The 60,948-nt window shown below is 43.3% G+C and overlaps 1 non-coding gene across 1 annotated transcript; it reads right to left on the bottom strand.

Annotated features, from left to right (window-relative positions):
- Positions 1-19,696: 19,696 nt before the first annotated feature.
- LOC132536018 (U6 spliceosomal RNA) lies at positions 19,697-19,800 on the bottom strand. The gene has a single exon (XR_009547717.1). It is a non-coding gene; the product is annotated as a U6 spliceosomal RNA (small nuclear RNA).
- Between the last annotated feature and the right edge of the window lie 41,148 nt (positions 19,801-60,948).

Below are 60,948 nucleotides of genomic sequence, written 5' to 3'. Positions count from 1 at the left end.
AAAAAAAAAATTATATTTATATATTTATTTATTCACTTTTGTTGCCCTTGTTTTATTGTTGTAGTTATCATTGTTGTTGTTGGATAGGACAGAGAGAAATGGAGAGAGGAGTGGAAGACAGAGAGGGGGAGAGAAAGACAGACACCTGCAGACCTGCTTCACCGCTTATGAAGTGACTCCCCTGCAGGTGGGGAGCCGGGGGCTCGAACCAGGATTCTTTTTTTTTTTTTTTAATTTTTTATTTAAGAAAGGAGACATTAACAAAACCGTAGGATAGGAGGGGTACAACTCCACACAATTCCCACCACCCGGTCCCCATATCCCATCCCCTCCCCTGATAGCTTTCCCACTCTCTATCCCTCTGGGAGCATGGACCCAGGGTCATTGTGGGTTGCAGAAGGTAGAAGGTCTGGCTTCTGTAATTGCTTCCCCGCTGAACATGGGCGTTGACTGGTCGGTCCATACTCTCAGTCTGCTTCTCTCTTTCCCTAGTAGGGTGGGGCTCTGGGGAAGCGGAGCTCCAGGACACATTGGTGGGGTCTTCAGTCTAGGGAAGCCTGCCCGGCATCCTGATGACATCTGGAACCTGGTGACTGAAAAGAGAGTTAACATACGAAGCCAAACAAATTGTTGAGCAATCATGGACCCAAAGCTTGGAATAGTGCAGAGGAAGTGTTAGGGGGGTACTCACTGCAAACTCTAGTGTACTTCTGATTTCAGGTATATATTTTGCAGTAGTTTACAGATACGTGTGAACATATGCTCTCTCTCACCGAAACTGGTGTATATCTAGGTTTTGGGACTTGGTTAGAAAGTGAACCACCCCCCCCCTCACCCCCACCCTCTCTGGGCTGTCAGCTCTCCCTCTCTGAGGTCTCGCTCCCTGCTCTCCCCCCGTGGTCAGGTAGTGGGGACGGCCATTGCCAGCTGGCTCCACGTGGTCTGAACCAACCCCCCCCCCATCCTATAATAAAGATTTGTGTACCCCTTTGCTCTGGACGTCCACTCTCTTCTCCGCGGTGCAGCCCGACACCAGACCACCACAACAACAAGGAAGATCTACCTGCGAACAAGCCCTGGCCCTCTCAACTTACATTGAAAATGGATTCCAGAAGAATTTAAAGATGGGTGCTGTCTTTGTTGATCTCACAGCAGCCTATGACATGGTCTGGCACCGTGGTCTCCTAGTCAAGATCTCAAGATGCCTGCCTCCATGGGTGGCCAACACTATATCGTTTCTTCTCCAAAACAGAAGATTCCGGGTGCATCTCGGTGACAAGTCTAGCAGATGGAGACTTATCTCAAGTGGCCTCCCCCAGGGCTCTGTTCTGGCTCCTATGCTATTTAATATTTACATCAATGACACTGGGATGCATTGGAATGACCTTCTCATGGTGCATCCCGTGAGTACCCATTCATTGGGGAAACTGACGATCCTTCCTAGCCAACTGAATCCACATGGATCCCAGTCACTTTCAAAGCCAGCAACAAGCAGCTCCTGAAAAAAAAAAAAGAAAAAAAGAAAGTGAACCACCTGAGATGAAATTAGAGTATACTATGAAAGGAAAGGTCTCACCTGAGTAATGAAGTTGAAGGGTTGTCATTCCACACGTGAAGTCTCTGGACACAGTCTGAAGTGAAGCATGTTGAGGTGGCAATCATTGTGTTGGTTAGGTTGTGATCGGCAGATGCAATATTATTTGATATGGATTGGGAGAGGCATACGGGAAAGTGTGCCCTATCCAAGGGTTCCAGGACTGGGGGAGGTAGAGGCTCTGTAGTGGAGATGTGAGGTTCCTGCTCTTAGGGTTCAAAAAGACAATCGATAGTTAATGTTATCATCACATTGTTTGGTAATTGGGTTAACTTTGAAAAGTCCTTTTGTTAGGGTTTGCTGTACTGTACCCAGTATCTTGTATATAGCTGTGCTATTGGTTGCTTCTGATCTACTTGTTCTAGGCTTTTGAGAGAGTCTGCATATCAATTACACAGCCTATATATTGAAAATATTCAGTTTGTGTTTTGAAAAACTTCGAGACATACAATTAATTTTCCCCCTCTCGTATTAACTAGTGATTTATATGACTACATTTTACTAGGAGTGAACATAAACAACATTCCCACCACCAAAAGACTGTGACCTTGGTTCCGGAGGCAGAGCTACGAGCAGCAGATCGCTTTCTCTCCTCTCCTCTCCTCTCCCGGATCAACTAGGAATACCAAAGGAGACCACCTGGACCGAAACAAGACAGGACTAGAATGACCACAGGAACCCAGTAAATCACCTGTGAGTACAAACACGCGTGGCTGGTGACAGAGAGGAGAGAGGGGCCTAAGGAGAGATTAAGTGACTGCTAACAGTTCAACAGTTTATCAGTGGAGACACCACCTCCAGGGGTGTCCACAACAAGGGGACAGCTGAAGGGAGGAAAGGACTCCCCAGAGACTCACCAAGTGCAACTCTGAGTCTCCATTGCTACTACCCTCAGAATCTGGAGCAGTAACAGGGAGGGACACCAGGGGACAGAGATCTAACCGGGAAACTCAGGAGAAGACCTATACCTTGGTGGCATAGCTGAGGGGCTGTGAAAGTCTCTTTGCATAACCACTGGATTATCTCTGCCACACCCTGCTTTATCTCTTGGTCAGGAGTCAGTGATAAAGCTAAGAAGCCTATTGACAGTTTAAAAGCCCTCAGGCTCCCATAGCCTACAGGGAAGAAAAAAAAAGAGGCTTTTATACCACTGAGCTCCAACTCAGGGATTGAAAAAACTGTTAACTTCCACCATGGTAAACCCTTTAATTAAATTACTTAGACACAAGTCAATCCAGGCAATAGTGATCAATAATTTGAAAAGTACTGATAAAGGGAACTCATAACATAATATATAAAATGGTTAAAACAACAAGAAAAAATATTGGAGACTCGAACCAGGACAAGAGTCCAGCTAAAAGTCCTCCAGAGGGTGAAGCACAAAACGAGTTCAACATCCAAACATTAGCTAAGGAAATAATAACAGGAGTGAGTAAAGAATTTGAAAAAATTGTAATCAGAAATGCAGGAACAACAAATGAGAATATGGAAGAAAATACTAATTATCTCATGGTTATTAGAGAGCTGAAAGCTGAAATCGCTGAGCTAAGAAGGCAACTAGCTGAACAAGCTAGAACAGTATCAGAGCAGGGCAACAAAATAGATGAACTCCAGAAAGCAGTAGAGGGCAGAGAGAATAGAATCTATGAGGCTGAAGACAGAATTAGCAAGATTGAGGATGAATTAGAGACAACTAAAAAAGAAGTAAGAGATCTCAAAAAGAGATTAAGAGTTGCTGAAAACAACAACAGAGTCCTATGGGATGACTTCAAAAGAAACAATATACGCATTATTGGCTTACCAGAGGAAGAAAGAGAAGGAGAGGAAGAAAGCATTCTCCAGGCCATAATAGCTGAAAATTTCTCTAGTCTAGACAACACCAAAGACATAAAGATTCAAGAAGCCCAGAGGGTCCCAAACAGAATTAACCCAGACCTAAAGACACCAAGACATGTCATACTTAGAATGGAAAGGAATAAGGATAAAGAAAGGATCCTCAAGGCTGCAAGAGAAAAACAAAGAGTCACCTACAAAGGAAAACCCATAAGATTAGCAGCAGACTTCTCCATACAAACACTACAGGCCAGAAGAGAATGGCAAGATATCTATCGAGTGCTCAATGAGAAAGGTTTTCAGCCAAGAATACTATATCCTGCTAGACTGTCATTCAGATTAGATGGAAGCATCAAAACCTTCTCAGACAAGCAACAGTTGAAGGAAGCAACCATCACCAAGCCTGCCCTGAAAGAAGTTCTGAAAGGTCTCCTATAAACAACCAGACCACCACAAATAGGACATATATCAAAACACTCTAAAACTCTTCAAGAATGGCGTTAAAATATCTTCAATCTTTGATATCAATAAATGTCAGTGGCCTGAGTTCACCTATTAAAAGACACAGAGTAGGAAGATGGATCAGAAAACACAACCCAACAATATGTTGTCTACAGGAAACTCACCTAACTCAACAAGACAAACACAGACTTAAAGTGAAAGGATGGAAAACTATCATTCAAGCCAATGGCCCACAAAAAAGGGCAGGAACAGCTATTCTCATATCTGACATGATAGACTTTAAAATAGATAAGATTAAAAAAGATAGGAATGGACACTACTTAATGCTCAGAGGATCAGTCAACCAAGAGGACTTAACAATTATTAATATCTATGCACCCAATGAGAAGCCATCTAAATACATCAAACTTCTACGGAAAGAGCTACAGCAATATATTAACAGTAACACAATCATAGTAGGGGACTTCAACACCCCACTCTCTCAACTTGACAGATCATCCAGGAAGAAAATCAGTAAAGACATAAGGGAGCTAAATGAAGAGATAGATAAACTAGAACTATTGGACATTTTCAGAGTCATTCATCCCAAGAAACTGGAATACACATTTTACTCAAATCCACATGGATCATTCTCAAGGATAGAACATATGTTAGGCCACAAAGACAGCATCAGCCAATTCAAGAGCACTGAAATCATCCCAAGCATCTTCTCAGACCACAGTGGAATTAAACTAACATTTAACAATCAACAAAAGATTAGTAACAGTCCCAAAATGTGGAAGCTCAACAGTACACTTCTTAACAACTTCTGGGTCAAAGAGGAAATCAAGGAGGAAATCAAAATGTTTCGAGAGTTCAATGAAAATGAAGACACAAGCTATCAAAATATTTGGCACACAGCTAAAGCAGTCCTAAGAGGGAAGTTCATAGCTATACAAGCACACATTAGGAAACAAGAAAAGGCACAAATAAACAGCCTGATTGCACATCTTAAAGACCTAGAAGAAGAACAACAAAGGAATCTTAAAGCAACCAGAAGGACAGAAATCACTAAAGTTAGGGCAGAAATAAATAATATTGAGAATAGGAAAACCATACAAAAGATCAACAAAAGTAAATGTTGGTTCTTCATAAGAGTAAACAAAATCGACAAACCTTTAGCCAGATTCACAAAACAAAAAAGGGAGAAGACCCAAATAAATCGGATAGTAAATGAAAGAGGAGATATCACAACAGACACTGTAGAAATTCAACATATCATGCGAGGCTTCTATGAACAACTATATGCCACCAAGCTAGAGAACCTGGAAGAAATGAATGATTTCCTAGATATCTACCAACTTCCAAAACTAAGTAAAGAGGAAGTGGATAACATGAACAGACCCATCAAAGCTAATGAAATTGAAACAGTTATCAAAAATCTTCCCAAAAATAAAAGTCCTGGACCAGATGGTTTTACAAATGAATTCTACAAAACTTTCAAAGAAGAACTAATACCTCTACTTTTAAAAGTCTTCCAGAAGATTGAAGACACTGGAATACTCCCTGCCAGCTTCTATGAAGCCAACATCACCCTGATACCAAAAGCAGACAGGGACACAACCAAAAAAGAAAACTACAGACCAATATCTCTGATGAACATAGATGCGAAAATATTGAACAAAATTCTAGCCAACCGGATACAGCAGTGTATCAAAAAGATTGTTCATCATGACCAAGTGGGGTTTATCCCAGGCATGCAAGGTTGGTTTAATGTACGTAAATCAATCAATGTGATCCACCACATCAACAAAAGCAAGACCAAAAACCACATGGTCATATCAATAGATGGCAGAGAAAGCCTTTGACAAAATACAACATCCCTTTATGATCAAAACACTACAAAAAATGGGAATAGATGGAAAATTCCTGAAGATAGTGGAGTCTATATATAGCAAACCTACAGCCAACATCATACTCAATGGTGAAAAACTGGAAGCATTTCCCCTCAGATCAGGTACTAGACAGGGCTGCCCAATATCACCATTACTAGTCAACATAGTGTTGGAAGTTCTTGTCATAGCAATCAGGCAGGAGCAAGGAATTAAAGGCATACAGATTGGAAGAGAAGAAGTCAAACTCTCCTTATTTGCAGATGACACGATAGTATACATGGAAAAACCTAAGGAATCCAGCAAGAAGCTTTTGGAAATCATCAGGCAATACAGTATTGTGTCAGGCTATAAAATTAACATTCAAAAGTCAGTGGCATTCCTCTATGCAAACACTAAGTTAGAAGAAATTGAAATCCAGAAATCAGTTCCTTTTTCTATAGCAACAAAAACAATAAAATATCTAGGAGTAAACCTAACCAAAGAAGTGAAAGACTTGTATACTGAAAATTATGAGTCACTACTCAAAGAAATTGAAAAAGACACAAAGAAGTGGAAAGATATTCCATGTTCATGGGTTGGTAGAATTAACATCATCAAAATGAATATATTACCCAGAGCCATCTACAAATTTAATGCTATCCCCATCAAGATCCCAAGCACATTTTTTAGGAGAATAGAAAAAATGCTACAAATGTTTATCTGGAACCAGAAAAGACCTAGAATTGCCAAAACAATCTTGAGAAAAAAGAACAGAACCGGAGGCATCACACTCCCAGATCTCAAACTGTATTATAGGGCCACTGTCATCAAAACTGCTTCGTACTTGAACATGAATAGACACACTGACCAGTGGAATAGAATTGAGAGCCCAGAAGTGAGCCCCCACACCTATGGACATCTAATCTTTGACAAAGGGGCCCAGACTATTCTATGGGGAAAGCAGAGTCTCTTCAACAAATGGTGTTGGAAACAATGGGTTGAAACATGCAGAAGAATGAAACTGAATCACTGTATTTCACCAAATACAAAAGTAAATTCCAAGTGGATCAAGGACTTGGATGTTAGACCAGAAACTATCAGATACTTAGAGGAAAATATTGGCAGAACTTTTTTCTGCATAAATTTTAAAGACATTTTCAATGAAACGAATCCAATTACAAGGAAGACTAAGGCAAGTATAAACCTATGGGACTACATCAAATTAAAAAGCTTCTTCACAGCAAAAGAAACCACTACCCACACCAAGAGACCCCTCACAGAATGGGAGAAGATCTTTACATGCCATACATCAGATAAGAGTTTAATAACCAACATATATAAAGAGCTTGCCAGACTCAACAACAAGACAACAAATAACCCCATCCAAAAATGGGGGGAGGACTTGGACAGAATATTCACCACAGAAGAGATCCAAAAGGCCGAGAAACACATAAAAAAATGCTCCAAGTCTCTGATTGTCAGAGAAATGCAAATAAAGACAACAATGAGATATCACTTCACTCCTGTAAGAATGTCATACTTCAGAAAAGGTAACAGCAGCAAATGCTGGAAAGGGTGTGGGGTCAAAGGAACCCTCCTGCACTGCTGGTGGGAATGTCAATTGGTCCAACCTCTGTGGAGAACAGTCTGGAGAACTCTCAGAAGGCTAGAAATGGACCTACCCTATGATCCTGCAATTCCTCTCCTGGGGATATATCCTAAGGAACCCAACACATCCATCCAAAAATATCTGTGTACACATATGTTCTTGGCAGCACAATTTGTAATAGCCGAAACCTGGAAGCAACCCAGGTGTCCAACAACAGATGAGTGGCTGAGCAAATTGTGGTATATATACACAATGGAATACTACTCAGCTGTAAAAAATGGTGACTTCACCGTTTTCAGCCGATCTTGGATGGACCTTGAAAAAATCATGTTGAGTGAAATAAGTCGGAAACAGAAGGATGAATATGGGATGATCTCACTCTCAGGCAGAAGTTGAAAAACAAGACCAGAAAAGAAAACACAATTAGAACCTGAAATGAAATTGGCATATTGCACCCAAGTAAAAGACTCTGGCGTGGGTGGGTGAGGAGAATACAGGTCCATGAAAGATGATGAATGACATAGTGAGGGTTGTGTTGTTAAATGGGAATCTGGGGAATGTTATGCATGTACAAACTATTGTATTTACTGTTGAATGTAAAACATTAATTCCCCAATAAAGAAATAAATTATTAAAAAAAAAGACTGTGACCCATCCCTCCCACCCACCCCCACCCCCCACTGGCCCAGGAAGCTGCATGTCTACCCCTCACCACAGGGTTTTTACTTTGATGCCCTACTTACAATTTGGACAGGTCCTGCTTTTAGTTTCCCTTTCAGATCTTCTTACTCAACTTCTGTTGATGAGTGGGATCATCCCATACTCATCTTTATCTTTCTGACTTAGCTCACTTAACATAATTCCTTCTAGCTCTGTCCAAGATGGGTCAGTGAAGGTGGGTTTATTGTTCTTGATAGCTGCATAGTATTCCATTGTGTATATATACCACAGCTTTCTCAGCCACTCATCTGGTGTTGGGCACCTGGGTTTCTTCCAGGTTTTAGCTATTATGAATTGTGCTGCTATGAACATAGGAGTGCACACCTCTTTTTGGTTCGGTGTTATTCGAACTGGGATTCTTAAGCTGCTCCTTGCACTTGGCGCCACATGTGCTTAACCTGCTGCTCAACCGCCCGACTCCCCAGTTCAACTTTTTCAGATAGATAGATATAGAAAGTAGATAGCATAATGGTTATGCAGAGTCTGTCATACCTGACAGTCTCTTGCGCGTCATGCACCGTGCCCTCAGGTGAGCTATCTTGCAAGCTCTGCATCTGCTACATTCTTAAGAGTTTCTCCCCAGTATAGTGAACGAGGTGTGGCTTCTGAAAGAAGGCTCTTCAACGCTCAGTGCATCCATGGGGTCGTTCCTCTCTTTCTGAGGTATCTGGTGAACAGGTTGTGACCGCTGAGTGAAGGACTGCTCACATTCAACAAACTCAGATGGTTCTCCTCAAGGTAAAAATCTCTTTCATAAATGAAGGTGTGACTTCCGGTCAAAAGTGTCTCTCTATAAATACGGTTTCTCTCCAGTATGTGCTATTTGATGTCCTGGGAGATACAATTTCTGCTAGTGTCCCCCACATTCATTTTGGCCCTGTGTGAGTTCTGACTTCCAGGAGAAGGATTATTATTGTTATTATTAACTATTGTTATTATTTTAGTTTCACTCAGCACCAAACAGACACTTTCTCTCCAGTTTCACTTCAGTGATACCTAATAGGATGTGATTTTTTTTTTTTTTTAATCTCAAGGGTTATTGCTGGGGCTCAGTGTCTGCACTATGAATCCACTGCTCCTAGAGGTTTTTTTTTTTTCCTTTTTGTTGCCCTTGTTGTTAATTGTTGTTGTTGTTATTGGATAGAACAGAGAGAAATGGAGAGAGAAGGGGAAGACAGAGAGGGCGGGAGAAAGATAGACCTGATTCACTGCGACTCCCCTGCAGGTGGGGAGCCAGGGGATTGAACCGGGATCCTTATGCCGGTCCTTGCACTTTGCACCACATGCGCTTAACCTGCTGCGCTACCGCCGACTCCCAATTTTATATTATCTTTATTTATTGGATAGAAACAGCCAGAAATCAAGAATGTAGGGAGAGAGAGAGAGGGAGAGAGGCAAAGAGACACCTGCAGTCCTCTTCACCGCTCACAAAGCTTTCCCCTCGTAGGTGGGGACCAGGGGCTAGAACCCGGGTCCTTGTGCACTGTAACATGAGCTCAACCAGGTGTGCCACCACCTGGCCCCTAACTATTTATTTTTTATATTTTTAAACTTTTTAAAACTTATCTTTATTTATTTATTGGATAGAGACAGCCAGAAATTGAGAGGGTAGAGGGTGATAGAGAGGGCGAGAGAAAGACACCTGCAGCCCTGCTTCACGGCTTGTGAAGCTTCCCTCCTTGTAGGTGGGGGGAGCAGGGGCTTGAACCTGGGTGGTCCTTATACATGGTAATGTGTACCGGATACACCACGACCTGACTCCCTCCCCTTTTTTTCCTTCTTGGATAAGTAGTTTAAATAAAGTGTATTGTTAACGGTAACTTCACCGGTTTCTTCTTTCTTTTGCATGTGTCACCTGTCTGCAGTCAGTTGCCTATGCTGTCTTATCCTCCTCTTCCAACTGGGCTGGAAATGCAGGCTATTGTTCTGTGTCAAAGTGGTTCAGATTTCCCAACGGAGAGTCAAGAGTTTTCATTCTTACATATATCATTTTGAACAAATATCAACTGACTTCTGCACAGTAACAGGAATGTTTGTGTCTCATTGGTCCAAGAACCATATTAGCCAGCCCCTCCCCCCAGCCTTTCCACTTCCCTCACCTTCTCCCTGCATTGGGCACTTGGGACCTAAGATGATTTACAGATGTGGCAGCCTCATGTGACTGGGGAGGCCAAAGCCCTAGTGTTAGATTCAGCCACTGACAGTTTTCTTGGGCTCCACTTTGTCTCACTTGGCCAGGCAATGGGGGTTGCTACCTAGCAACAATTTTCCATAGGCTGTCTTGAGTAGCTAAAGCCCAACTTCTCCAGCTGTCATTGGCTGTTTGTCTGTAGCAACTCAAACTAGTTCTTTCTCCCCCACTTGCCCGTAGCAACAGAGGGGGCTTCTCCCTAGTAACTGGCTGCTGCTTTATCTCATTGGCCACTAGAAATCAAAGCCCACCCCTCACGGACAACCACTGGCTAACTGTGTCATCTATCAAAGAATTGGTCTGGCCTAGAAAGCTCAGACTGCAGGTTTTTATTAACTCTTCCACTCCAGCTGCTCTTTTGGTTAACCCTTAATATGGGCCAATTGTTAGCCAATTCATCATCTGTCACGAGCCTGTTGTGAAAATCTGCAACCCACATCCCTGCCACCATTCCACCAGCAATCCCCAGCCCTCTCCTCTCTGCATTATTTGACAGCTATAGTTCTGACAGAGACCCACACTGGCTTTATGGTAATATCTGCAGCTTGGTGGCTGCTAGGCTTTTATGGATCTTCCTTAAGCTATAGATGCAGTCCACAGCTCCCTCTCCCCAACACACATACACACTCTGTACCCTGATGTCACACCAAGCACAACAAAGAATTGAAGGAAAGCATGATTATCCAGGTTAATTAAACTTAATTGGACACAAAAAATGTTAAGGGGATGGGAAGAGGGAGAGGTGGGGCAGAGAAGGGAACTCATTTACAGGCTTGATGGTCACATGGTAGTCCGGAAAAAAAGAGTGAGCCCCAAAGGTTCACCCCTTTAAAGCCAAAGGCCCCACCTACACCTGCAACCACTCTCATTTCTGGGTGACACCTTCTCTGTCTCAACCCTGATAAAGGCCTAACAGAATCCCTTCTCAGGACCACTTGGTTCCTTTAGCCAGTATCCCTTTCCTACTGGAGATTAAAATTTCTAACTTAAAAAGTACATTTGTGGTCTGTCTTTCTCTCCCTCCTGTATTCCCCTCCTTTCTCAATTTCTCTCTGTCCTATCCAACAACGATGGCATCAATAACAACAATAATAACTACAACAATGAAAAACAAGGGCAACAAAAGGAATAAATAAATAAATATTAAGAAACAAGTACATTTGTGGGAGTTGGGCAGTAGCGCAGTGGGTTAAGTGCACATGGCACGGAGCACAAGGACCGGCGTAAGGATCCTGGTTCAAGGCCCCGGCTCCCCACCTGCAGGGGGGTCGCTTCACAAGCAGTGAAGCAGGTCTGTAGGTGTCTCTCTCCCCTGTCTGTCTTCCCCTCCTCTCTCCATTTCTCTTTGTCCTATCTAACAACGACATCAATAACAACAACAGTAATAACTATGACAACAATAAAAAAAAGCAACAAAAGGGGAAAAAAGTACATTTGTGGGGGTCAGGCAGTGGGGCACTGGGTTAAGCCAACATAGTATGAAATGCAAGGACCCACCCAAGGATCCTGGTTTGAGCCCCTGGCTCCCCACCTGCAGAGGGGTTGCTTCATAAATGGTGAAGCAGGTCTGTAGCTGTCAATCTTTCTCCCTCTCTGTCTCTGTATTCCCCTCCTTTTTCAATTTCTCTCTGTCCTATCCAATAAAATGGGGGGAAATTGGCTGCCAGGAGCAGTGGATTAGTAGTGAAGGCACCAGGCACCAGTAATAACCCTGGAGGCAAAAAAAAAAAAGTATATTTGTAAGGTTTCTTTTAAATTTTATTAACAGAAGAAAGGGGAGGAGCCGAGAACCAAAGCATCACTCTGGCACATGGAATGCCAGGGTTTGAACAAAGTACCTCATGATTACAAATCCGGCGTCCTACTCACGGTGCTACTTTCTTTTTCCAAAATTTTAAAAAAATATTTATTTTATTTATTTATTCCCTTTTGTTGCCCTTGTTGTTTTATTGTTGTAGTTATTATTGTTGTTGTTGGATAGGACAGAGAGAAATGGAGAGAGGAGGGGAAGACAGAGAGGAGGAGAGAAAGATAGACACCTGCAGACCTGCTTCACTGCCTGTGAAGCGACTCCCCTGCAGGTGGGGAGCCGGGGTTCGAACCGGGATCCTTATGCCGGTCCTTGTGCTTTGCGCCACCTGCGCTTAACCCGCTGCTCTACAGCCCGACTCCCCCTTTTTAAAAAATTTTTTTATTATCTTTATTTATTTATTGGACAGACACAGAAATGGAAAAGGAAGGGGGAGATGCCGGGATAGCCTGAGGGTACTTCTTCCCGAGCTAGTGCTCTCCGGCTTGGAGAGAACTCAACTGGAGCCGATCTAGGCTGCTGCGTGGGAGAGGGATCAGGAACTCGTGCCGCACTAACTTCCGCAGGAGATACACTCTGGAACTCTCGGAGCCGGAAAGCAATTTCCAGGTGTCTTTAGTCAGAAGAGCAGCTGCTTTTATACTCTCCAAGTAGGGTGGAAACAGGATGTGATATAGAGAGGGTGGAGAGAAAAGTGACTGGTGAAAATCAGAGTGTGACAAGGAGGGGGCGGAACAGGCGAGAATCCTATCACTGAACCACCAATGCCCTGGAGTGCTTTATGTAAAAGTGATTTATGTAAATAGACCAAAGCTTTGGATCAGTAAATCCCTATATAGGCATATGGTTAAGCAGAAGCCAGGGGGAGGTGGCATACTACCCAACAGGGAGAGACATCTGCAGCCCTGCTTTACGTCTCACAAAGTTTTCCCCCTGCAGATGGGGACCAGGGGTTGGAACCTGGGTACTTGAGCACTGTAACATGCACTCTCAACCAGGTGCACCACTGCCTGGCCATTCACTGCTGTTTTCCAGTCCCATAAAACTTCTAACTTTTAAATCCTCTCTTAGGGGCTAGGTGGTGGCTCACCTGGTAAAGGAAACATGTTACCATGCACAAGGACCTGGGTTCAATGCCTCGGTCCCCATCTGAAGGGGGGACGCTCCACAGGTGATGGAGCAGTGCTTCAGATGTTCTCTCCTCTCTTGATCTCATTCTCCTTCTTTCTCTCTCTCTTTAAAATATTTTATTTATTTGAAGTCGGGCGGTAGCGCAGCGGGTTAAGCACATGTGGTGGCAAAGCGCAAAGACCAGCGTAAAGATCCCGGTTGGAGCCCGCGGCTCCCCACCTGCAGGGAAGTCGCTTCACAAGCGGTGAAGCAGGTCTGCAGGTGTCTGTCTTTCTCTCCCCCTCTCTGTCTTCCCCTCCTCTCTCCATTTCTCTCTGTCCTATCCAACAACAACGACGTCAACAACAATAATAACTACAACAAGGGCAACAGAAAGGGAATAAATATTTTTTAAAATTATTTATTTTCCTCTTTTTGCCTTCGTTTTTTTATTGTTGTTGTGATTATTATTGTTGTTGTTATTGAAGCTGTTGCTGCGGGATAGGCCAGAGAGAATTGGAGAGAGGAGGGGAAGACAGAGAGGGGGAGAGAAAGATAGACACCTGCAGACCTGCTTCACCGGAATCCTTGCGCTTTGCGCCATGTGCGCTTATCCCGCTACCGCCCGACCCCCCCCCCCTTTATTTTTTTAACCATAGCACTGCTCAGCCCTGGCTTATGGTGGTGCATGGGGGGGGGGGGCGGCATTGAGCCTGGGACTTTGGAGCCTCATTGCATAACCATTATGCTATCTACCTCCGCCCTCTTTCTCCCTCTCTATATCTCCGTCTCTCACCTCAATCAATCAATAAATTAATTTTTAAAAATTCCTCTCTTGGGTAGGGGAAAGATAGCATAATTGTTATGTAAATAGACTCCAATGCCTGAGACTTCAAAGTCCCAAACTCAATCCTCTGTACCACCATAAACCAGAACTGAGGGGGTCGTGCGGTGGCACAGCGGGTTAAGCACACATGGTGCAAAGCGCAAGGACCAGCGTAAAGATCCTGGTTTGAGTTCCTGGCTCCCTATCTACAGGGGAGTCGCTTCACAGGCGATGAAGCAGGTCTGCAGGTGTCTTTCTCTCCCCTCTTTGTTCTCTCTTCCTCTCTCCATTTCTCTTTGCCCTATCCAACAATGATGACATCAACAATAATAACAATGACAACAATAAAACAACAAGGGCAACAAAGGGCAAAATAAATAATAAAAAAGTTTTTTAAAAAACAAAACAAGGGAGTCGGGCTGTAGCGCAGCGGGTTAAGCGCAGGTGGCGCAAAGCACAAGGACCGGCATAAGGATCCCAGTTCGAACCCCGGCTCCCCACCTGCAGGGGAGTCGCTTCACAAGCAGTTAAGCAGGTCTGCAGGTGTCTATCTTTCTCTCCTCCTCTCTGTCTTCCCCTCCTCTCTCCATTTCTCTCTGTCCTATCCAACAATGACAACAACAATAATAATTATAACAATAAAACAACAAGGGCAACAAAAGGGAATAAATAAATAAAATAAATATTTAAAAAAAACCAGAACTGAGTAAAAGAGCTGTGGTAAAAATATATATATATATATATATATATAATATATATTATATATTATATATATATAATGCTCCGGGAGGTGGCACAGTGGCTGAGGCACTGGACTCTCAAGCATGAGGTCCTGAGTTCAATCCCCAGCAGCACATGTACCAGAGTGATGTCTGGTTCTTTCTCTCCTCCTATATTCCTCATTAATAAATAAATAAAATATTTAACAATTATAACAGGGAGTCAGGCGGTAGCGCAGCGGGTTAAGTGCACTTGGCGCGAAGCGCAGGGACCGGCATAAGGATCCCGGTTTGAGCCCCCAGCTCCCCACCTGCAGGGGAGTCACTTCACAAGCGGTGAAGCAAGTCTGCAGGTGTCTATCTTTCTCTCCCCCTCTGTCTTCCCCTCCTCTCTCCATTTCTCTCTGTCCTATCTAACAACGACAACAACAATAATAACTACAACAACAATAAAAACAACAGGGGCAACAAAAGGGAAAATAAAAAAAATGTTGAAAACTTAAAAAAATTATAATAATAAAATTTAAAAATTCCTCTGTTTTCTCAGCTCTTCCTTTCTTGATATCACCCTGCCACCAGGTTTGCTACTTTTTCTTTTTAATTTTATTTTAATAAGAGAGCTACAGAGAGAAAGACCAGAACACACTGGCTTACAGTGGTGCTGGGGATTGAACCTGGGACCTCAGAGCCTCAGGGATGAAAATCTTTTGCAGAACCATTATGCTGTCTCCCCAGCCTGGTTATTTATTTATCTATTTATTTATTTATTTATTTATTTATTTTACTGTCAATGCTGATAGGATGATGGAAGAAAGCAAGCAAGCAGAGTTTCATGTATACAAAGAAAGAGCTTACTTGATGACTGTGATAAAGAGAGAGGTGGTGGGGGGAGAGGGAGGGAATGAGCATGTCCAATAGCTAAAGGAGGCAAAGGCCCCAAGCAGGGGTTCTGTTAGGCTTTTATGAGGAGACAGGGTGGATACAGTGAAGTCCATGGGCAAATGAAATGGACCAGATGCTCAAGCCTCAAGCGTCCTTGGTCTGATAAGGGGGGTGCAGGATGATGCCAGGCGCCTCCATTCTTCATTCTGTTATCTGACGCGGGTAGGCAGGGAGGATGTCTGCGAAGTCGGTGCCTACGTGCAGCTCCTCCTCTGCTGTGTACTGATGCCTGCGGGGTCACCTGCTGGTCAAGGAGGCCTGTGAGCTTGTTAATTGCGACGATGACTGCCGGCGTCTTAGCACAAGTGCCTCCATGTTGGATTGCTCGCCATTAGTAATGACCACTAGAATCACATCCAGTCTGACAGAAAAGGGGATTTATTAACTTGCTGCAGCAAGGAAGACTATACACCATAGGAACTAGAGGGAGGTTTCGCTTAGAGTTCACCATCAATTCCAGTCTGCTTGAAACTGTCCGTCTCTTGTCCCAGTGAGCTTCTCAGTCCTGGGCAGAAAAGGATGGTCGATCAGATTTGTCTCACCAAATGAAGACAGAATGATTGTGGAGATTGGGGACAAGAAAGGTTTAGTTAAAATTTCAATTAAAAAGCAGCACTTTTTGAACAGCCTAAAACAAAGTGGTTAGGTGTGTCTGAGGGTTAATGTCAGGTCTGAATTGAAGTGGATCCAAGGTCTTTTAAATTTAGAAACACTGAAGTAAAACTAGACGTGACATACTAGTTCCAGTTGTCCCTTCTCTGAAGTTATTCACTAAGGTTAGAAATTGAGGTTGTTTGTGTTCTAAGAGATGGTATAGCGGATAAAGCATAGACTCTCAAGCATGAGATCCTGAGTTCAATCCCAGGCAGCACATGTACCAGAGTGATGACTGGTTATTTCTCTCTCTCTCCTCCTATCTTTCTGCAATAGCGGGATGTTTTATTCCTTTATATAACTACTCATATAACCTCAGATAGCAGAGTTTCAGTCTATTATTTTAAGAATATATATATATATATACATATATATATATATATATATATATACACAAGACTAGGAGTAGGGTGAGGAAAGTAAGCACTACCTCAACACACAAGATTCAAAAAATATTATTGATTTAATAATGATTAACAAGACTATAAGATGACAGGGATACAGTTCCCACTACCAGAGTTCCGTATCCCATCCCCTCCATTGGAAACTTACTTATTCTTTATTCCTCTGGGAGTATGTATCAAAATTCTGTATGGGGCGCAGAAGGTGGGAGTTTTGGCTTCTGTAATTGCTTTTCCACTGGTCATGGGCGTTGGCAGGAAGATCCATTCCCCCAGCCTGTTTCTGTCTTTCCCTAGTGGGGCAGAGCTCTTAAAGGGGGGGGGGGGTTGTCTGACACATTGGTGATATCGTCTTCCCAGGGAAGTCAGGATGGAATCATGATAGCGTCTGCAACTTGGTTACTGAAGGGCAGCAAGATACAAAGCAGGACAAAATGATTAATGAACAGGAAATAGAGAGTAGGAGTCGAGCAGATGAGAATAGGGATCTTAGGGTGGAAAGAAGCAAGGAAGTCCATTCTAGGAATGTTCTTAGGAGCCCACGACTATTATTTTTTTTGCTTGAGTTTGATAGCTATCATGGAGTTGGACAAAAATATTGTCTGAGAAGATGGTGTCAGAGTAGAGACAAGGTCTAGAAAGTTGAATTAGGGCAAAGAGTAGCTCCCATTATTGAAAAAAAAATCTATAGGTAAAATTAACTGTTTACCTCATCTACCTGATATATATTTAGTACAAGAGCCTTTGTAGCCTTTGAGTCCCTGTTGGTCTGAGCTCACAGTTCATGGCCACAGCTGGGAACATTCTAGGCTGCACTCATTTCAGGTCCAGTCTTCCTTCAGTAGTAGGTTAGGATAACCCAGCCTCCCTTCAGGGACTGGGGCAGTCCCTACCATTGCTGCTTTATGGTGAGGGTAAGGTCCTGGGAAGGCTCACAAGAAGGCTTATGATGACAATCCTGATTAACATATGTTGGTCTGCTTCTAAATTCTGCTTCTAAGACCCCTTCTGATGCATTGCTTGATGCTGTGGTCTATTTACATAATCATTGTTTTGCCCAAACTGGTTTAATCCCCACTGGTTCCAGCTCTTTTCCCACTCTGCCCCCTCTCCTAGTCACATCCTGTTTTCCACCTTTTAATCCCCACTGGTTGGGGCGCTTTTTCCTTCTCCCCACCCCCTATCCTACGTACATCCTCTTCCGACCTGACACTTCCGCCTCAGGACATATAAAAGACAGGGCTTTCTAATAAAGAGAGATTAGATTAGACAGCTTGCACTGCATTCCTCATCAATAAAGATTGAACTGCATCCCACTCAGCCATGAGTCCCTGGTCGTCTCTCTCCCGCCCTCGAAGCTAGACCGGCAAACATATAAAATTTAAGAGAGGGGGCTGGAGAGAAAGTATAATGATTATGTGAAAGACTTTAATGCCTGAGGTACTGAAGTCCTAGGTTTAATCCCTAGCACCAGCATAAACCAGAGCTCAGGGGGCCGGGTGGTGGTGCACCTGGTTTAGTGCACATGTTACAGTGCGCAAGGACCTGGGTTCGAGCCCCTGGTCCCCACCTGCAGGGGGAAAGCTTCACAAGTGGTGAAGCAGTACTGCCGGTGCCTCTCTGTCTCCTTCTCTCTCTGTCTCCCCCTTCCTCTCAATTTCTGGCTGTCTCTATCAAATAAATAAAGATTAAAAATTTAAAAAAAAACAGAGCTCAGATGTGCTCTGGTAATAAAATAAAAACAAAAAACATTCTGTCATCAGGATAAATGACATTTCAGTACAATATTTTCAAAGCCAAAACTAATGCAAAAATCCACCATGAACAAAATCACAAAAGCTCATTTGCTTAAAAATAAAATCATGGGGAGTTGGGCAATAGCTCAATGGGTTAAGTGCAGGTGGCACAAAACTCAAGGACCGGCTTAAGGATCCCGGTTCGAGCCCGCGGCTCCCCACCTGCAGGGGAGTTGCTTTACAGGTGGTGAAGCAGGTCTGCAGGTGTCTATCTTTCTCTCTCCCTCTCTGTCTTTTCCTCCTCTCTCCATTTCTCTCTGTCCTATCCAACAACAAAGACATGAGTAATAACTACAAAACTAAAACAAGGGCAACAAAAGGAAATAAATAAATATTTTAAAAAATAAAATAAAATCATATTGTTTTATCATTATTTTCCAGTGTTATCTAAGCTTAATAAGTATAACCCACACCTCAATAAGTGTACATAGTCCACCAATCCCACCACCAAAGTTACAGTACCATTCACATTATCAAATTGACTTCCTCTAGCTCTTCTCCCACTCCCACTCTTCTTTTCCTGTCGTAACCACTATATTTTTCCTCAGAGGTTTTATTATTATTATTAATTTAAGAAAGGAGACATTAACAGAACCGTAGGATAGGAGGGGTACAACTCCACACAATTCCCACCATCCCATCTCCATATCCCATCCCCTCCCCTGATAGCTTTCCCATTCTCTGTCCCTCTGGGAGCATGGACCCAGGGTCGTTGTGGGTTGCGGTTTTTTTTTTTTTTAACACATTGTTTTGTTGTTAGTTCATGTGCTTTGATTCTCTGGATTCTACATATAAGATAAACCATGTGCTCTCTTTCTGACTTGTCTTGCTTAGCACATTCGCCTCAATCTCCAGCCATGCTGTCACAAAAAGCACAGATTTAAAAAAAATCTATTTTAGTAGGTGAGTAGTAGTCCATTGATTTTTTTTAAAATGTCTTTTAAAAACATTTGTATTTATTTAGTGGATAGAGATAGAGAGTAATCAAGAGGGGATTGGGGTGTGGGGAGATAGAGAGATAGAGAGAGACAGAGAGACACCTGCAGTCCTGCTTCACCACTGTGTAAAGTTCCCTCTACCCCAAAGATTCAACTTGAACCTAGATCCTTGCACACTGTAACATGTGTGCTCAACCAGGTGTGCCACCTCTCAGTCCCTCCATTGACTTTTTTTTCTAAAAATATGAAACACTTCATAGATTTGCATGTCATCCTTGCGCAGGGGCCATGCTAATCTCGGCATCTTTCCGATTTTAGTATATTTTCTGCTGATGTGAGAACACTATTGACTTTTTATTACCATAACTCCTTTATCCAGTCATCTATGGATGGACATTTAACTTGTTTCCATGGGCTAGCCATTGTAAATAGTGCTGCTATAACCATAAGAATGCACATAACTTCTTTTTAAAAAAGGAACTTCAGAGCTAGTGCTCTCACAAAGCAGAACTATTTCCATAGCCCTTGAAACTGAACATTCTCCTTCTTCTTCTTCTCCTTCTCCTCCTCCTCCTCTTCTTCTTATCCTTTTTTTTTTTTTTTTTTTTGCCTCCAGGGTTATTGCTGGGGCTCTGTGCCTGCACTACGAATCCACTGCTCCCGGAGCCATTTCCCCCCTTTTGTTGTCCTTGTCGTTTATTGTTGTTGTTGCTGTTACCATTATTGTTGTTATTGCTGTTATTGTTGTTGGATAAGACAGAGAAATGGAGAGGGGAGGGAAAGACAGAGAGGGGGAGAGAAAGATAGATACCTGCAGACCTGCTTCACTGCTTGTGAAGCAACCCCCTTGCAGGTGGGGAGCTGTGCGCTGGAACCGGGATCCTTATACCGGTCCTTGCGCTTCCCGCCAACACATAGCTTTTCTTCTTAATTTTTATTATCTTTATTTATTTATTGGATATAAACAGCCAGAAACCATCTCTATCTCCCACTTCCCTCTTTGGTTTCTTTTTTCTTTTAATTTTTTTTTTTTTGGTATTTATTCATTTATTCCCTTTTGTTGCCCTTGCTGTTTTACTGTTGTAGTTATTATTGTTGTTGTTACTGATGTCGTCATTGTTGGATAGGACAGAGAGAAATGGAGAGAGGAGGGGAAGACAGAGAGGAGGAGAGAAAGATAGATACCCGAAGACCTGCTTCACAACCTGTGAAGCTACTCCCCTGCAGGTGGGGTGCCGGGGTCTCCAAACGGGATCCTTCTGCCTGTCCTTGAGCTTTGTGCCGCCTGCACTTAACCTGCTGCGCTATCACCCGACTCCCCCCTCTTTGGTTTCTTTCTCTCTCTCATTAAGAAAAAAAAAGGAGAGAGAGGGAGAGCGAGAGAGATGGGCGGGGGAATGGTTGTGCAAAGAGACTCTCATGCTTGAGGCTCCAGAGTCGAAGGTTCAATCCCCCGCACCACCATAAGCCAGAGCTTTTTTTTTAAAGGGGGGGGGGGCGAGTGGTAGCACATGTGGTTGAGTGTGTGTGTTACAGTGCACAAGGCCCCAGGTTCGAGCCCCCGGTCCTCACCTGCAAGGGGAAAGCTTCACGAGTAGTGAAGCAGGGCTGCAAGTGTCTCTCTGTCTCTCCCTCTCTATCTCCTCTTCTCGATTTCTGGCTGTTTCTATCCATAAAATAAAGATTAAAAAAAAAGAGTGAAAAAAACCTTGAAAGCAGTCAGAGATGGGGCCTAGTGGTGGCGCCTGGTTTAACTAACGTACATGTTACAGTGAGCAAGGACCCAAGTTAGAGTCCCCAGTCCCCACCGGCAGGAGGAGAGCTTTTTGAGTGGTGAAGCAGGGTTGCAGGTGTCTCTCTGTCTTTCTCCCTCTCTATCACCCCCTTCCCTCTCTATTTCTGGCTGTTGTCTATCCAATAAATAAATACAAATTTTAAAAAAGCAGTCAGAGATGAGCAAAGTGGTATTTTGTGAGAGGAAGAGACAGAGGTGAGAGCATTGTTCTGGCATGTGCAGTGCTGGGAAACAAATGCGTGCAAGTCCTGTGCTCTATCTGATGAACCACTTCCTGGGCTGGCTGCAGGAATGCCAATTTAAATGACTGCAAATTCAGTGGGGCGGGGGGGGGGGGGGGGGGGAGTTGGGGAGATGTTTAACGGCACAAGCTTGCACTACAATAGGTAAACAAGTTCTGGAGAGCATAACATGATGATTTCTATCAACAATACCATATCATTTGCTCATTTATTATCCATTTATTTTTAATTTAATTTCTTATTTATAAAAAGGAAACACTGACTAAACCATAGGATAAGAGGGGTACAACTTCACACAGTTCCCACCACCAGATCTCCATATCCCATCCCCTCCCCTGATAGCTTTCCTATTCTTTATCCCTCTGGGAGTATGGACCCAAGGTCATTGTGGGATGCAGAAGGTGGAAGGTCTGGCTTCTATAATTGTTTCCCCGCTGAACATGGGCCTTGACTGGTCGGTCCATACTCCCAGCCTGTCTCTCTTTCCCTAGTAGGGCGGGGCTCTGGGGAAGCGGAGCTCCAGGACACATTGGTGGGGTTGTCTGTCCAGGGAAATCTGGTCGGCATCATGGAACCTGGAGGCTGAAAATAGAGTTAACATACAAAGCCAAACAAATTGTTGACCAGTCATGGACTTAAGGGCTGGAATAGTGCAGATAAAGAGTTGGGGGGGGGGGTCCTCCATTTTGTAGCTAGCTGGCAGGCATATTTTAGTTATAGTCCAAAGGGCCTGTGGCTATACTAGCTTTTTTTTTTTTTCTTTTCCCTGAGCCTGAAATCTGATATGCAGGTGGATCCTAGTTATTGTCTGGGGAGATGATGTCATGGCTGGCAAAAGGACCAGAAAGCTGGATCAGGGAAGAGAGTAGCTCCCAAATATGGGGAAGGGGTATAAATATTGTTGATTGTATTATTTATTTATTTATTTATGAGAAAGAAGAGGGAGAGAAAACCAGAGCATCACACTGGCACATGTGCTACTAGGGACTAGATTGAATTTGGGACCTTATGTTTGCGAACCTAATGCTTTATCCAGTGTGCCACTTCTTGAGCTGATCTGATTCGTTTTTATTACTTCTTGTCATTATATGTTATATAATGATTGATCCCCCCCCCTTCTTTAAAATTCTCATTTGTTGGTGCAAAGCTCAAGGACTGGAGTAAGGATCCCGGTTCGAGCCCATGGCTTCCCACCTGCAGGGGAGTTGCTTCACAAGTGGTGAAGCAGGTCTGCAGGTGTCTCTCTTTCTCTCCCCCCCATCTTCCCCTCCTCTCTCCATTCCTCTCTGTCCTATCCAGCAACGAGGACATCATTAACAGCAACAATAAAAGCTACAACAATAAAACAACAAGGGCAACAAAAGGGAATAAATAAATAAACAAATAAATACAATTCTCATTTGTTTACTGGTGTGAGGTACCAGAGTATTGTACTAGATGGTGCTGAGGACAGAACCTGGGCGTCACATGGGCAAAGAACACACTACACTCTATCGGCTGGCTAAGCCACTTTACTTGCTGAAATTAAGGTTTTATTTTTAATATTTACTTGTTCCCTTTTGTTGCCCTTGTTGCTTTATTGTTGTAGTTACTATTTTTGTTATTGGTGTCATCGTTGTTGGATAGGACAGAGAGGAATGGAGAGAGGAGGGGGAAGACAGAGAGAGAAAGATAGACACTTGCAGACCTGCTTCACTGCCTGTGAAGTGACTCCCCTGCAGGTGGGGAGCCGGACTTTGCACTTTGCGCCACTGTGCTACTGCCCGACTCCCTATTTATTTTTTTACCAGACTACTGCTCAGCTCTGGCTTATGGTGGTACTGGGGATTGAACCTGGGACCTTCGGTACCTCAGGCGTGAAAGGCTTTTGCATAACCACCATGCTATCTCCCCAGCCCAGGGTTTTCTCTTTTTTCTTTGTGAACCCAGCTAGGGGTTCAGCAACTTTATTTATTCTTTCAGGAATCAGGTTTTGGTTTCACTGATCTTTTATATCACCTCTTTAACTTCTATTTTATTTATTTCTCTTCCCCCTCTTAAAGATTTATTATTTATTATTTTTCCCTTTTGTTGCCCTTGTTTTTTATTGTTGTTGTTGTTGATGACGATGATGTCATCGTTGTTGGATAGGACAGAGAGAAATGGAGAGAGGAGGGGAAGACAGTGAGGGGGAGAGAGAGATAGACACCTGCAGACCTGCTTCACTGCCTGTGAAGCGACTCCCCTCCAGGTGGGCTCGAACCAGGATCCTTACTCTGGCTACCCCTCCCTTTTTTTTTAAAACAGAGTACTGCTTAGCATTGGCTTATAGTGGTATTGGTGATTGAGCCTGGTATCTTTGGAGACTCAGGCATGAGAGTCATTTTGTATCCCCACTAAGCTACTTGCTTGGCTTTCTGTTATAATTTATTTTTTTTAAATTATCTTTATTTATTTATTGGATAGAGACAGCCAAAAATCAAGAGGGAAGGGGGGGATAGAGAGAGAGAGACAGAGAGACAGAGAGACCTGCAATACTGCTTCATTACCTGTGAAGCTTTCTCTCTGCAGGTGGGGACCAGGGGCTCAAACCCATGTCCCTGTGCATTGTAACGTGCACTCGACCAGGTGTGCCGCCACCTGGATCCTATTATAATCTGTATTATTTCCTTTCCTCTGTTGCCCTTTGGTTTTATTTGTCTTCTACTTCCTTCAGATGTAAGGTTAGATTGCTTAGTCGAGAATTCTGTTTTGTTAATTGATTTGTCTCTTTATTGCTACGAATTTCCCTCCTTTACAAAATGATTATTGTTATTCAGAGAGAGAAAAAAAAATCTCTTACAGTGAAAGCATGTGCTCTAATTACTCCCTAGTCCACAGAACTTTAAAAAATTTTCTTTTAGGTGGGGGTAGATAGCACAATGGTTATGCACAGATGCTCATGCCTGAGACTCCCAAGTCCCAGGTTCAATCCCCTGCATCACCAGAAGCCAAACCTGAGCAGTGCTCTGGTAAATAAATAAATAAAATACTTATTTTATTTTAATGACAGAGATGGGGCAGGGGACACAGTATAGTGGTGCAAAAAGACTCTCATGTCTGAGGCTCCCATGTCCCAGGTCCCAGGTTCAATCCCTGCCCCACCATAAACCAGAGCTAAGCAGTGCTCTGGTCTCTCCTCTCCTCTCCTCTCCTCTCCTCTCCTCTCCTCTCCTCTCCTCTCCTCTCCTCTCCTCTCCTCTCCTCTCCTCTCCTCTCCTCTCCTCTCCTCTCCTCTCCTCTCCTCTCCTCTCCTCTCCTCTCCCCTCCCCTCCCCTCCCCTCCCCTCCCCTCCCCTCCCCTCTTCTCCCCTCCTCTCTTCCCTTCTCTTCTCTTCTCCCCTCCTCTCCTCTTTTCTCTTCTCTTCTCCTCTCTTCCCTTTTTCTCATTGAAATAAAATAAAAAAGAAAATTAAGGGGCCAGGCAGTGGCACAGCTGGTTGAATAGATACAGGAGAATGTGCAAGGACCCAGGTTCAAGCCCCTGGTCCCCACCTGTGGGGTGGGGGGAAGTTTCATGAGTAGTGAAGCAGGGCTGCAGGTGTCTCTCTTCCTCTATGTCTCTTTCCCCTCTCAATTTCTCTCTACCTCTATCCAATAATAAATAAAAACAGAAAATTAAGCGGTGGTCTGGGAGGTGGCACAGTGGATAATGCATCAGACTCTCAAGCATGAGGTCCTGAGTTCAATCCCCGGCAGCACATGTACCAGAGAGAGTGATGTCTGGTTCTTTTTCTCTCTCTCTCCTCCTGTCTTTCTCATTAGTAAATAAATAAACTCTTTAGAAAATAAATAAATAAAACAGGGGCTTGGTAGTGGCACACCTGGTTAAGAGCACACATTACAGTGTGTAAGGACCTGGCTTGAAGCCCCTGGTCTCCACCTGCAGGGAGAAAGCTTCACAAGTAGTGAAGCAGTGTCTGCCTCTAGCCAATAAATAAATAAATAAAAATTAAAAGTAAATAAAAATAAACAAATACATATATATTTTTAAATGACAGGAACAGAGAGAGAGAGAGAGATACCAGAGCACTGCTCATCTGGAGCTGATGGTGGTGCTGGGGAGTGAACCTGAAACCCTAGAGCCTCAGGCATCAAAGTCTTTTGCAGAACCATTATGCTGTCTCCCAAGCCTCAATTTTTTTTTTAACTGCAACACCGGGAAATGAACCTGAGGTCTTATGTATGCACAATACCACTGAACAGTGCTTCAGGAAGTGGTGTGGTGAATCAAAGTATTAGATTCTCGACCAAGAGGTCCTGAGTTCAATCCCCGGCAGCAGCACATGTACCAGAGGAATGTCTGAATCTTTCTCTCTCTCTGCCTATCTTTCTCATGAATAAGTAATTTCTGAAGAAAAATAATACCACTGAGCAGCCTCTCCAGGTTCATTTTTATTCTTTATTTTAGAGAGAGCTAGAGGGTGGTAGAGGTAACATTTCTTAAAAAAAAAAAAAAGCAAGCTGGGAAAACTTAACTTAGTGCAATTTCATGTATATGATGTTTTAAAAGGAATATAGTATTATATATTGCACACTTCATATACTAAACACCATATTCAGACTAGATTAAAATTCTTAAATGTTGGGAGTCTAGTGGTAGCACAGCGCAGCGCGGGTTAAGCTCATGTGGCGCAAAGCACAAGGACCCACTTAAGGATCCCGGTATGAGCTCCCGGCTCCCCACCTGCAGGGAAGTCGCTTCACAGGTGGTGAAGCAGGTCTGCAGGTGTCTATCTTTCTCTCCACCATCTTCTGTCTTCCCCTACTCTCTCCATTTCTTTCTGTTCTATCTAACAACGATGACATCAATAATAACAATAATAATTACAGCAACAATAAAAAAAAACCAAGGGCAACAAAAGGGAAAATAAATAAATAAATAAATAAATAAATAAATAAAAGTCCAGTGCTTTATCCACTATGCCACCTCCCAGACCACTGTTCTTTTAATCACCCAATGACACATTTCTCAGGATATAGCCCATCTAATGAGGCGTTTGTAACCCAGCACAGTTTTTCTTGCTCAGATCTGTGCAGTCGTCCCCTCCCTCCTTTTAACACTTCCCCCCACCCTAGATTCTGCATACCAGGAGGTAGGATGCCTGCCCTAAAGTTGCCTGCTTTCAGTGTTACATCCAGTACAGCACACACGCTGCCAAGCTCAAGGACTCCCTTTCAAGTCACTGGCCCTCACCTGCAGGGGTAATTTCACAAGCAGGAAATAGGTCTAAAAGTGTGTCTCTTTCTCCCTCTCTTGCTCCCCTCCCCCTCTCAATTTCTCTGTCTCTATCAAGTAAAAAGAAAGAAAAAAAATGACTACCGGGAGTGGTGGATTCATAGTGCAGACACCGAGCCCCAGCAATAACACTGGTGGCAATTTAAAAAAATAAAAATTAAAAAAAAATATATATATATATATATTTGCTTTGCTTGTGGTCCGGGAGGAGGTGGTGCAGTGGTAAAGCTTTGGACTCTCAAGCATGAGGTCCTGAATTTGATCCCCAGCAGCAAATGTGCCGGAGTTCTTTCTTTTTCCTCCTATTTTTCTCCTAAATAAATAAAATCTTTTAAAAAAAGTTTGGTTCGAGCCCCTGGCTGGCCACCTGCAGGCAGGTGGTTTCACAAGTGGTGAAACAGGTCTGCAGGTGTCTATCTTTCTCTCCCCCTCTCTGTCTTCCCCTCCTCTCTCCATTTCTCTTGGTCCTATCCAACAACATGGCATCAATAACAACAATAGCTACAACAATACAACAAGAAGGGCAACAAAAGGGAATAAATAATTTTTTTTTAAGTTGCTTGCTTTCCAGAGTTTGTGGTGTTTTTTTTTTTTTTTTTTCCTTTACCAGAGCACTGTTCAGCTCTGGTTTATGATGGTGCGGGTGATTGAACCTGGGACTTGACAGGGCCCCAGGCATGAGAGTCTATTATGCTTAGCCATTATGCTATCAACACCCCCACCCAAGGTCCTTTTTTTTTTTTTTTCGCCTCCAGTGTTACTGCTGAAGCTCAGTGCCTGCACCAGGAATCCACAGCTCCTGGAGGCCATTTTTACCCTTTTGTTACCCTGGTTGTTATTATCCTTGTTGTGGTTACTATTATCGTTGCTATTTATGTCATTGTTGTTGGATAGGACAGAGAGAAACGGAGAGAGGAGGGGAAGACAGAGAGGGGGAGAGAAAGATAGACACCTGCAGACCTGCTTCACCGCCTGTGAAGCGACTCCCTTGCAGGTGGGGAGCCAGGGGCTCGAACTGGGATCCTTAATGCCAGTCCTTGCGCTTTGTGCCATGTGCGCTTAACCCGCTGAGCTACCGGCCGACCCCCCCCCCCCCAAAGTCTTTTTTCAAGGCTACCAGTCAACACAGTGCCAGCACATCCCCAAAACCAGACTGTGTCCTGCCCAGGACAAGCAACATAGTGGATCTGAGAGGACAAAGCCTCTTCTGCTGCTCCACAGATGGCTGCTGCCACTCTGGCTCTGTACCTCATAAAAACTTATAGGAGCCCCTTCTCTGGCCTTTGGCTTCTTTAACTGTAGACCTTTCTCTCCCTCTCTCTCTCTCTCTCTCTCTCTCTCTCTCTCTCAGACATCACCAAGAGTGATTAAGAAGAAACTATGGCAGTCAGGCGGTAGCACAGCGGGTTAAGCGCACGTGGTGCAAAGTGCAAGGACCGGCCTAAGAATTCCTGTTCGAGCCCCCGGCTCCACACCTGCAAGAGAATCCCTTCACAGGTGGTGAAGCAAGTCTGCAGGTGTCTATATTTCTCTCCCCCTCTCTGTCTTCCCCTCCTCTCTCCATTTCTCTCTGTCCTATCTAACAATGATGACATCAATAATAACAATAATAATAACTACACCAATAAAAAAGGGCAACAAAAAACCTGGAAGCAACCCAGGTGTCCAACAACAGATGAGTGGCTGAGCAAGTTGTGATATATATATATATATATTACTCAGCTATAAAAAATGGTGACTCCACCGTTTTCAGCCTATCTTGTATGGAACTTGAAAAATTCATGTTAAGTGAAGTAAGTCAGAAACAGAAGGATGAATATGGGCTGATCTCACTCTCAGGCCGAAGTTGAAAAACAAGATCAGAAAAGAAAACACAAGTAGAACCTGAAATGGAATGGTGTATCACACCAAAGTAAAAGACTCTGGGATGGGGGTGGGTAGGTGGGGAGAATACAGGTCCAAGAAGGATTCAGAGGACCTAGTGGGGGTTGTATTGTTATATGGGAAACTGGGGAATATTATGCACGTATAAACTATTATACTTACTGTTGAATGTAAAACATTAATTTCCCAATAAAAAAAGAGGAAAAAAAGAATTAAAAAAGGGCAACAAAGGGAAAATAAATAAATAAAATATTTTTTTAAAAGTTTTTTAAAAAAGAAGAAACTATGGAAGATGAGGGAAGTAGCATAATGGTAAGGACTTTGATAGCTGAGGCTCGGAGGTCCCAGGTTCAATCCCTAGCACCACCATAAGCCAGAGCTGAGCAGTGCTCTGATAAAGTGGGGAAGAACAGAAAACCTATTTCTTGTTTTACTTTTTTCCACAACACTGCTCAACTCTGGTTTACAATGGTGCTGGGGCTTGAACCTGGGACCTTTGGTGCCTCAGGCTTGAAAGGTATTCTTACATAACCATTAAATTACCTTCCCATCCCAGGAATCTACATTTTAAAAAATTGCTAAGTGCCTTACTCCTTTCAAACTTCCAATTCAGCTAGGGCTCCCACAGTCCTTCAGAGTGGCATTCCTGAGAGAGAAGATTTAATCACTACTAATTGTTTGCCTTTGTTTGGGTAGTTTACAGAACCATTATTAAATCCATTATTAAATAACTAGGTTCAGACCTGGTTAAATCTGGAATGCTTAAAATGCAATGCTCTGAGGTACACAGAGCATAGGAGTACACTATCACTTCCCTGCTAGTTTTTAAGACCCAAAAATATGTGTATTATTACCTCTCTCCTCCACAAATCTTCCCACAGGCACCAGCCCTCAACCTAAAGTCTCTCGAGTTAAACATCAATTCTTTCCCCCTAAATTTTGGAGTGTGTTTATCACACAACAGCAGGAAGTCCAGACTCAGAACCAACAACTGGGATTGCTCATTCCTGCCCCACCAGATCAATCCATATCTTATCCCTTTGTTCCTTTGGGTTTGTTGTTGTTTTTCTTTTTCTCCACACATGCTGGATTATCCCTCCCTAGAAAACCAGTTCCATAACACACCCGTCAGGCCGGTGTAGTGACTCTGCCTGTGGACTCTGACAAAGCCAGTTCCATAAAAATGGGTATGCAGAGGGTCAGGCGGTAGCACACCGGGTTAAGTGCACGTGGGGCAAAGCCCAAGGACAGGCGGAAGGATCCCGGTTCGAGCCCCCGGCTCCCCGCCTGCAAGGGAGTCGCTTCACTGGCGGTGAAGCAGGTCTGCAGGTGTCTTTCTCTCCCCCTCTCTGTCTTCCCCTCCTCTCTCCATTTCTCTCTGTCCTATCCAACAACAATGACATAAATAACAATAACAATAAAACAAGGGCAACAAAAGCGAAAATAAATAATTAAAAAATTAAAAAATTGGGTATGCAGCTCAGAGTTACGGCCTCCTCCCACCAGATTCATCGAATATGAAAGAAATAGTCTCACATGGAACACAGAGCACCACTGAAGTACACAAAGCCCTAGAGATCAAACCAGGAGCCTCAGGCTTAAAGTCCACCAGTTGATCCAGTTTCTAAACTCCAGGATAAGGTTTAATAATCAAAGCAGTCTTAGAAAAAACAGAAAAACGTACCCCCACTCCCACACCCGGATTCCTCACCTGAAGGGGAGTTGCTTCACAGGCAGTGAAGCAGGTCTGCAGGTATCTATCTTTCTCTACCCCCTCTGTCTTCCCCTCCAGTGCTTTCTGTATCTTTCTCCTTGTATCTCTCCTTCATTAAAAATAAATAAATAAAATGTTACAATAAATAAATGTGCTTTGACAAAGAGTTAAGGAAAGACTTAAAATTAGTGTATTAACAGTCAATGCAAGAAGTTAAAAGGAAAATGGTTAAGAGAGCAGACATTAACAAGTAAGGAAATAGCAAAAACAAAGATCAGAGAAGATAGACAAGGCTAAACGTTGAGTCTTTGGAAAGACTAATAAAAATGTCAGATTTTCTGGGAGTTGGGCGGTAGCTCAGCGGGTTAAGTGCAGGTGGTGCGAAGCGCAAGGACCGGCGTTAAGGATCCCAGTTAGAGCCCCGGGCTCCCCACCTGCAGGGGAGTCACTTCACAGGCGGTGAAGCAGGTCTGCAGGTGTCTATCTTTCTCTCCCCCTCTCTGTCTTCCCCTCCTCTCTCTATTTCTCTCTGTCCTATCCAACAACGATGACATCAATAGCAACAACAATAAAACAACAAGGGCAACATAAGGAATAAATACATAAATATTTTAAGAAAAAAATGGCAGATTTCTAGGGAGATTGATCAAGGCTAAATCCAAATAAATCCACAGTTGATACTTGACAACAAGATGCAGCAAGCAAGGAGTCTAAAACCTGAATGAGCTAGAAATCCTCATCCCTGACTCCATAGACTTGGTTCTCTAATTCCTCACCAACCGACCTCATCAACTAAAACTTCATCATCCCCCAAACAACAAAGCAATCACCGCAACAATGATCTTAGCCACTATCTTCAAGACCCTTTGCATTCAATTAAGCTCCAACAAGACTCAAAAAGCCTCTGAAAGCCATTTCCTGCCCTCCTCACTAACACTGCCCCTACTGGGGTTGGTTTCCCACGTGATCATGAACATCATGAGGCCGTGGTCTTATTCACTCACGGTGAGCAAAGTGCAGTGACAGATATATATATATTTAAGTTTTTACTAAGTTTTTACTAAAATATTTATTTTAAATACAAATAGAAATTGAGAGGGAAACAGGAGATAGACAGGGAGATAAATAGACACCTATAGCGTTGTTTTACTGCTCATGAAACTTTCATTCTGCAGGTAGAGACTGGGGTCTTGAACCTAAGTCCTGCCTCACTGTAGTGTGTGCACTATACCAGCTGCACCACAGTTTGGCCTCTCTGTTTAAGTATATTTATTTATTTATAAAAAGGAAACACTGACTAAACCATAAGATAAGAGAGGTACAACTCCACACAATTCCCACCACCAGAACTCCTTATCCCATCCCCTCCCCTGAAAGCTTTCCTATACGTTATTCCCTCTGGGAGTATGAACCCAAGGTCATTGTGGGATGCAGAAGGTGGAAGGTCTGGCTTCTGTAATTGCTTCCCTGCTGAACATGGGCGTTGACAGATCGATCCATACTCCCAGCCTGTCTCTCTCTTTCCCTAGTAGGGTGGGGCTCTGGGGAATCAGAATTCCATTACACATTGGTGGGGTTGTCTGTCCAGGGATGTCTTGTCTGCATCCTGCTAGCATCTGGAACCTGGTGGCTGAAAAGAGAATTAACATATAAAGACAAACAAATTGTTGATCAGACAGATATTTTTTTAAAAAAAGAATCTTGTTGCCTGTGAATGGGCATAGTGACTGTAGTGTTGGGCATGAGAACATACAATTCAATCCCCAAAGATGAAATCCAGAAATCAATTCCTTTTACTATAGCAACAAAAACAGTAAAATATCTAGGAGTAAACCTAACCAAAGAAGTGAAAGACTTGTATACTGAAAATTATGAGTCACTACTCAAGGAAATTGAAAAAGACACAGAGAAGTAGAAAGATATTCCATGTTCACGGGTAGGAAGAATTAACATCATCAAAATGATTATACTACCCAGAGCCATATACAGATTTAATGCTATTCCCATCAAGATCTCAACCACGGGAGTCGGGCTGTAGTGCAGTGGGTTAAGTGCATGTGTGTTGTGAAGCGACTCCCCTGCAGGTGGGGAGCCGGGGTTCGAACTGGGATCTTTATGCCGGTCCTTGTGCTTTGCGCCACCTGCGCTTAACCTGCTGCGCTACAGCCCAACTCCCTGCTACAAATGTTTATCTGGAACCATAAAAGACCTAGAATTGCCAAAACAATCTTGAGAAGAAAGAACAGAACTGGAGGCATCACATTCCCAGATCTCAAATTGTATTGTAGGGCCATTGTCATCAAAACTGCTTGGTACTGGAACATTAATAGACACACTGAATAGAATTGACACACTGGAATAGAATTGAGAGCCCAGAAGTAAGCCCCCACACCTATGGACATCTAATCTTTGACAAAGGGGCTCAGACTATTAAATGGGGAAAGCAGAGTCTCTTCAGCAAATGGTGTTGAAAACAATGGGTTGAAACATGCAGAAGAATGAAACTGAACCACTCTATTTCACCAAATACAAAAGTAAATTCCAAGTGGATCAAGGACTTGGATGTTAGGCCACAAACTATCAGATACTTAGAGGAAAATATTGGCAGAACTCTTTTCCTCATACATTTTAAAGACATCTTCAATGAAATGAATCCAATTACAAAGAATACTAAGGCAAGCATAAACCTATGGGACTACATCAAATTAAAAAGCTGCATAGCAAAAGAAACCGCTACCCAAACCAAGAGACCCCACATGAAATGACAGAAGATCTTTACATGCCATACATCAGACAAGAGGCTAATCACCAAAATATATAAAGAGCTTTCCAAACTCAACAACAACAAATTATCCCATCCAAAAATGGGGAGAGGACACAGACAGAATATTCACCACAGAAGATATCCACAAGGCCGACAAACATATGACAAAATGTTCCAAGTCTCTGATTGTCAGAGAAATGCAAATAAAGACAACAATGAGATACCACTTCACTCCTTTGAGAATGTCCTACAGCAGAAAAGGTAGTAGTAAAAAATGCTGGAGAGGTTGTGGGGTCAAAGGAACCCTCCTGCACTGCAGGTGGGAATATAAATTGGTCCAGCCTCTGTGGATAGCAGCCTGGAGAACTCTCACAAGGCTAGAAATAGACCTTCCCTATGATCCTGCAGTTCCTTTCCTGGGGATATATCCTAAGGAACCCTTTTTCAACCCAAAGTTGAAAAGCAAGATCAGAAGAGAAAACACAAGTAGAACCTAAACTGGAGTTGGTGTATTGCACCAAAGTAAAAGACTCTGGGGTGGGGGGGGGAGTACAGGTCCAAAAAAGATGACAGAGGACCTAGTGGGGGTTGTATTGTTATGTGGAAAACTGAGAAATGTTATGCATGTACAAGCTATTGTACTTACTGTCAAATTTAAACATTAACCCCCTAATAAAGAAAAAATTTTAATAAGATTCAATCCCAAGCATTGCATATGCCAGAGTGTGTCTCTGTCTCTGTCTATCTCTCTCTCTCTCTCTCTCCCTCCATGTTAATAAATAAATGAGTCTTAAAAAAAAAAGGCTGGGGAGACAGCACAATGATTATGCAAAGAGACTCTCATGCCTGAGGCACCAAAAGTCCCAGATTCAATCCCCAGCACCACCATAAACCAGAGCTGAGCAGTGCTCTGGTGAAAAATAAAAGTAAACAAACAAACAAATAAATAAAGTTCTGGAGGGGGAGTCGGGTGGTATCGTAGGGGTTTAAGCATAGGTGGCACAAAGTGCCAGGACCGGTGGAAGGATCCTGGTTCCAGCCCCTGGCTCCCCACTTGCAGGGGAGTCACTTCACAGGTGGTGAAGCAGGTCTCCCGGTGTCTGTCTTTCTCTGACCCTCTGTTTTCCCCTCCTCTCTCCATTTCTCTCTGTCCTATCCAACAATGACGATGTCAATAATAACTATAATAACTACAACAACAATGAAAAACAAGGGCAACAAAAGGGAAAATAAATATAAAAAAAAAGAAGCCTTAAAAAAGTTTTGGAGAGGAAAATTTAATAAAGAAAGAATAGCCTTGTGGTCCATGGGGTAGCACAATAGAGAAAGTATTGGACTTGGGGCTGGATGGTGGTGCATCTGGTTGAGCACACATGTTACAATGCACAAAGACCCAGGTTCGAGCCCCAGCTCCCCAACTGTAGGGGGAAAGCTTTGCTAGTGGTGAATCAGTGTTGCAGGTGTTTCTCTGTTTCTCTGTTTCTCTCCCTCTCTATTGTTCCCTTCCCTCTTGATTTCTGGTGGTCTCTATCTTATAAATAAATAAAGACAATAAAAAAGAGAGAAAGTACTGGACTCTCAAGCATGAAGTCCTGAGTTCAATCCCCAGCGACACATGTACCAGGATGATGTCTTGTTCTTTCTCTCTCTCCTTCTGTCTTTCTCATTAATAAATAAATAATTTAAAAAAGAATAGCCTTAAATAAAATAATGATTAGAATATATATATATATTTCTTTTTTTTAAAAAAGATATTATTTATTTATTAATGAGAAAGATAGGAGGAGAGAGAAAGAACCAGACATCACTCTGGCACATGTGCTGCCGGGCATTGAACTCAGGACCTCATGCTTGAGAGTCCAAAGCCTTATCACTGCGCCACCTCCCGGACCACAAGAATATATATATATATTTGTATTTCAACCCCAGAAGAAATGAATACACATTGTTCTCAAGTGTTCACGGAGCATTCTCAAAGATAAATCATATGTTGGAACACAAAATAAGTCTCGTTAAGTATGTGAGGATAGAAATTTATCACGAGTGCCACCGCAGCATGCTTCACTTCCGACTGTGACCAGAGACTTCAGGTGTGGAATGACAACCCTTCAGCTCCATCACTCGGGTGAGACCTTTCCTTTCATAGTATTCTCTAATTCCATTCCAGGTGGTTCACTCCCCAATAAAGTCCCCAAACCTAGACATAGTCCAGGTCCCCTGAGATAGAGCATAGGTTCACCCGTGCCCATAAACTAGGGGAAAAATATATACCTGAAAGCAGAAGTACACAAGAGCATGCAGGGAATACCTCCCAACACTTCATCTGCACTATTCCAGTCTTTGGGTCCATGACTGTTCAACAATTTGTTTGGCTTTGTATGTTAACACTTTTTTCAGCCACCAGGTTCCGGATGCCAGCAAGATGCTGACCAGACTTCCCTGGACAGACGACCCCATCAATGTACTGGAGCTCCACTTCCTCAGAGCCCCACCCTACTAGGGAAAGAGAGAGGCTGACTGGGAGTATGGATCAACCAGTCAACACCCATGTTAAGCGGGGAAGCAATTACAGAAGCCAGACCTTCCACCCTCTGCAACCCACAAAGACCCTGGATCCATACACCCAGAGAGATAGAGAATGGGAAGGCTATCAGGGGAGGGGATGGGATATGGAGATCGGGTTATGGGAATTGTGCGGAATTGTACCCCTCTTATTCTATGGTTTTGTTAATGTCTCCTTTCTTAAATAAAAAAATAAAAAAAGAATATAACTGAAAAAAAAGAAATTTATGTAATTCACTTTTTCTGATCCTACTGATAAGAGACTAGGAAATCAACCAGAAAGGGAAAACTGGAGAAGTCTTGAACAACTGGAAACCTAACAATAGGCTTCTAGATAGCTCTTGAGTGAATGAGAAAGCCAAAAGAGAAATAAAATATCTGGAGACCCTTAAAAATAAAAGACGTGGGGCTACATGGTGGCACACCTGGTTGAGTGCCCATATTACAATGCACAAGGACCAGGGCTCAAGCCCATGGTCCCCACCTGCAGGGGGAAAGCTTTGCCATTGGTAAAGCAGTGTTGTAGGTCTCTCTCTCTCTCTCTCCCTCTCTACCACCCCTCCCCTCTCCTTGATTCCTGACTCTCTATCCAATAAATTATATATTGTGAGCTAGCAGGTCCTGGGTGGTGCAGCAAAAGCGAAGAGGAGAATTCAGGGGTCAAGAGATAGTACACCTATTAGAGCTGTACTCTTACTATGTGGAAAATTCTGAAGTTGAGACCCAGCAGCAAGCAGGAGCTCCATGGATGGTGGAGTGATGTTATGGTCTTCTCTGTGTCTGTCTCTCCCCCTCTGCTTTGATCTATCAATACATAGATCTATCTACATTGATAAATATAGGTCTACTGTATTCTTATATCTCTCCTTGATCCTTGTGAAAAAGAGTTATATTGTTTCTGTGATATAGACATGAGAAGGAGGGAATGATAGGCAAAGAAAGAGTTAATTAACTAACCTCCTGTAGAAAGCTCAACTGTACAGAAGAGAAGCCCCAGACCCATCTGGACAGATAACACAAGGCCTTGAGGGAAGTCTCCTCCACCCACTTGGTATATCTTATCCTGACAAGTCATAAAACTTCTAAATCCTCCCCATTTCTAAGGCAGCCTCCTTAGAGGGATGTTTCTTTAAATCCTAAGGCTACCAGACTGGGCAGGTAGTGCACATAGAATGAAGCACATGGATTCCGGTTGGAGCCTCCAGCAGACCACATGCAGGGGTGTCACTTAGCAAACAGTGAAGCAGGTCTGCAGATGTCTCTCTTTCTCTCCCCCTCTCTATCTTCCCCTACCCTCTCAATTTCTCTGTCCAATCCAACAATGAAAAAAAAAAAAAAAAGCTGCCAGGAGCAGTGGATTCATAGTGCAGGCATGGAGCGATAACCCTGGAAGCAAAAAAAAAAAAAAAAAAAAAAAAAATCCTAAGGCTAACCTCCCCCCAGGCACAGCTTTGCAGGAAAAGATAACAGTAAGCAGACAACCAGACCTTGAGCAATGGGTTGAAGATTTGCCAACCCTCTCATCCTGACATCCTCTGTTTCTGTGAAGATGCTTTCAGCTCTCAGCCCTGCAGCCCCCTATATAAGTTGAACCTTCTCTTTGCGGCCCAGATTTTTTTTATTATTGATTTAATTATGAACAACAAGTCTGTTGGATAAGAGGGGTACAATTCCACACAATTCTCACCACCAAAACTCTGTACATATCCCATCCTCTCCACTGGAAGCTTTCCTATTCTTTATCTGGGTCTTTATGGACCCAGGATCATTATGGGGTGCAGAAGGTGGAAGGTCTGGCTTCTGTAATTGTTTCTCCGCTGGACATGGGCCTTGGCAGGTTGATCCATACTCCCAGCCTGTTTCTGTCTTTCCCTAGTGGGGCAGGGCTCTGGAGTGGTGGGGTTCCATGACACATTGGTGAGGTGTCTGCCCAAGGAAGTCACTTGGCAACATGGTAGCAGCTGCAGCTTGGTGGCTGAAAAACATTAAGATATAAAGGAGAACAAATTGTTTAATAATCAGGAAACTAAAGGTAAGAATATAGCAGGTGAGATTTGGGGTCTCCATTCTGGGAAGGTATGAAGTCTATTTTAGGTATACTCCAAGGGGTCAGGACTTTATTAATTCTTGTTTGAGCCTGACAGTTAACATGCAGGTGGGCTAAAGGTATTATCTGGGGAGGTGAAGTTCCAGGAAACACTGGTGAGGTCATCTGCCCAGGGGAGTCCTGATGGCATCATCGTACCGCCTGCAACTTGGTGGCTAAAAAGCAGTAAGATATAAAGCAGGACAATTTGGGGAGTCCAGCGGTATCGCAACGGGTAAAGTGCACGTGGAGCAGAGCAAAAGGACTGGCTTAAGTATCCCGAGCCCCCAGCTCCCCACCTTCAGGGGAGTCGCTTCACAGGCAGTGAAGCAGGTGTCTGTCTTTCTCTCCCCCTCTCTGTCTTCCCTTCCTCTCTCCATTTCTCTCTGTCCTATCCAACAACAACGGCATCAATAAGAACAACAATAATAGCTACAACAATAAAACAGCAAGGGCAACAAAAGGGAAAATAAATAAATAAATGAATAAAAAAGAAAGCAGGGCAATTTGTTTCATAATCAGGAACATACAGATCAAAATAGAGCAGATGGAACTAAGTGTCTTGGTGTGGGAAGAAGCTAGGCAGTCCATTTTAGATATAATCCAATTGGCCCATGACTTAAAGTCATTTTTGCCCGAGCCCAATAGCTAACATACAGGTGGGCTAAGACTATTATTATCTGGGAAAATGGTGTCAGAGTTGAAAATAGAACTACAAAGCTACATTAGAGCAGAGAGTATCTCCCAAATATGAGGAAAGTATATAAATACCATTAACTGTTAACCTCAGGAGTCCTGCGGTAGCACAGTGGGTTAAGCGCAGGTGGTGCAAAGCTCAAGGACTGGTGGAAGGATCCCAGTTCGAGGCCCTGGCTCCCCACCTGCAGGGGAGTCACTTCACAGGTGGTGAAGCAGGTCTGCAGGTGTCTATCTTTCTCTCCCCCTCTCTGTCTTCCCCTCCTCTCTCCATTTCTCTCTCTCCTATTCAACAACAATGTCAACAATAATAACCACAACAATAAAACAACAAGGGCAACAAAAGAGAATGAATAAATAAATATTTTTTTAAAAAGACTAGTGGTCCGGGAGGTGGCGAAGTGGAGAAAGCATCGGACTCTCAAGCATGAGGTCCTGAGTTCAATCCCTGGCAGCACATGTACCACAGTAATGTCTGGTTCTTGCTCGCTCCCTCCTATCTTTCTCATTAATAAATAAATAAAATCTTTAAAAAAAAAGACTATAAGGTAATAGGATTATATATTAAAGCCATTCCCACCACCAAAGGTCTGTGTCCCTAACCCCACCCCCGACAGTGGAGCTGAAAATCCGCCCTTTTATCTTCCCCACCACAAAGTCTTTTACTTTGGTGCAATACCAAAGCCCAGTCAAATTCTCTTTTATGTTTCCCTTTCTGTTCTTTCTCAACTTCTGTTTATGAGTGGGATCATCCCATACTCCTCTTTCTTTTTCAGGCTTATCTCACTTAACATAATTCCTTCAAGCTCCATCCAAGATAGGTCAGAGAAGGCAGATTCATTATCCTTTGTAGCTGAGTAGGATTCCATTATGTATATAGACCATGATTTTTTCAGCCATTCATCTGTTGTACCTCTTACAATATTTTACAAGGAGTTTCCCTCATTAAAATGACTGGTATGAAATGAGGTTTCTACCTCCTAACTAGGTTTTGACTGATGACAAACTGTTTTTTTTTTTTAATTTTTAAAATTATCTTTATTTATTTATTGGATAGAGACAGCCAGAAATTGAGCAGGAAGGGTGGGATAGTGTGGGAGAGACAGAGAGAAAGAGAGACACCTGCAGCTCTGCTTCACCATTTTCAAAGGTTTCCCCCTGCAAATGGGGACTGGGGACTCAAACCTGGGTCCTTGTGCATTAAAACATATGCGTTCAACCAGGTGCACCACCACCCAGTCCCTGTATTACATTTTGAATGTTTTCGTCTAAAGCACGTCCTCATGATCATATTTGCACATATGTCAGAAGTTGGCAATAGTCCCCTCGACTTTTTGATATTTTCAGTCTTGTATATCACTGCCAACTTGAAGAGTGATAAATTACTTTCTTTTCCTCCATGAATGTAGTCTGACTTTAATTAATAATTCATTTCTTCTTATCCACATATACCTAATGAGGCCTTTCATTCCATTTTATTTTTTGTTTTTTTAAAAAAGATTGTATTTATTTATAAGAAAGACAGGAGGAGAGAGAAAGAACTAGACATCACTCTGGCACATGTGTTGCCAGGGATCGAACTTGGGACCTCATGCTTGAGAGTCCAAAGCTTTATCACTGCACCACCTCCTGGACCACTCATTTTGTATATTAATGTGAGAGATATACACAGAGAGAAAGATACAGAGAGAGAGGCCCGGGAGATGGTGTAGTAGATAGAGCACTGGACTCTCAAGCATGAGGTCCTGATTTCAATCCCCGGCAGCACATGTACCAAAGTAATGTCTGGTTCTTTCTCTCTCTCTTATCTTTCTTTTTTTTTTTTTAAATTTTTTTTAACTTATTTTATTTATTTATTCCCTTTTATTGCCCTTGTTGTTTTATTGTTGTAGTTATTATTGTTGTTGTTGGATAGGACAGAGAGAAATGGAGAGAGGGAGGGGAAGACAGAGAGGAGGAAAGACAGACACCTGCAGACCTGCTTCACCGCCTGTGAAGCGACTCCCCTGCAGGTGGGGAGCCGGGGTTCGAACCGGGATCCTTATGCCGGTCCTTGTGCTTTGCGCCACCTGCGCTTAACCCGCTGCGCTACAGCCCGACTCCCTCTCCTATCTTTCTAATAAATAAATAAAATATTTTTGAAAAAGGGGAACCTGGTATCTGGGAGGTTGCGCAGTGGAAAAAGCATTGGATTCTCAAGCATGGGGTCCTGAGTTCAGTCTCCGGGCAGCACACGTACCAGAGTGATGTCTTTTTTTTTTCTCTCTCTCTCTCTCCTTCTTTCTTTATAAAAAAATAAATAAAATCTTTTTAAAAATGGAGGGAGGGTTGGTAGTGCACCTGGTTGAGAGCACATATTACAGTGCACAAGGACCTGGGTTTGAGCCTCGGTCCCTACCTGCAGGGGGAAAGCTTTGCGAGTGGTGAAGCAGTGTTGCAGGTGTTTCTCTGTCTCTTTTTTAAAATAGTTTTTTAAAAAAATATATTTATTTATTTATTGCATAGAGGCAGCCAGAAGTCGAGAGGAAGAGGGAGACAGAGAGGGAGAGGGAGAAAGAGAGAGAGACACCTGCAGCTCTGCTTCAACACTTGTGAAGCTTTCCCCCTGCAGGTGGGGACTGCGGGCTTGAACCTTGGTCCTTGCACATTGTAATATGTGCACTCAACCAGGTGCCCCACCACCCAGCCCCTGTCTCTTTTCCTCTCTATCACCCTCTTCCCTCTCAATTTTTGGCTGTCTCTAACCAATAAGCAAATAAAGATAATTAGAAAGAGAGCAAGGGGGGGAGATATGCAGAGAGACAAGACACTGCTCAGCCCTGGCTTACGGTAGTATTGGGGATTGAACCTGAGACTTCAGAGACTCAAGCTTGAAAGGTTTATTATTATTATTTGCCTTCAGGGTTATTGCTGGGGCTCAGTGCCTCCACTACGAATCCACTGCTCCTGGAGGCTGTTTTCTACCCCCGCCCTGTCTGTCTCCTATCTGAAAAAAAATCAGCCTAGCAGCAGTGAAGCCCAGCTATGACCAGAGTCAAATTTGATGCTTTTAAAATTCTCATTACAGAAAAGATCAACCCTAATTCTAAAAGTCATTTCTAGTGACAGGAAGATCAGTGACTGCCTCTGGGATGAGAATGAATTCCTGTGAGGTAAAAGAGATTTCCTGGGCTGACAGAACTATTCTGTGTCTTGCTTTGAGTGCGTGTTGACAGTAGTCATCAGATGAATAAGCCTCGGATTTGTGTTTTATTGTATGTAGATTACGTCTCTATTAAAATTCAAAAGGAAGAGCAGGCCAGGTGGTGTGACACATTTGGTTAAGTGCACTTAGTGCAAAGCACAAGGATCTGTGGAAGTATCCAGGTTCAAGCCTCCAGCTCCCCACCTGTAGGGGGGACACTTCACAAGTGGTGAAGCTGGTCTGCAGGCATCTTTCTCGTTCTCTCATTTTTTTTTTCTTTCTTTCTTTTTTTTTTTTTTTTACCAGAGCACTGATCAGCTGGTTTATGGTGGTGTGGGGGATTGAACCTGGGACTTTGAAGCCTCAGGCACAAGAGTCTTCTTGCGTAACCATTATACGATCTATCTCCCCATCCATTCTCTCCCTCTCTATCTCCCCCTCCTCTCTCAATTTCTCTCTGTCCTATCAGTAAAATGGCAAGAAAATGGCTGCCAGGAGCAGTGGGTTCCTGGTGCTGGAACCGAGCCCCAGCAATAACCTTGGAGGCAAAAAAAAAAAAAAAAGAGTCCTTATCTCAAAGTTGGGCCACATGGGAGAAAACTGGCAATCTTGAGTGCAAGGCCGGATGCTAGACACTTGACAATGGTAGACTCTGTCCTCCCAAGGCTATGGACATGGCCTTGTTCCATGACAATGACCTTTCCTTGAGGTCCCATGATGGGCTGCGCAGACCCTCTCTAATCTATCCTTACTTTTGTGCTGATTCCCCATTTGAGCCCCAGTAACCTAAGCAAATTCTCTCCTGATCCTCCACTGAGAGGATCCATACCCCCGTGACATGTCAGCACAGTGTGTCTTAATACCCCATTAACTAACTTATGGCAGCTCTGCCCACCCCAGTGAGCACAGAGCACAGTGTGTACTGACCCGAGGTCACAATGCTTTAGAATGACATTTTGTTCCTGCAGTAGGCTGATCCTTTCATTAGTTTGTAGCATGATCCCTCACCACCCCCTGTAGCCACCACTACAAATTTTGCTTACCAGGGGCCTGGTGGTGGTGCACCTGGTGGAGCACACATGTTGCAGTATGCAAGGACCCAGGTTCAAGTCCCTAGTCCCCACCTGCAGGAGGAAAACTGTGAGTGGTGAAACAGTGTTGCAGGCGTGTCTCTGTCTCTTCCTTTTTTCTTTTTCTTTTTTTTAATATTTATTTTCCCTTTTGTTGCCCTTGGTTTTTTATTATTACTATTGTACTTATTATTGTTGTTGTTATTGATGTCGTTGTTGTTGGATAGGATAGAGAGAAATGGAGAGAGGAGGGGAAGACAGAGAGGGGGAGAGAAAGATAGACATATGTAGACCTGCTTCACCGCCTGTGAAGCGACCCTCCTGAAGGTGGGGAACCAGGAGGGGCTGGAACCTCCACCGTCCTTGCGCTTTGCGCCACGTGAGCTTAACCGCTGCGCTACCGCCCGACTCCCTCTCTTCCTTTTTTCTTTTTAAATTTATTTTTTTATTTAAGAAAGACAAAACCATAGGGTAGGAGGGGTACAACTGCACACGATTCCCACCACCCAATCTCCATATCCCATCCCATCCCCTGATAGCTTTCCCATTCTCTATCCCTCTGGGAGCTTCCTTTTTTCTTACCAGAGCATGGCTCAGCTCTGGCTTATGGAACTTTGGAGCCTCAAGCACAAGAGTCTCTGCGTAATCATTACGCTATCTACCCCTGCCCTCTCTCTCCCTCTGTATTACCCCCTTCACTCTTGATTTCTGGATGTCTCTGTCCAATAAAGACAATACCTTAAAAAATTAAAATATTTATTTATTCCCTTTTGTTGCCCTTGTTGTTTTATTGTTGTAGTTATTATTGTTGTTATTGATGTCGTTGTTGGATAGGACAGAGAGAAATGGAGAGAGGAGGGGAAGGCAGAGAAGGGGAGAGAATGATAGACCCGCTTCACTGCCTGTGAAGTGACTCCCCTGCAGGTGGGGAGCCCGGGGCTCTAACTGGGATCCTTCCGCATTGCGCTACCTGCGCTTAACCCGCTGTGCTACCGCCCGACTCCCCGACAATACATTTATTAAACCTAATTTTGCTTACTGCCAGAAGCTCGAAGTGCAGTACCTTTTCACCCCCATCAGTGACTGGTGGTCCTCCAGTAACTCTGTACTGTGTCCTTGTACCCTTCTTTCAACTCAGCCTGGTGACTGCTGACTTCCTGTTGGCTCCCAGTATTGTGTCCCATCACCTGTCTTTTCTGTTGACCCCATGTTGGTCCTCACCATTTGGTCTTTTGATTCTCCCCAAGTGGAGATTGTATAACAGACCCATCCCAATAAGCCATGTCCTGTGTACAGTCTAGGATTTATCCTGTGTCAGACCCCATCACAGGAGCTGTACATTGCTACAGTCTATCTAAAAGTTGATAATAAATATTTAAAAAATTATATGTTTATTATTTGACAGAACAGAGAGAAATTGAGAGGGAAGGGGGATAGAGAGGGAGAGGGAGAGGGCCGGGTGGTGACACACTTGGTTGAATGTACATGTTACAGTGTTCAAGGACCCAAGTTCCAGCTCCAGGTTCCCACCTGTAGGGGGAAAGTTTTCTGAGTGGTGAATCTGGGCTGCAGGTGTCTCGCCCCACCTCTCTCTCTCTCTCTCTCTCTCTGTCTGTCTGTCTCTCTCGCCAGAGCACTGCTCAGCTCTGGTTTATGATAGTGTGGGGGATTGAACCTGGGACTTTGGAACCTCAGGCATGAGAGGCTCTGCATAACCATTATGCTATCTACTCCCACCCTCTCTTTTTAAAGCATTTTAATTGTCTTTATTTATTGGATAGAGACTGTCAGAAATCAAGAGGGAAAGGGGAGATAGAGAGGGAGAGAGACAGAGAGACACCTGCAGCCCTGCTTCACCACTCACAAAGCTTTCCCCCTGTAGGTGGGGCTTGTCGGTTTGAATCTGGGTCCTTGAACATGGTAACATGTGCACTTAATCAGGTGTGCCACCGTCCAGCCCCAATACTAAAGGTTTTTGTTTTGTTTTGTTTTTAAGATGTGGGGTGTAAGCTGTAAAACGGTGCAGCTATTTTGAAAACCAATTTGGAACTCTCTCAGAATGTTAAATACAGAGTTACTGAATAGATCCAGCAGTTATTATTATTATTATTATTATATTTTCCCTTTTGTTACCCTTGTTTTTTATCGTTGTTGTTGTTATTGATGTCATCGTTGTTAGATAGGACATAGGGAAATGGAGAGAGTAGGGGAAGACAGATGGGGGAGAGAAAGATAGACACCTGCAGACCTGCTTCACTGCTTGTGAAGCGACTCCCCTGCAGGTGGGGAACCGCGATCCTTTCACTTCGCACCACGTGTGCTTAACTGATCCAGCAGTTTCATTTCTGGGTATCTCCCCAAGAGAAAAAAAAAGTCTACAGCCACACAAAATGTATACACAGATGTCCACTGCCTTTTTCAGAGTCATCATAAGTGAATCCAAGGCAAATAAATGTTCATCGACTCATGACTGGATAAACAAAATGGGGCCTACCCAGAAAATGAAATGGGATTCAGTGACAAAAAGGAATGGGGAGGGCAGAGGATAGATAGCATGATGGTTATGCAAACAGATTCTCCTGCTTGAGGCTTCAAAGTCCCAGGTTCAGTCTTCTGCGCCACCATAAGCCAGAACTGAACAGTGCTCTTTGTTTTGGTATTTTAACTGCCACCACCAGGGTTACGGCTGGGGTTCAGTCCCCACAGTGAATCCACTGCTGTAGGCAGCCATTTATTTTTCATTCTTTTTGTAAAAAAATATGTACAATTAATTTTTCAATTTTATTTAATAGGACAGAAAAAAAACTGAGAGGGAAAGGGGATAGAGGAAGAGAGACAGAAACCTGAAGCCCTGCTTCACCTTCGTGAAGCTTCCCCTCTGTTGGTGGGGACCAAGGGTTTGAACCCAGGTCTTTGTGCATGGTAATGTGTGCATTCTATCAGATGCACTATAGCCTGCCCCTACCACCCCCACCCCCCGCTGAAGGCATCTGTTACTATGCACTAGGCCTGGGTTCAAGCCCCTGCTCCCCCTGTGGAGGGGGGAAGTTCATGAATGGTGAAGCAGTCTGCAGTTCTCTCTCTCTCTCTCTCTCTCTCTCCATCTCCCCCTTCCCACTCGATTTCTCTTGTCTCTAGCTGATAATAAATAGACAAACAAATAAATGGAATGATGTACTGAAACAGGCCACAACATAACTATCCTTTGAAAACAAGTTGATTGAAAGGAGCCAGTCACAAAAAAAGACCATATATTGCATGAATCCATTTCTGTGAAGTTTCTATAATAGGCAAATCTATGATGACAGAAGTTAGATGAACATGGACTTGGACAGTGCGTCACTTTGCCATGCGTGTGACCCTGCCTTTGAACTTGGCCCCCACCACACGGAAGGAAGCATTGGTGCAGTGGTCTCTTTCACTCTCTCTGCCTCCCTGTCTTAAATAAAGAAGTGTATATGTTTTAAAGGTAGATGAGCAGTCGCCTAAGGTAGGGGAGGTGGGAGAATGAAGATGGGTGTGAGAGTGAGGGTCTGGTTTCTCTTGGCAATGATGAAACTACTCTAAGATTTGACGGTGGTGGTTGCAGCACTTTGTGACTGCGCTAGAAGTAATTTAATTGCCATGGACGGGGGAGACAACAAACACACTCTCATGCCTGAGGCTCCAAAGTCCCGGGTTCAATCCCCCACACCACCGTAAGCCAAAGCTGAGCAGTCCTCTGGTGTTTCTCTCTACATCTCTCTCAAAAATAAAATAAGTATAATATTAAATAAGAAGTAATTTAATTGTCATTAAACATGGACATCTTACTGTATATGACCTCCCTCTCTCTCTCTCTCTCTCTCTTTCTTTCTCTCTCTCTCCACTGGGGCTGTGTGCCTGCACTACAAATCTACTCCTCCTAGTGGCCATTCCCCACCCCCCATTTTATTGCATAAGACAGAGAAATTGAGAGGAGGGGGAAATAGGATCAGAGAAAGATAGACACCTGCAGCACTGCTAGACCACTTGTGAAGCTTTCCCAAGTGGGGGCCAGGGAGTCGAACCCTGGTGCCTGTGTATGGTAATGTGTGCTCAACCATGTGCACCACTGCCCAGCCCTGATGAGTTTTTTTTTTTAATGAAAAACATTTTAATTAAGGTCTGCTTACAAAAAAATGGGGGGGGGGGAGAGGAAATCCCATGTTTTCCTTTGCCTTATACCTGTGTCTTGGGGAGGAGGAAGTGATAAGGCCTCTATGTCTTAGCCTCTACATCTGCAAAATGGGGATAAAAATAAAGGTTACACTATAGAGAAAGTGTGAATAGTCAGTGAAGTCATATATAGATAGTGTTTTCTGGGCAGGAGTAGGTAGCATAATGGTTATGCAAGGACTCTCATGCCTGAAGCTCTGAGGTCCCAGGTTCAATCCTCTGAACTGCCATTAGTCAGAGCTGAGCAGTGCTCTGGTTAAAAAAATAAAATAAGGAGGTCGGGCGGTAGCGCTGCGGGTTAAGACCCAATGTAGTGGGTCTTAGAATCACTGTCATCATATTTAAAGTCCTTTTGTGCAATCTCATTACTTATGTTGATGAGAAACACACAATTCCAATCTGCTTTGAACCAATCTGCTTTCACCGTATGTTTTATTATTTATTTATTTTGGATAGAAACAGAGAGAAGTTGAGAGGGATGGGGAAGACACAGAGACAGAAAAACACCTACAGCACTGCTTCACCACTTGTGAAGCTCCCGGTCCTGTCCCCACAGGTAGGGGCTAGGGGCTTGAACCCGGGTCCTTGCGCACTGTAATGGGTACACTTTATCAGGTGAGTCACCACGTGGCCCCTTTCACTGTACTTTTAAAAATATGTGTGTGCTTGTTTTGTTTGTTTGCTTATGAGAGAGAGAACCAGAGCGTCACTCTGCCACATGCAATGTCAGGGGTCAAATTTGAGACCTCAAACTTGAGACCTTATGCTTATCCACTGCACCACCTCCTTCCTATCATTGTGCCCTCGCTTCTCTTCAAGTCATGCCATTTCCAAGAGCCTCTTGACAATGCTGAGTACTTACTATGTTGGTTGTTAATGACAGTAACAATGAGAGATACAATTTTGTTTGGTAAATATAAATTCATTTGTAATCTAGTAGTGGGAAATATCATTAGTACTCATTATTATTTACTATATTGCAAGCACTGTTTTATTGGGAATGATAATTACTCCTCCTGGGCTGCCAAATACACTGTCTACAGATAACTGCTATCACTAGCACTAAAGATGACAACTCCCCAAGCCCTGGAAAAGTGATTTCCTTCTCTATTTTTTTAAAGATTTTATTCCTTTATTAATGAGGAAGATAGGAGGAGAGAGAAAGAACCAGGCATCACTCTGGCACATGTGCTGCCGGGGACTGAACTCGGGACCTCATGCTTGAGAGTCCAATGCTTCATCCACTACACCACCTCCCGGACCACTCCCTTCTCTATTTTTTTTTTCTTTTCTTCTTTCTCAGCTCTGGTTTATAATGGTGCTGGGGATTGAACCTGGGACCTCAGAGCCTCAGGCAGGAAAGTCTTTTGCAGACCTATTATGCTAGAAAATAACTGCTGGTTATTTAAGCACTACTTTGTGTCCATCTCAGTCTATTGTTGTGAATGCTAATGGCCACAATATCTGGGGTCTCTCAAGTGGGCCTTAGTGAACTTCCCCAAGACTTACTCTTATTGAAACTGGCATTACATCATTATGGGGTCTTGGTGTGTAATGGCTCCAGTGGTAACCCTGGTGGTAAGAAAGAAAGAAAGAAAGAAAGAAAGAAAGAAAGAAAGGGGCAGGAAAGAGAAAGAAAGGAAGGAAGAAAGCAAGAAAGAGGGTAGGAAAGAGAGCATAATGGTTGTGCAAACAGACTTCCATGTCTGAGGCTCTGAGGTCTCAGGTTCAATTCCCCACACCACCATAAGCCAGAGCTGAACTGTGCCCTGGTTAAAATCATCATCATAGTCATAATCATCATCATCATCCTGGTGGCAATTTAAAAAAGGGGGCAAGGGGGTAGACAGCATAATGATTATGCAAAGACACCCTCATGCCTGAGGCTCCAAAGACCCAGGTTCAGTCCCCCACACCACCATAAGCCAGAGCTGAGCAGTGCTCTAATTAAAAAAATTTTTTTTCTTTAAAAAAAAAAAAAGGAGGAGAGGCTTTAAACTGTTTGTAAGACTTATGAGAACTATGGTGGTTATCTTCCAGAGAATGATGATACAGAACTTTGGAGGTGGATGTGGTGTGGAACTTGACATTGTAATCTTACAATCTTGTAACATACTATTAATAACAAATAAAAAAAATAAAATGAGGGCTTTGAAGCCCTGATGCATGATGGTTAAAAAGGATTTATACTGTGGTGAGATTGTAGACACAATGAGATGAGAAATTATAAGCACACTTCAATGACTGTCCCACAAACCATTAAGCCCCCAATAAAATGATCTGTAAAAATTCCCTTTCTCCCTTTTGCACCCCATGAAGATTTTTGGTCCGTACCCCCAGAGGGGGAGAAATGTTAGCGGAAGATGACCAGAAGGCTTTGATCTCCAATTTCATCAGGACCCTGAGAGAGAAGAGGGGAAAAAAAGAAGGGTATTCAGAAGTAGTAATAGGTGTAGGTGTTCCTTAGAAAGGAAGAGAAGTGGGGCCGGGCCAAAGTTCAGTGGCTTAAGCGCAAGGGCTGGTGTAAGGATCCCGGTTCGAGTCCCCAGCTCCCCACCTGCAGGAAGTCACTTCACGAGTAGTGAAACGTGTCTGCAGGTGTCTTTCTCTTCCCCTCCTCTCTCGATTTCCCTCTGTCCTATCCGGCAACAACAAGGGCGACAACAAGGACAAGAAAATGGGGAAAAAAATGGCTTCCAGGAGCAGGAGATTCATAGTGCAGACACCGAGCCCTATAAATAACCCTGGAAACAAAAATAAATAAATAAAATAAAAATAAAGAAAGGAAGAGAAGTGGTGCGGGAGGTTGTGCAGTGAGATAAAACATTGGATTCTCAAGCATGAGGTCTTGAGTTTAATCCCTGGCAGCACATGTACCAGAATGATGTCTGGTTCTTTCTTTCTCTCTCTCCTTCTATCTTCATGAATAAATAAATAAAATCGTAAAAGAAAAGAAAGGAAGAGAAGTCAGGACCATAGAAAAAGTATATATATATACAGAAAGTTATAGAAATAATAGTGAAACCATATCTGTTACCTTGGGAGAACGACTTTAGTTTCTTTTCTTTTTCTTTTTCTTTTTTAGATTTTACTTATGTATTCATGAAGAAGATAGGTGGAGAGAGAGAAAGAACCAGACATTACTCTGGTACCTGTGCTGCCGGGGATTGAACTCAGGACCTCATGCTCAATAGTCGATGGCTTTATCCGCTGCACTACCTCCAGGACCACACTACTGCAGTTTCCAATGGAGGGAATGGGAACACAGAACTCTGGTGGTGGGCAGAGTGTGGAATTTTACCCCTGTTATCTTATAATCTTGTAAATCAATATTCAGTTACTAATTAAAAAGTCCCCCTTCTTGTGAAAAAAAAAAGAAAAGAAAATGTATGCTTATTATTAAAAAAGAGACACAGCACAATAGAGTTTTAGTATATACTAAAAACAATTACTCACACATCAATGCTTCAGATTTTAGAGAATAAATAGCACAAACTCAAAGACCAAAACATCACACCAATTGGTCATGGTAGGTGGCTTAAGGATTGAACATGGGGTTATTGTGGAGGAGGGAGGATAGTGGGAAGAATGCTTAAAATACCTGAATGTCAGACAGCAGAGTTGTTCAGCAGAAACCTGCTGGGCCCATAAAATATCTGAATGCTCAAAAAAAGAACATAAATGAGGGTGGTAGAACGAATGAAAAAAGGTCCTCAAGAAAATAGTCGGGGGTGTAAGTGATCCAGGCTTTGGCTATTAGACACAGCTTCTCTTGCCAAAAAGGGGAACAAAAGGCCAACTGACGTGGCTTCAATATGATGTGCAGGTCTCTAAGGGGCTTCGGTCACCAAGCCCCTCTCACAATGATTTTCAGGGCTTCTCGACAGGTTGTTCTCACAGCTATTCAAAGGAACTGATGTTTTCTGCAAAAAATGAGGTTTATTTCCGTGCTCTCCATCTCTCTAGGTCACGCCCACTCCCCTGAACAGCTCTTATGTGGGGTTTCTTCCTCCAATATAAATAGTTTTTATATGCGTGATATTTCTCAGTTTTCCACATAACAATTCAGCCCCCCCCCCCAGGTCCTTCTCTGCCATTATGTTCCAGGACCAGAACCCTCTACTCCACCCCATAGTTTTTTTTACTTCGGTGAAATACACCAACTCCAGTCCAGATTCTGCTTTGTGTTTTCTCTTCTGTGCGTGTTTTTTAACTTCTGCCTATGAGTGAGGTCATGCCATATTCACTCTTCTCTTTCTGACTTATCTCACTTAACAGGATTCCTTCAAGCTTCACCCAAGATGAGGTGAAGAAGGTGAATTCGCCATTTTTAATAGCTGAGTAGTAGTCCATTGTGTAAATAGACCACAACTTGCTCAACCACCCATAGGTTGTTTGACACCTGGGTTGCTTCTAGGTGTAAGCTATTACAAATTGTACTGCTATGAACATAGGTATACACAAACCTTTTTGGATGGATGTATTGTGTTCCTTAAGATATATCTCCAGGAGAGGAATTGCAGGATCATAGGGTAGGTCCATTTCTAGCCTTGTGAGAGTTCTCCAGACTGCTCTCCACAGGGGTTGGACCAATTGACATTCCCACCAGCAGTGCAGGAGGGTTCCTTTGACCCCACAACCTCTCCAGCATTTGTTGCTGTTACCTTTTCTGTTGTAGGACATTGTCCCAGGAGTGAAGTGGTATCTCATTATTGTCTTTATTTGCATTTCTCTGACAATCAATGACTTGGAGCATTTTGTCATATGTTTGTTGGCCTTTTGTATCTCTTCTATTATGAATATTCTATTCATATCCTCTACCCATTTTTGGATGGGGTAATTTGTTTTTTGTTGTTGTTGTTATTGTTGCTGAGTTTGGTGGGCTCTTTATATATTTGGTTACTAGCCTCTTGTCTGATGTATGACATGTGACGATCTTCTCCCACTCTGTAAGGAGACCTTTTTGTTTGGGTGGTGGTTTCTTTTGCTGTGCAGAAGCTTTTTAATTTGATGTAGTCTCACTGGTTTATTTTTGTTTTAGTCTTCTTTGTAATTGAATTTATATCATTGAAGATGCCTTTAAATTTTTTTTTTTTTACTTTTTTATCATCTTAATTTAGTTTTTGGATAGAGACATCCAGAAATCAAGAGGGGCAGGAGAGTTAGAGAGGGAGAGTGACAGAGAGACACCTGCAGCACTGCTTCACTGCTCATGAAGTTTTTCCCATGCAGGTGGGGACCAGGGGCTTGAACCCAGGTCCTTGTGCGCTATAACATGTGCACTTAACCAGGAGTGCCACGACCCGACCCCTAAATTTATTTTTTATTATTTATTTCTTTATTGGGTGATTAAGGGTTTATAATTGACAATGAAATACAATAGTTTGTACATGCATAACATTTCCCAGTTTTCCACATAGTAATTCAACCCCCACTAGGTCCTCCTCTGCCATCATGTTCCAGGACCTGAACCCTCCTCCCCACCCCAGAGTCTTTTACTTTGATGCAATCTACCAGCCTTTAAATTTTAGATGGAAAAGAGTTCTGCCAATATTTTCCTCTAAGTATTTAATAGTCTCTGGTCTAATACCCATGTCCTTGATCCATTTGGAATTTATTTTCGTGTTTGATGGTTCAGTTTCATTCTTCTGTATGTTTCTACTCAATTTTTCCAACACCATTAGTTGTAGATACCCTATTTAATAGTCTGGGCACCTTTGTGAAAGATTTGAAGTCTGTAGGTGGTGGAGCTTACTTCTGGGATCTCAGTTGTATTCCAATGGTCAGTGAGTCTATTTATGTTCTAGTACCAAGGAGTTTTGATTACAATGATCCTTAAATATGACCGAGATTTTTAAAAAGGATTCTGCCAGGATCTATAGAATTGTGCAGCTGTATACAGGTGCAAAGCCACTTCTCTCTCTCTCTCTCTCTCTCTCTTTCACACACACTCTCCACTCCCACGTGAAAGTAATCACATTCATGTTACACTGTAGAGTAATAATCACAGAGATGAAAAAGGACTGATGGCATTGAGACAAGTCCAGAATGATACCATCATGTACTTAACATGTCCCAGAGCACTCAAGCAGCTGAGACTGGAAATAGCCTTGCTGAGGCCCCCAGCAGATGCTTGAGATGACTGTGCTCACCCACGGAGAGCAGGTGGCCGTAGTTCTCCAGTGTCACCTCTGGGAAGAGTCCAAGTGTTGCCACTCCTCGCTGCTGACGTTCACAGTCATGTCCTTGAAGAAGATAGATATCCGGGTGGAGAGAATACGGGTCCAAGAAGGATGACAGGACCTGGTGGGGGTTGTATTGTTATATGGGAAACTGGGGGATGTTATGCATGTACAAACTATTGTATTTACTGTTGAATGTAAAACATTAATTTCCCAATAAAGAAATTTTTAACAAGATAGATATCCGCAAGAAGACAAGATCCTTGCAACATGTCCAAGGCCTATGTCCCAGCCCGAGAACTCTTACACTCTGATGGTGCTATAGCTATTGGTACAATCACTATTGGAAAATATGTTTACTTCACCTGATAACATTAAAGACATACATATAGTTCAGCACAATGACTCCACTTAAGGAAGTATGCCCACTTAAGGAATTCCACTTAAGGAATGTGTGCACGCGTGTAACAGGAGATGCTCAAGAATGTTCAAAATGTTTGAGAACATTCCTAGCAGCATTATCCAAAATGTGTGTGACAATGCATGCCCCAAAGTTAAAAACTCAACAATAAATGCTTTTAAAGTCAGGTTATACACTACAGTAACAATGCTTACTGTTTTTATAGAAAACTAGAAGGAATAGGTGTTTTTCTTATTCTTTTTTTTTTTTCAGGAATTTTAAACTTTATTCAGGAAAATTGAGAACATCCACATGTTGGAGTGCATGTGGGTCGAGAGAAAGAGATTAAGAGACAGAGACACAGAGACCTTATTCACATGCTGGCAGGCTCACCTAGGCAGAGGGAGGGAGAGAGAGCCTTTTTGTATTTATTATTGCTTTTTAAAATTATCTTTCTTTATTTTTTAAATATTTTATTTATTTATTCATGAGGAATGACAGGAGAGAGAGAGAGAGAGAAAGAACCAGACTTCACTCTGGTACAGGTGCTGCTGGGAACTGAACTCGGGACCTCATGCTTGACAGTCCAAAGTCTTATCTACTGTGCCACCTCCCAGACTACAAGATTATCTTTATTTATTAGTTGGATAGAGACAGCCAGAAATCAAGAGGATGGGAGAGATACTGAGGGAGAGAAACAGAGAGACACCTGCAACACTGCTTCACTACTCACAAAGCTTTCCCTCTGCAGGTGGGGACCAGGGGCTCAAACCCGGGCCCTTTCACACTGTAATATGTGCACTCAATCAGATGCCACCACCTGGTTGTTGTTGTTGTTATTATTATCTACCAGTCCTGGCTTATAGTGGTGCCAGGGACTGATCCTGGGACTTCAGCCTCAGACATGAAAGTGTTTTGCAGAACACTGTGCTATCTCCCTAGCACAAAGATATTTTCTTAGTTATTTCTATTTCATAGTCTCTGAACATATACCTTGCCTTACCCAAACACATAAAAGAAACAATATGGTTTTTCTGTGCTGGAGAGGTCTGGTGGGCTGGGGAAAAAGAATCTATTGAATTTATTATGGATTCCAAAATTCCATTAGATGAATTAGGCATGAATAGACACACATTTCCCTATTTCTCTTAAGCCTACCTAAAAACCCTGGGAAATATATTTTAAAAAAGATAGATAAGAGTTCATCACGTGACGCAAAGACCAAAGACCGGCATGAAGATCCGGGTTCCAGCCCCTGGCTCCCCACCTGCAGGGGAGTCCCTTCACAGGTGGTGAAGCAGATCTTTCTCTCTACCTCTGTCTTCCCCTCCTCTCTCCATTTCTCTCTGTCCTATCTAACAATGAGGACATCAATAACAACAACAATAATAACTACAACAACAATGAATAACAAGGGCAACAAAAGGGAAAATACATAAATGAATGAATGAATGAATGAATAATAAAAAGGAGTTCTGGTGGTGGGAATTGTGTGGAGTTGTACCCCTCTTATCCTATGGTTTTGTCAGTGTTTCCTTTTTATAAATAAAATAAATAAATAAGAAATAAAAAATCATAGCTGAAAAAAAACCCTCTGTTATAGGAGAGAAGGCAAGATAGCCAGAGATCCTGGTATCTGAGGAGTGGGAGGGACTCTTGGGTGTCTCTTTGAGTTTTCTCTTTGCCCTATATGTCCTGGACTGGCTACTAGAAAAGCTGGCAACCCAGAACACCAACTGGCACAGATAAAAATAGCCCCAAGAAATCCTTCCTGTAGCTGAAGCTCAGCAAAGGGGCACCGTGGCAAGACAGGAAAATGTAGCTAATAAGTGCCCTACTGCAGGCCAGGCCTCGTGGGAAACCATCACAGCCCCCTGTTGCAGGGGAATGAGTTCCAGGTGTGTACCCCATAGTATCAGGTTCATCATGGTGCATTCCATAAAGAACTAGGGAGAAGGGGCCGGGCAATGATGCATTACACATTACAGTGTGCAAGGACCTGGGTTCAAGCCCCTGGTTCCCACCTGCAAGGGGAAAGCTTTGGGAGTGGTGAAGCAGGGCTGCAGGTGTCTGTCTGTCTGTCTCTTTCCTTCTCTATCTCTCCCCCCCTCAATTTCTCTCTGTCTCTATCCAATAATAAGTAAATAAATATAAAAATAAAGAACTGGGAGGGAGTCTGGCGGTAGCGCAGCGGGTTAAGTGCAGTGGTGCAGAACGCAAGGACCAGCATAAGGATCCCGGTTCGAGCCCCTGGCTCCCTATATGCAGGGGAGTCGCTTCACAGGTGGCGAAGCAGGTCTCTCCCCCTCTCTGTCTTCCCCTCTTCTCTCTATTTCTCTCTGTCCTATCCAACAACAATGCCATTAATAACTACAACAATAAAACAACAAGGGCAACAAAGGGGGATAAATAAATATTAAAAAAAAAGAACTGGGGAGATCGGGACCAGGCATTATATATTTTATACTTTAAAAAATGAAGACAGGGGGCCAGGTGGTGGTGCACCTGGTTGAGCACACATGTTACAGTGAGCAAGGACCCAGGTTCGAACCTCCAGTCCCCACCTGCAGGGGGAAAGCTTCGAAAGTGATGAAGCAGTGCTGCAGGTGTCTCTCTATCTCTCTCCCTCTCTATCACCCCCTTCCATCTTGATTTCTGGCTGTCTCTATCCAACAAATAAATAAAGATTTAAAAAAAACCGAAGACAGGGCGGGGGTAGACAGCATAATGGTTATGCAAAGAGACTCTCATGCCTGAGGCTCCAAAGTCCCAGGTTCAATCCTCCGCACCACCAAAATCCAGAGCATATCAGTGCTCCTGGTTAAAAAAAAAAAAGGGGGACAGGGGTAGATAGCATAATGATTATGCAAAGAGATTCTCATGCCTGAGCTTCAGAGGTCCCAGGTTCAATCCCCTACACCACCATTAGCCAGAGCTGAGCAGTGCTCTGGTATTAAAACAAAACAAAAAACCAAAAACCCTTGATGATGGTGAAACAAATAAAATTAAATAAAAAAGGGGGGTCGGGCGGTAGTGTAGTGGGTTAAGTGCCCATGGCATGAAGCGCAAGGACCAGCGTAGGGATCCCGGTTCTAACCCCTGGCCCCTCACCTGCAGGGAGTTGCTTCACAGGCAGTGAAGCAGGTCTGCAGGTGTCTATGTTTCTCTCCCCTTCTCTGTCTTTCCCTCCTTTCTCCATTTTTCTCTGTCCTATCCAACAGCAATGACAGAAACAACAACAACAACAATAATAACTACAACAATGAAGATAAACAACAAGGGCAATAAAGGGGACTATAGTCCCCTGTGAAAAACCCCAGTGTCTCTCAGTGTCTGGCTCATCGTGATAGTTTCCATGAAGAATCAGGGGACCCGGGTGGTGGCACACTTGGTTGAGAGCACGTGTTATAATGTGCAAGGGCCCAGATTCAAGCCCCGCGGTCCTCACCTGCAGAGGGAAAGCTTTGCGAGTGAAGCAGGGCTGCAGGTGTCCCTCTGTCTCTCTCCCTCTCTATCTTCCCCCTCCCTCTCGATTTCTGGAGGTCTCTATCCAATAAGTAAAGATAATAATAATAAAATATATATAAAAGAAGAATCAGGGGACCCAATGAATCAGGAAAATTACTTTATTTATGGAAAAGAGAAGTAGATGCTGTGTAGACACTCAAGGGTCACCAGAGAAAAATGGTGACTTGTTGAATTTCTTTCTCTTTTTTCTTTTCTTTTACTAGAGCATTGCTCAGCTCTGGCTTATTGTGGTGTAGGGAATTGAACTTGAGACCATGGAGCCTCAGACATGAGAGTCTCTGCATAACCATTATGCTATTCACCCTTCTTTTGCTCTTTATCCCCAATTTCTGTCTTACCCAGAATGAACTTTTTTTTAAAAAAAAAAAAAGACAGGCTTTTTAAAAAAATATTTTTTATTTATTCTTGAGAGAGATGCAGAGAGAGAGACACACACACAGAAACACCAGAGCATTTCTCAGCTCTGGCTTATGGTGGTGCAGGGGATTGAACCTGGGACTTAGGAGCCTCAGATATGAAAGTCTGTTTGCATAACCATTATGCTATCTCCCCTGCCCCCCAAAAGACAGGCTTTATTATTTATTTATTTATTTATTTATTTATTTATTTATTCATTGTCTCCAAGGTTATCACTGGGCCTTGGTGCCTATACTACGAATCCACTGCTCCTGGAGGCCATCTTTTTTCCCCATTGTTATTGTTGTTGCTGTTATTGTTGATGGATAGGACAGAGAGAAATGGAGAGAAGAGGGGAAGATAGAGAGGGGGGAGAGAAAGATAGACACCTGCAGACCTGCTTCACCACTTGCAAATCAACCCCCCTGCAGGTGGGGAGCCGGGGGCTCTAAGTGGGATTTTGCGCTGGTCCTTGCGCTTCGAACTATGTGGCGCTTAATCTGATACACTACTGCCCCCCCCCGCCCCTGCAGAATGAACTTTTTTCATTGGTCTTTTTAAGTGACTTGATCCTTTTCTTTCTTTTTTAGTCAGATTATTCTCTTTTTTTAAAAAAAGAATTTATTTATTTATTAATGAGAAAGATAGGAGGAGAGAGAGAGAAAAAAACAGACATCATTCTAGTACATGTGCTGCCAGGGATTGAACCCAAGACCTCATGCTTGAGAGTCCGATGTTTTTATGTTTTATCCACTGCGCCACCACCCGGACTATAGTCAGATTATTCTTATACTTATTTTATTATCTTTCTTTATTTATTGGATAGAGACAGCCAGAAACTGAGAGGAAGGAGGAGGTAGAGAGGGAGAGAAACAGAGACACTTAACAGCATTGCTTCACCACTTGCAAAGCTTTCCCCCTGCAGGTGGGGACTGGGGGCTTGAATCTGGGTCCTTGAGCACTGTAATGTGCGCTTAACCAGGTACGCCACCACCCGGTCCATTCAAATTATTATTATTATTGTTAATTTATTTTTTAACCAGAGCACTGCTCAGTTCTGGCTTATGGTGGTGTGGGGAACTGAACCTGGGATTTTGGAGCGTCAGTCATGAGATTCTCTTTGCATAACCATTATGCAATCTACCACTATCCGGATTTTTAAAAAATCTTTTAAAATTTATTTTTTATTAAAGACAGAGAGAAATCCAGAGGGAAATAGAGAGGGGGAAAAAGAGAGACACCTGCAGCACTACTTCAATGCTCATGAAGCCTCCCTCCCCTGCAGGTGGGAATCAGGCCTTGAACCTGGGTCTTCAAGTACTGTAACATGTGCTCAACTGGGTGTGTTACTGCCCAGCCCCTGATCTAGTCCTTTACTGTGGGTCCTTTGTCCCCCAGGTGTTTTACTTTCCTTTTCAGGCTCTGTGCCAGTGGGTGACAAAATCAAAATCACCCTGGAATTTCCACAAAGACCAGGGCCCTTTGGGATGTTCACATGACTCTGCTAGCCCTTCTGTAGACCTAATTTTGCCTTTATCAGCCCGTCCCATGTCTCACAGAGTCAGTTTAGTCTGTCTGGGGACCTTGGATGTCTATAACTGAGCAGATCAGCCCCTTTCCCCGGGCCTGGGAACTGGCATTTCCAGCCTCCACAGCTGGAAAGCCATGGAAGGTGATTGACACAAGAGGAGCCTGCCCTTGGGGCCTGGGATCTGGTGCTTCCAATCCCACTTAGGCACCTGGGAAAACAACAGGCGATTCATGTGAGAAGAGCCTGCCTCACTGCACCCTGGGTAATGGACACTTGCAAAAAGGAGTTAAAAGGCCCTCCTCGGGAGTTGGGCCATAGAACAGAGGGTTAAGCACACTTCATGCGAAGTGCAAGGACCGGCTTAAGGATCGCGAAGTGCAAGGACCGGCTTAAGGATCTCGGTTCCAGCCCCCGGATCCCCACCTGCAGGGGAGTCGCTTCACAGGCGGTGAAGCAGGTCTGCAGGTGTCTGTCTTTCTCTCCCTCTCTGTCTTCCTTTCTCCATTTCTCTCTGTCCTATTTAACAACGACGACATCAACAACAACAATAATAATAACAACAATAAAAAACAACAAGGGCAACAAGAGGGAAATATATATATATATATATTTAATTTCTTTATTATGGAATTAATGTTTTACATTCAACAGTAAATACAATAGTTTGTACATGCATAACATTCCCCAGTTTCCCATATAACAATACAACCCCCAATATGTCATTTATCATCTTTCATGGACCTCTATTCTCCCCACCCACCCACTCCCACCCCAGAGTCTTTTACTTTGGTGCGATATGCGAAAATAAATATTTTTTTAAAAAGGGCCTCCTCCACACCTGGCAGCACAGACAAGTCATTTACACAGGGACGTGCAGATGGACTTGACCGACCTTCACACACTGCGTAGGAGCATGTGGGAAAGCTTTCAAAGGGAGTAAAAAAGGACACTGAGGGGAGATAGACTTGAAAGTTATCTCCGCCTCCACACTGCGCAATGGCTGCTATTTTTTTTAAAATCTTTTAATTTTTTAAAAATTTTCACCAGAGCATTACTCAGCTCTGGCTTATGGTGGTGTGGGGAATTAAACCTGGGACTTCAGAGCCTCAGGCATGAGGATCTCTTATGCTATCTACCCCCACCCCTAAATTTCTATGTATTTATTTATTTGTATTATTATCACTATTTATTGGAGAGAGACAACCAGAAACGGAGAGGGTAGGGGGAGGGAGAGAGAAAGACAGACACCTGCAGCACTGCTTCACCACTCGCAAAGCTTCCCCCTGCATGTGGGGACTGGGGGCTTGAATCCCTGGTCCCTGTGCATTGTAACATGTGCGCTCAAGCAGGTGCACCACCACGTGGCCCCTTTATTTATTTATTTTAGATACAGACAGAGACAGGGAGAAAGAGACAGAGAGAGATATAGAACAGCACCAGAGTTTTCTTCAACGCAGTCATGCTGTGGTGTCCCTCCCTCTCTGCCCGTATCTATCTTTATCTGAATGAAAAAGTGACTTGGAACTATAAAACTGCACATGCCTAAGGTATAGAATCTACAAAAGTAACCATAGGGAAGAACCAGCTCGGTGCTAAAATCAATGGACAAAATACATGAGAAAGAAGGTATTTATTTAGTCTCAAAGTATCTCCCCGTAAAAAAAAAAAAAAATCATTACTTTTTTTTGTATTTATTTATTCCCTTTTGTTGTTTTATTGTTGTAGTTATTGTTGTTGTTAATGATGTTATCGTTGTTGGATAAGACAGAGAAATGGGGAGAAGAGGGCAAGAGAAAGATAGACACCTGCAGACCTGCTTCACCGCCCATGAAACGACTCCCCTGAAGGTGGGGAGCGGGGGACTCGAACAGGTTTCCTTATGCCGGTCCTTGCTCTTTGCGCCACCTGCACTCAACCCGCTGCGCTACCGCCCAACTCCCAAAATCATTAAGTTTGGGAATCGGGCGGAAGCGCAGCGGGTTACGTGCAGGTGGCGCAAAGCG

The sequence above is a fragment of the Erinaceus europaeus genome, chromosome X, assembly GCF_950295315.1.
Source record: "Erinaceus europaeus chromosome X, mEriEur2.1, whole genome shotgun sequence".
Lineage (NCBI taxonomy): Eukaryota > Metazoa > Chordata > Mammalia > Eulipotyphla > Erinaceidae > Erinaceus > Erinaceus europaeus.
Note: the sequence above shows the minus strand (reverse complement) of the source record. Positions and strands in the feature narration are given on the sequence as shown.